Here is a 72,089-nt window from a genome sequence, read left to right as displayed (position 1 = left end):
AATTTGAATCTTGTATTCAAACCAACTTCATTTAACTTGTTGCTAGATGCATTAGCTCATAACACATTCATTTTGCCATGTCATGATCATGCATCATATTGTGCATTGCATTGATTGTGTTCCCTTCTGTGTTGCCGGTATTTGTCCCCTCTCGGTAGACGTGATACCGATGATGTGATCGTTGACACTGATGAAGACTCAATGTTATCTTCAGAAGTGCCAGGCAAGCAAAAACCCCTTGTTCATTCCGATACAATCCTACTCTCTCGCCCCTGCTCTCTTTTACTGCATTAGGACAACACCGATTCATCTGTTACTTGCTGCGGTAGCTGAACCCCTTTGTCCTTTGCATGACCTGTCATTGCCACAGTAAATAGATGAAACCCACTAGCATGAGTAGGAGTTGTTTGAGCCCTGATGTGCCTACTCATTCATGTTTGTTTGTCATGCCTGCTATTGCTTAGAGTTGAGTCAGGTCTGATTCATCGAGGATGAATCAGAGGCGTGTGAACATGCCCTACTGTGTGAGAGCTAAGTGTGTGAACACGATTTGGTAAAGGTAGCGGTGAGAGGCCATGTAGGAGTACATGGTGGGTTGTCTCATTGCAGCCGTCCTCAGGAACTGAGTTCTGTGTTTGTGATCCATGATTCAGCTACTACCACGCATTGGGCCCGAAACCAATGGACCCTCTCGGCTTCTTAATCACCCTTGTCCTCTGTCCAGGAGTTGCAAGTAGTTTCTGGTGTTTGTAGTATGCTGGAGGCCGTGGGCAGCGCTGACCGTAGGGGTGGGCTGTGATGCGGTAGGCACGTGGCACGGTGTACCGGGCGCCCGTTTGGTGTCTCGGGAACCCTGTTCACATCGTTTGGGGCTGTGAGCGAAACTCCGGCCGGATCTCCTCATGGATGGAACCCGAATAGGCGATAAACCTGGACTAGAGACTTGAGTGTTTGGGCAGGACGTGGCCGACACCCACGTTGGGCTTCCGCTTGAAGGTTGCCGAGTACATGTCGTGTAAACGGCGGTAAGTGGTGAGAGCGTGTGTGAAGAAGTACACCCCTGCAGGGTTAACATCATCTATTCGAATAGCCGTGTCCGCGGAAAAGGACTTCTGGGTTGCTTATATCAGTTCATAGACAAGTGAAAGTGGATACTCTAAAATACGCAAGATAAGCGTGAGTGCTATGGATGGCGTTCTCGTAGGGAGACGGGAGCGGATCCATAGTGGTGTATTGATATGGTGAATATGTGGACTCGTGTGCGCCACCTCAAAAAGTTACTCGCAGTCGTAGTTCAGGATAGCCACCGGGTCAAAGCTGGCTTGCTGCAGTTAAACCCCACCATCCCTTTGTTGATAATGATGCATATGTAGATAGTTCTGATGTAAGTCTTGCTGGGTACATTTGTACTCACGTTTGCCTATTTTATGTTTTTGCAAAGAGACTTCAGTCTCACTAGTATTTCCGCGTGGTCTTCGACGTTTAGCTTGTTACCTCAGCTACATTCTTGTGCCTCGGCAAGATTTGGTAGATAGTCAGGCTTCTCAGCCTTTTTCATTTATAGATGTCTGTACTCAGACATGATAGCTTCCGCTTGTGCTTGATTTGTATGCTCTGAATGTTGGGTCATGAGACCCATGTTTGTAATATCTCGCTCCTCGGAGCCTATTGAATAGATTACTTGAGTCATAGAGTCATGTTGTGATGCCATGTTGTATTTGCACATATCGAGCATATTGTGTGTATGCTATTGAAATGCTTGGTATGTGTGGGATCTGACCATCTAGTTGTTTATCTTTAGTAGCCTCTCTTACGGGGAAATGTCTCCTAGTGTTTCCACCGAGCCATGGTAGCTTGCTACTGCTCCGGAACACTTAGGCTGGCCGGCATGTGTCCTTCTTTGTTCCTGTGTCTGTCCCTTCGGGGAAATGTCACGCGGTGAATACCGGAGTCCTGTTAGCCCGCTACAGCCCGGTTCACCGGAGTCCTGCTAGCCCAGTGCTACAGCCTGGATTCACTCGCTGATGACCGACACGTTCGATGCTGGGTCATGGATGCCTGTCCCTGTAAGTCTGTGCCGCTTTGGGTTTACGACTAGCCATGTCAGCCCGGGCTCCTTATCATATGGATGCTAGCGACACTGTCATATACGTGTGCCAAAAGGCGCAAACGGTCCCGGGCAAAGGTAAGGCGACACCCGTGGGAATACCGTGCGTGAGGCCGCAAAGTGATATGAGGTGTTACATGCTAGATCGATGTGGCATTGAGTCGGGGTCCTGACAGCATTGGTATCAGAGCCTGACTGCCTGTAGGATTACCAAGCCAAACTGGTCGAAGTTGAGTTTAGAAATTCTTTAGTTATATAAGGGAATTGATTGTGGGATGGAACGTAAGGCTCTTTTTACTCCTTATACCTCATGCCCTTCTGATCTGAGTCATCTTATCTTTCCTGCGGGGATTAAGAACTAGGCTATCTCTTCTTTCTATTAGGATCACGTGTTACTAATCAGTAGACTTATAAGATTGTTGGATTTAAGTCTCAGTTCAGTTCCTACTACTTCCGTATGTTAATTGTTGATCTCGGAACCTTGATATTGTGCTTCTGAGTGGTTATGGCACCATTTTGGTGAATGTCTCAAATCTTTTCTGAGCATTTACAGCCGTTATGCTGTCCGAGTCATCCCAGGTTTCTAAATAGTCTGATGCATTTGCAAAATCCTTTCCCTCTGGTTTCGATGTTCCTTTATGCCAGCTCAATCACACTAATTGTTGAGTTGAGGTATTCTATTGCCTTGACATTATATTGGAGTTACTATTATGACCCTAGGTGTCTTAGGGGATCATCTAGTAATTAGCCAGGATTTGTGTTCCCAGTGTGAAGATTCTGGCCTTTATTCTCGGAAGCATCCCGTGATGCTACTTAGTAGTAGGTATTCTACTGCTGGGTGCTGAACCCGAGATTCACTCTACCTACTTCATGTTGATAGTAATTGCTAGTGCCTTTAGGATATTAGTAACCTTTGCGATAGTCCTTGAAGTCCGTGGTATCTTCTTCTTCCAAATACTATGAACCGCTTATGGCAGATGTTTATTGGATCAAAAAAAATCACAATTAGAGTACTCTTGAGGAGTTCTCCATTCATAAATCGTGACTCTGCCAGTTCTACCTTTCTGCATGGGTTATCCGGAAGAAATATGTTGAACTTGGTTCGACATACTAATCTATGCATCCACAACTCAGAAAGTTATATGTTCCTTGAGTTGTTCTCTTTAGTTGCATTCTGACCCTCGTCTATCAATTGATAGTCAAGATTATGCATGCATTCGTTCATCGATGTCTATTACTCTTGTGGTCCGTCAAGCCATTCTGTCCTGAATGACTTGGAGAAACAAACTCCAGTACCTCTTCCATATCCAGGATTGGGTCAAAGAAGTTGTGCTCCGCAGATCAAATTGCTAATCCAGCTTTTGGTTCTGTTCTACCTTGGAGTATTACCTTATTCTATATCGAGATTGTTATAGGAATTGCACACCATCCTATGAACTCTTGGTACAGTGATACTTCTTGCCATCACTGTTCATTCCTCGGCCCTCGTGTTGATGCAACCGGAATACCGACAAATGAATTGTGATGTGTGAAATCAATACTGCTAGCAACTCTGTTGCTTGGTAGTTAAAGGATAATAATTTCATTCTTAGTTTGTTGGTTTTCGAATCATCCTTCTAAGACTGATCGTGCTACCTAGTCCTTATTTCGGTGCACCCTTCGATTGATGAGTTAGGATCTTGTCAAGTCCTCACTCATTTGATCATATCGTCTTGCCCTCAAAAGCAAGATTGTTCTCGAGCTTAGTAACATACCGGTGGTTCGTGACTTTCCAAATATCTTCTTGGAGGTGTTACCGGGTTGTCACCTGACCGCTATGTTGAGTTCGTGATCAAGTTGGTTTCTTGTGAACCACCTTCTCTCCAAGAATCGGTGTTAGATATCCCTGAGCTAGTTGGTTAAGCTAGACAACAACTTGGAGAGTTGGAAGATAAAAGCTTGTCTGGCTTAGTTCGTTCCAAAGGGATATTCTTGTGTAGTGTGTGTTGAAGAAAGATGATATCTTCATCGATTGGTCCTTGTGATCAGTTGCTGGACCTATTGTCTTATCAATCCTTTGATTTGAGTGTGGGCTATCGTCAAATCAAATCAGTACCAACGATGCTCGTAATGTTGTCTTACTCGTGGTTGATCCCTCGAGCATACACCCTTACATCTTTGGTCTGACCAATGCTATCACTTGTTCACTTAACTATGGAATTCCTTTTAAAAGGAAACCCGGATGAATTGTTGTTGAGCCCATTGGCAACATCCTTCTCTCCTCCATGGTGTTGTTGAACATTAAGCTAGTGTTGGAAACTTTTGAAAGCATTTCTTCATGCTAGTTCATGGAGCAAATGTTCGGATGTAAGAAGTGACTTCCTCCAGTCCATGTGCATTTGATGCAAGTTGCCGCCGTGGATTCGAGAAAGTCAATGTTGTTTCCTTTGGAATCATCCCAAATCAGTCATGCATACGTGCGAAGTATTCTGTGGTTCGGAGACTTGCAACCTCCATTCTATATGGGTCCCTAGCACACCAAGCCACTGATTGATTTGTTCAAGATTAATAAGTTTTAAGTGCTAGTCCCGAAGGTACCAGACGGATTTGTACAAAACTTCGATATCCTCGCTGATGGTTCCCCCTCCTGAACACGGTAGTGTTTTATTATAAGACTACCACGTGGTCATGCTTGTCTGGGACAACGTGTTCACATGTTTGTAGCAGAACCAGCTCATGTTTTGGAGCTTGCTATCGTAGTTCATCTCCCGAGAATCCCGCAACGTCATCTCGTCGATTTGTGTTGCAAACTTTCATTTTTCTTCCTAAGACTCGATGAGCCTGGAATATCCTAACACCAACCAGAGCTGAATCTCAGGCAGATATGATGGTTGGAACATTTCCCTAAGAACTATAATATTGGTCTCTCGATAATCGGTAAGGTGGATGTCGTGGCCAACACACCCATCCGGTAGACCTATTATTGTAGTATCTTGTTGAGGAAGTTGGCCACCTCCCCATAAGGATTTCGTAGGATTTACCTCCGTAACTGTTTCTTATGGATTCTATTGCTCCCGAAGTCCGACCCTTGATGTTCTAGTTAGCAAACCATATCTAAGAATGGGTTACACTAGCACGTCAAGGAGAACATTAGAAGCGGAGTGCTAAATGTCTCTCGGTCGATCATCCAGATTTTGTTTCCTTGGCCTCGCTAGGGTGAAATCTGAGAAGGTGTTATCTTCCTTTGCATCTGCATCATCCATCATCATTCATCATGGTAGCAAGTTGTGTTGCCAGGATCCTTGACACGGATATTGGTAGAATCTTGATGAATATGGAAATGCTCAAGTTCTTGAGAGCACGCACAAGCGTTACGTGTTATCATCGGCTCTAACTGGGATTACTCTCAGTTCCCTCGACAATGCTATGACCTATTCAAACAGTGAATTAACTCTCTAGTGTTGGGTTCTTTCCCAGTTACTAGAATCATTCCCAGCATTTGCATTTTGTTCCCAGCTTGCACCGCCAATGTGCCATTCTACCACGGGTCTCTTCCATCTCCGGTGATAAGGAAATTCATCCATTACGTTGTCTTCAACAAGGTAATCCACATCATCCAAGTCCGAGTATGCCATTCTACCGACCCCCGCCAATCGATTGCTGTGATTTGCCTTAGGCTGATATAGAGAGTCTCAATGATCTCTATATCAAAGGTAATTCTTTTTGCCACTTAAGATAATAATCTACGAATCACCCTCCTCCAGGATGTTTCGTCGTGGTATCATGGCAATTCAACTCCTCGCTATGTTGACAACCGATCACCACATTCTTAAGTCTGGAATTGTTGTCTACCTAGTGAACCCTCGTCATCTGCTTCACTCCTTTTCTTCGGATCTGTGCTTCGTCTCTCAGCTCAAGAGATGTTGCTATGTCTCATCCCATGAGTTGATCCTAAGTTGTTCGGTCTTCTCGAAGATCGATTGTTCTAGAGTTTTCCTTTCCTCTTCTTGTCATGATTAGCTGAAGTTCTCAGAGCAAGACGACAAGACAAAGATGGTGTTCAAATCAATGTTCATTTGAAGTGCAACCTGGATCGTGAAGATTGTACTAGTTGCGTTTCCCCTTCATCCTACCCTACGCTTGAATCTCGAGACGAGATTCTTGTTTAGTGGGGGTGAGTTGTCACATCCCTAGCTTTACCCTGGCCTTGGACTAGCTTGGTTGCTGCATCATGTTTAAATTCAAATGAAAATTTGAATTGGGGAATTTTCAAAGCCTCAGAATCCTTTTAAAAAAATGATCAAGATAAAATCGCTTCAAATAAGTCCAAGAAAATGTTCCTGTTATCCTCTGGAAATATTGGCAAGAGGCAAAATCCAAACCAATATTTTTGATGTCTCAGAAACATTTAATTTGGGCATTTGAATTAAATCAATAATTATTTGAATTGGATTTATATCTACTATTAAATAAATATAGGTCCAATAATTCTGAAATATTTTGTGGAGCATTGTTTTAATTCTTTTAGCTCCTAAAAATATTGTCAGAAGCAAAATAAATTGAATTGGTTTCAAAACCAAATTCAAAACAAACCTGCAAAATAGAAAACAGAGTTAAAACAAAACAGAGAAAAAAAATAAAAGGAGTGAAGTCTACCTGGCCTCACCCGTGCAGCCCACCAGCCGGCCCAGCTCCCCCCCCCTGGCCGGCCCAGCCCACCCGCGCCTTCCCTGTCGTCTTCCTCCTCGGACAGAAGGACGAGGGCGTGTGCCCGACGCTCGCCGGCACGCGCGCGCGCCACCTCCCCCCCTGCTGGCCACCTCCTGCTTCCCCCGGACTCCCTCGATGCCCCGGACGAAGCCACGCAGCTGCCCCGCACCGCTCTCACTCTCCCTCGCCCTCCTCTTCTCCCCCTGCTCTCTCTCCCTCTCACCCGAGAACCACCGCCGCCGCCGACGGGCATCACCGTAGCCACTGGCCTCCCCACGCCTCACCGACGCCCCAGGGAGCTCCGCCTCGACCCCCTCCTTCCTCCCCACCGACCCACGGCCCTCCGGAAGCCCTGCAACGCCGTCACCATCGCCGTTCCGTCACCGGCCACCGAAGCTCCCCTCCGTCGATTCGCCGGACCCCGTGCCTCCCCTGCCTCGCCAGCAGCACCAGAAGAACCGCGGTGAGCCCTCGACCCGATTCCCCCTCTCCCCGTGCCCCACCTCCCTCTCTAGCTAGCCCCACCACTTTTCCCGAGAATCTCTCGCCGCCGGCCATGGCGTGGCCGTGGCCACAGCCACCCCAGCTCGTATCCGAGCCCACTGACGTGCTCACCGTGATCTCAGGAGTCCGTAGCACGCCCCAGCTCCTCCTGCCGTGCTCCCTAACCCCGACCCCGAGATTGCCCGAACCCCGGCAGCCGCAAAGGAGCTCGCCGCCGGCAGCTCCGGCCACCCCGCGCCTCCCGCATGCCTCCTTTGGATGCGCGCAAGCAAGGGCAACCCTCTGGTGCCCTTGGCTTGGCCCAAAACCGCTCGCAGCGCCACTCCGGCGAGCTCCCGCCGCAGTTTGGTCGTCGCCGGCCGAACTCCGGCGACTGCCGACGTGGCACGCCTAATTAGCACTAATGACGCCTAAACACCCCCCCACAGCCACTGACAGTGGGCCCCGTAGTGGGTCAAAGCCCGGGTCAACGCGGGATTAGCCCCTGTGTCACTGACGTGTGGACCCCACACGTCAGGTTTGACCTGGACCGCCCGTTGACCTGCTGAGGTCAGCATGAGGACATGCTGACGCCATAATTCATTTTCTGGAATTATTTTAATTCTAAATATTCAGGAAATTTCAGAAAATGCCTAAAACTTCAATAAATCATAGAAAATTAACCGTAACTCCAAATGAAATAAATTATATATGAAAAATTATCAGAAAAATTCAAGGAATCCATCTGTACCATTTTCATGCATGTTAGAACAACTTATAGCTGCTGTTTAGCACAAATCAATTAAAGGGCATTTAAATAATCACATATGGAGTTTGAATTTGAATCTTGTATTCAAACCAACTTCATTTAACTTGTTGCTAGATGCATTAGCTCATAACACATTCATTTTGCCATGTCATGATCATGCATCATATTGTGCATTGCATTGATTGTGTTCCCTTCTGTGTTGCCGGTATTTGTCCCCTCTCGGTAGACGTGATACCGATGATGTGATCGTTGACACTGATGAAGACTCAATGTTATCTTCAGAAGTGCCAGGCAAGCAAAACCCCCTTGTTCATTCCGATACAATCCTACTCTCTCGCCCCTGCTCTCTTTTACTGCATTAGGACAACACCGATTCATCTGTTACTTGCTGCGGTAGCTGAACCCCTTTGTCCTTTGCATGACCTGTCATTGCCACAGTAAATAGATGAAACCCACTAGCATGAGTAGGAGTTGTTTGAGCCCTGATGTGCCTACTCATTCATGTTTGTTTGTCATGCCTGCTATTGCTTAGAGTTGAGTCAGGTCTGATTCATCGGGGATGAATCAGAGGCGTGTGAACATGTCCTACTGTGTGAGAGCTAAGTGTGTGAACACGATTTGGTAAAGGTAGCGGTGAGAGGCCATGTAGGAGTACATGGTGGGTTGTCTCATTGCAGCCGTCCTCAGGAACTGAGTTCTGTGTTTGTGATCCATGATTCAGCTACTACCACGCATTGGGCCCGAAACCAATGGACCCTCTCGGCTTCTTAATCACCCTTGTCCTCTGTCCAGGAGTTGCAAGTAGTTTCTGGTGTTTGTAGTATGCTGGAGGCCGTGGGCAGCGCTGACCGTAGGGGTGGGCTGTGATGCGGTAGGCACATGGCACGGTGTACCGGGCGCCCGTTTGGTGTCTCGGGAACCCTGTTCACATCGTTTGGGGCTGTGAGCGAAACTCCGGCCGGATCTCCTCATGGATGGAACCCGAATAGGCGATAAACCTGGACTAGAGACTTGAGTGTTTGGGCAGGACGTGGCCGACACCCACGTTGGGCTTCCGCTTGAAGGTTGCCGAGTACATGTCGTGTAAACGGCGGTAAGTGGTGAGAGCGTGTGTGAAGAAGTACACCCCTGCAGGGTTAACATCATCTATTCGAATAGCCGTGTCCGCGGAAAAGGACTTCTGGGTTGCTTATATCAGTTCATAGACAAGTGAAAGTGGATACTCTAAAATACGCAAGATAAGCGTGAGTGCTATGGATGGCGTTCTCGTAGGGAGACGGGAGCGGATCCATAGTGGTGTATTGATATGGTGAATATGTGGACTCGTGTGCGCCACCTCAAAAAGTTACTCGCAGTCGTAGTTCAGGATAGCCACCGGGTCAAAGCTGGCTTGCTGCAGTTAAACCCCACCATCCCTTTGTTGATAATGATGCATATGTAGATAGTTCTGATGTAAGTCTTGCTGGGTACATTTGTACTCACGTTTGCCTATTTTATGTTTTTGCAGAGAGACTTCAGTCTCACTAGTATTTCCGCGTGGTCTTCGACGTTTAGCTTGTTACCTCAGCTACGTTCTTGTGCCTCGGCAAGATTTGGTAGATAGTCAGGCTTCTCAGCCTTTTTCATTTATAGATGTCTGTACTCAGACATGATAGCTTCCGCTTGTGCTTGATTTGTATGCTCTGAATGTTGGGTCATGAGACCCATGTTTGTAATATCTCGCTCCTCGGAGCCTATTGAATAGATTACTTGAGTCATAGAGTCATGTTGTGATGCCATGTTGTATTTGCACATATCGAGCATATTGTGTGTATGCTATTGAAATGCTTGGTATGTGTGGGATCTGACCATCTAGTTGTTTATCTTTAGTAGCCTCTCTTACGGGGAAATGTCTCCTAGTGTTTCCACCGAGCCATGGTAGCTTGCTACTGCTCCGGAACACTTAGGCTGGCCGGCATGTGTCCTTCTTCGTTCCTGTGCCTGTCCCTTCGGGGAAATGTCACGCGGTGAATACTGGAGTCCTGTTAGCCCGCTACAGCCCGGTTCACCGGAGTCCTGCTAGCCCAGTGCTACAGCCTGGATTCACTCGCTGATGACCGACACGTTCGATGCTGGGTCATGGATGCCTGTCCCTGTAAGTCTGTGCCGCTTTGGGTTTACGACTAGCCATGTCAGCCCGGGCTCCTTATCATATGGATGCTAGCGACACTGTCATATACGTGTGCCAAAAGGCGCAAACGGTCCCGGGCAAAGGTAAGGCGACACCCGTGGGAATACCGTGCGTGAGGCCGCAAAGTGATATGAGGTGTTACATGCTAGATCGATGTGGCATTGAGTCGGGGTCCTAACACCTTACTTATATCATATTGTGCTTGCTTACTCACATACTTGTGTTACTTGCTTACCTTGCTTAGCTCTTAGCATCATACTTGCAATTGTTAGGCTCACTTTCATATTCCGCATTATTGCCTAAAATTGCTAAGTAATAATTAAAATTTGTAATTGTACCTATTCACTCCCCTCTAGGTCCATCTCGATCCTTTCAGAGGGGTCGAGGGGTCGAGGGTTGATGGTTGCCGAGGGGTCGAGGGTCGTGGATCTCCGAGGGGTCAAGGGTCGCCGAGGGATCAAGGGTCGAGGACCATGCATCGCCATACCTGAGGGCGCCCAAGGACGAGCGGGTTAGGGGGTTCCTCGACCTCCCGCAGCAACAGTTCTCGGGGCTGATGGCGGTCGAACACCTTGGCGGATTTGTCTTGCAGCCTCTGCGATGAGGATTAAAAGCCAAGTGTTGAAACTTGCACACCCTCTCACATCCTAATTGCACAACCTCTCACTATGTACTATTTCGTCTTTTGTTTCTCTTTCTACGCCCTGATTTTTTGTCATGAGTCAGTTTGGTTGTTTGAAGTTTCAAAACTTGGCTTTTAATCCTCATCGCAGAGGCTACCAGACAAATTCGCCAAGGTGTTTGACCACCATCGGCCCCAAGAACTGTTGCTGCGAGATGTAGTGTTCGATGCCGAGGATCGAGGATCGAGGAACGAGTAGTGCGAATTTTTTTTACAACTTGGCGGTGGCATCCTGTTGTAAATATTTCGTTAGGTTGATGGCCAAAACAATAATGCTATGTTACTCATATTTTTACAACTTGGTGGTGGTGTCCTATTATTCATGTCGGTATTAATTTCTTTTATGTTGTACTAATTTTGTTTACTCTTTGTCATGGCAGGTGTTGAAAGATGGTGGGCGTGCGTAAGGAGTGCTCTGAGGCTCCTTCTTCGTCGGCACGTGGTGGGAGTGGTACTTCCATTCCACTCGTACCTCTCTGGAGACCGTTGTACGAGGGTATGGCTTCACCGGTGGGCGCTTCTTCATCGATGTCGTTGCCCACCGAGAGAGGAGGTCGGGGAGGGAGGAAGAGAGGAGGTCGGGGAGGACGTGGTCGTGGAGAGGTAGGCATGCCCCTACGCCTTCCTCGCTACCACCCCCAGCTGATTCACCCGAGCACATGACTGCTACGGTGGATACCTCTGAGGAGGAGGCTACGCGGACTACGGTCCATGAGCCTCGGGTCAACGGGCCTTCGGCCGACGAGACTCCGGACCAGGGTACATCCCAGGAGGCGTCCGGATGGGGTACCTAGACGGATCCTCTTGAGGGGCCGAGTGGCCATGCTGATGGTGGCGAGGATCCGACTGATAGCGAGGGCGAGGTGGTTGAGGGGGCCATCGTCCACCAGCGTGGCTGTACATGACTCCCATCCGTGTCGGCGCTTTGCGAGCATAGGTGGTTGATTTTCCCTGATGGGGAGAGGTAAGTGCATTTACTATTTTTTGTATCATTTGACTTCATGTTTCTTCAAATATCTAATGCGTTGGCCTTGTCATACTGCAGGGGTTGGCACCACGCTGATGATGTCCGCAGGCCCAACACCGACCTTGGTGTGCTTTGCCAGTAAAACTTCCCAGGGTTTGTCACGTTGCCCGGTGAGGGTCAGCTTCCATGGCAAGGATTGAGCTGGGAGCACTACTTGGCTACCCCAGCCCCACTAGAGGAGATGATCGACGGGCCACACGAGGGCAGAGATGGTGATCAAAAAGTTTTGGGTAATTTCTCCTTCTACACAATTAAAAATCTTCAAATAGCTAGTTATTGTACTAATCAATGTTGTCTCGTTTGATTGCAGACCTTCTACAGGTGTGAGGAGGAATACGAGAAGGCCGCGGCAAAGGTTATTGATACGTCTCCAACGTATCTATAATTTTTGATTGTTCCATGCTATTATATTACCCCTTTTGGATGTTTATGGGCTTTATTTTACACATTTATATCATTTTTGGGACTAACCTACTAACCAGAGGCCCAGCCCGTATTGCTGTTTTTTTGCCTATTTCAGTATTTCGAAGAAAAGGAATATCAAACGGAGTCCAAACGGAATGAAACCTTCGGGGGCGTGATTTTTGGAACAAACGTGATCCAGAGGACTTGGAGTGCAAGCCAAGAAGCAGCCGAGGCGGCCACGAGGGTGGAGGGCGCGCCCACCCCCTGGGCACGCCCCCCTATCTCGTGGGCCCCTCGGGCGGCAACCAACCTACTTCTTCCTCCTATATATACCCACGTACCCCGAAAACATCCAGGGAGCCAATGAAAAACAATTTCCACCGCCGTAACCTTCTGTATCCGTGAGATCCCATCTTGGAGCCTTCGCCAGTGCTCCGTCGGAGGGGGAATCGACCACTGACGGCTTCTACATCAACACCATAGCCCCTCCGATGAGTTGTGAATAGTTTACTGCAGACCTTCGGGTCCATAGTTATTAGCTAGATGGCTTCTTCTCTCTTTTTGGGTCTTAATACCATGTTCTCCCCCTCTCTTGTGGAGATCTATTTGATGTAACTCTTTTTGCGGTGTGTTTGTCGAGATCCGATGAATTGTGGGTTTATGATCAAGTTTATCTATGAGAAATATTTGAATCTCCTCTGAATTCTTTTATGTGTGATTGAGTTATCTTTGCAAGTCTCTATGAATTATCAGTTTGGTTTGGCCTACTAGATTGATCTTTCTTGCAATGGGAGAAGTGCTTAGCTTTGGGTTCAATCTTGCGGTGTCCTTACCCAGTGATAATAGGGGTTGCAAGGCACGTATTGTATTGTTGCCATCGAGGATAAAAAGATGGGGTTTATATCATATTGCATGAGTTTATCCCTCTACATCATGTCATCTTTCTTAATGCATTACTCTGTTCTTATGAACTTAATACTCTAGATGCATGCTGGATAGCGGTCGATGTGTGGAGTAATAGTAGTAGATGTAGGCATGAGTCGGTCTATTTGTTACGGACGTGATGCCTATATACATGATCATGTCTAGATAATCTCATAATTATTCGCTTTTCTATCAATTGCTTGACAGTAATTTGTTCACCCACCGTAATACTTATGTTATCTTGAGAGAAGCCACTAGTGAAACCTATGGCCCCCGGGTCTATCTTTTATCATATAAGCTTTCAATCTACTTCTATTTGCATCTTTACTTTTCCAATCTATATTATAAAATACCAAAAATATATTTATCTTATCATACTATCTCTATCAGATCTCACTTTCGCAAGTGGCCGTGAAGGGATTGACAACCCCTTTATTGTGTTGGTTGCGAGTTCTTTGTTTGTTTGTGTAGGTGCGTGGGACTTTTGAGGAGCCTCCTACTGGATTGATACCTTGGTTTTCAAAAACTGAGGGAAATACTTACGCTACTATTGCTGCATCACCCTTTCCTCTTCAAGGAAAACCAACGCAAGCTCAAGACGTAGCAAGAAAGATTTCTGGCGCCGTTGCCGGGGAGGTCTTCTTTCAAGTCAAGACACCAAGTACCCATCACAAACTCATCTCCCTCGCATTTACATTATTTGCCATTTGCCTCTCGTTTTCCTCTCCCCCACTTCACCCTTGCCGTTTTATTTGCCCTCTCTTTCCCAATCTTCTCCTCTCTCTTTCGCTTGCCTTTTTCTGTTTGCTTATGTGTTGGATTACTTGTTGCCATGGTGCGAGATAATACCAAATTGTGTGATTTCTCCAATACCAATAATAATGATTTCCTTAGTACTCCGATTGCTCATCTTAATGATGTTGAGTCTTGTGAAATCAATACTGCTTTGCTGAATCTTGTTATGAAAGATCAATTCGCCGGCCTTCCTAGTGAAGATGCTGCTACCCATCTAAACAACTTTGTTGGTTTGTGTGATATGCAAAAGAAGAAAGATACAGATAATGATATTGTTAAATTGAAGTTATTCCCGTTTTCACTTAGAGATCATGCTGAAGTTTGGTTTTCATTTTTGCCTAAAAATAGTATTGATTCTTGGAATAAGTGCAAAGATGCTTTTATCTCTAAATATTTTCCTCCCGCAAAGATCATCACTCTTAGGAACGGTATTATGAATTTTAAACAACTAGATCATGAGCATGTTGCCCAATCTTGGGAAAGAATGAAATTGATGATTCGCAATTGCCCTACTCATGGTTTGAATTTATGGATGATCATACAAAAATTTTATGCCGGTTTGAACTTTGCTTCTAGAAATCTTCTAGATTCGGGAGGCACGTTTATGGAAATCACTTTAGGAGATGCTACAAAACTTCTTGATAATATTATGGCTAATTATTCTCAATGGCACACCGAAAGATCTACTAGTAAAAAAGTGCATGCTATAGAAGAAATTAATGTTTTGAGTGGAAAGATGGATGAACTTATGAAATTATTTGCTACTAAGAGTGCTCCTCTTGATCCCAATGATATGCCTTTGTCTACTTTGATTGAGAATAATAATGAATCTGTGGATGTGAATTTTGTTGGTAGGAATAGTTTTGGAAACAATGCTTATAGAGGAAACTTTAATCCTAGACCGTTCCCTAGTAATTCCTCTAATAATTAAGGAAATTCCTACAATAATTCTTATGGTAATTTTAATAAGATGCCCTCTAATTTTGAGAATAGTGTGAAAGAATTTCTGATTTCTCAAAATAATTTTAATGCTTTGCTTGAAGAAAAATTGCTCAAAGTTGATGATTTGGCTAGGAACATTGATAGACTTCCACTTGATGTTGACTCTCTTAAACTTAGATCTACCTCTCCTAAGCATGATATCAATGAGTCTCTCAAAGCAATGAGAATTTCCATTGATGAGTGCAAGGAAAGAACCGCTAGATTGCGTGCTAAGAAAGATTGCTTTGTAAAGGCGTGTTCTTCTAGTTTCCGTGAAAATAATGATGAAGATCTTAAAGTTATTGATGTGTCCCCTATTAGATCTTTGTTTTGCAATATGAATCTTGATAATAATGGGACTGGATATGAGTCAACTTTAGTTAGAAGGCATCCCAATATTTTGGAGTTTTTAGATCTTGATGCTAAATTTGGTAGAAGTGGGATTGGAGAGGTCATGACTTTAAATATCATTGAACCCACTATCTCAGATTTCAAGGAGTTTAATTATGATAATTGTTCTTTAGAAGGTTGTATTTCCTTGTTGCAATCCGTTTTTAATTCTCCTCATGCTTATAGTCAAAATAAAGCTTTTACCAAACATATCGTTGATGCCTTGATGCAATCTTATGATGAAAAACTTATTTGGAAGTTTCTATACCTAGAAAACTTAATGATGAGCGGGAACCTACTATAAAGATTAAAATTAAAGATCATGAGTGTTTTGCTTTATGTGATTTGGGTGCTAGTGTTTCCACGATTCCGAAAACTTTATGTGATATTCTAGATTTCCATGATCTTGATGATTGCAATCTTTCTTGCCTATTATTCTTGGTAGACCTTTCCTTAGAATGATTGGCGCGATTATTAATATGAAGGAAGGGAATATTAGATTCTAATTTCCATTAAGTAAAAGCATGGAGCACTTTCCAAGAAAGAAAGTTAAATTACCTTATGAATCTATCATGCGGGCTACTTATGAATTGAGTGTCAAAGATGGCACTACGTAGATCTATCTTCGCTTTTATGCCTAGCTAGGGGCGTTAAACGATAGCGCTAGTTGGGAGGCAACCCAATTTTATTTGTGTTTTTGTTTCTATTTAGTAATAAATTTTGCATCGACCTTCTGTTTAGATGTGTTTTTATGTTTTAATTAGTGTTTGTGCCAAGTAGAACCTATAGGATAACCTATGATGATAGTTGATTTGATTCTGCTGAAAAACGGAAACTTTGCGCGCACGAAATTAGTTTTGTTAAATCACAGAAACGTGCTTTTGTGTTGATTCTTTTTTATGTAGATCAATAGACAAATTGTCCAGGACTTCCTATTTTGGTAGGATTTTTAGAGTTCCAAAAGTTTGCTTTAGTTACAGATTGCTACAGACTGTTCTATTTTTGACATATTCTGCCTTTCGTGTGTTGTTTGCTTATTTTGATGCATCTATGGCTAGTATTAAGTAGTATGAACCATAGAGAACTTGGAATACAGTAGGTTTAACACCAATTTAAATAAATAATGAGTTCATTACAGTACCTTATGTGGTGGTTTTGTTTTCTTTCACTAACGGAGCTTATAAGATTTCCTGTTGAGTTTTGTGTTGTGAAGTTTTCAAGTTTTGGGTAAAGATTTGATGGACCATGGAATAAGGAGTGGCAAAAGCCTAAGCTTGGGGATGCCCATGGCACCCCAAGATATTCAAGAATACCAAAAGCCTAAGCTTGGGGATGCCCCCGGAAGGCATCCCCTCTTTCGTCTTTGTTCGTTGGTAACTTTACTTGGAGCTATATTTTTATTCGCCACATGATATGTGTTTTGCTTGGAGCGTCTTGTATGATATTAGTCTTTGATTTTTAGTTTACCACAGTCATCCTTGCTGTACACACCTTTTGGGAGAATCCCACTTTATTAGAATTTGCTAGAATACTCTATGTGCTTCACTTATATCTTTTGAGCTAGATAGTATTTGCTCTAGTGCTTCACTTATATCTTTTAGAGCACGGCGGTGGCTTAATTTTGAAGAAATTTTTGATCTATCATGCTTCACTTATATTATTTTGAGAGTCTTTTAGAACAACATGGTATTTGCTATGGTTATAAATTTGGTCCTAAAATGATGAGCATCCAAGTTGGGTATAATAAAAACTATCATAGAAAGTGCATAAAACACTAGGATCAATTTGATGCTTGATAATTGTTTGGAGATATAGATGTAGTAATTTTAGAGTCATGCTAGTGGGTAATTATGAAATTGAGAAATACTTGTGTTGAAGTTGGCAAGTCCCGTAGCATGCACGTATGGTAAAAGTTGTGTGACAAATTTGTTGCATGAGGTGCTCTTTTGATTGTCTTCCTTATGAGTGACAGTCGGGGACGAGCGATGGTCTTTTCCTACCAATCTATCCCTCTAGCGCCATGCGTAGTAATACTTTGCTTCGAGGGCTAAGTAGACTTTTGCAATAAGTATATGAGTTCTTTATGACTAATGTGAGTCCATGGATATGCGCACACTCACCCTTCCACTTTGCTAGCTTCTATTGTGCCGCGCAACTTTCGCCGGTATCATGCACCCATTATTTACCTTCCTCAAAGCAGCCACCATACCTACCTATTATGGCATTTCCATAGCCATTTGGAGATATATTGCCATGAAACTTTCCACCATTCCGTTTATTATGATACGCTTCATCATTGTCATATTGCTCTTTGCATTATCATGTAGTTGACATCGTATTTGTGGCAAAGCCACCTTCATAATTTTCATACATGTCGCTCTTGATTCATTGCATATCCCGGTACACCGCTGGAGGCATTCATATAGAGTCATATCTTGTTCTAGCTTTGAGTTGTAATTCTTAAGTTGTAAATCCATAAAAGTGTGATGATCTTCATTATTAGAGCATTGTCCTAGTAAGGAAAGGATGATGAAGACTATGATTCCCCCACAAGTCGGGATGAGACTTCGGACTTTACAAAAAGAAGAAGAGAAGGCCAAAGAAAAAAAGGAAAAGAAAAAAAGAAAGAAAAAAAAAGAAAAAAAAAAGAAAAAGAAAGAAAAAGAGAGAAGGGACAATGCTACTACCCTTTTTTTACCACACTTGTGCTTCAAAGTAGCACCATGATCTTCATGATAGAGAGTCTCCTATATTGTCACTTTCATATACTAAGTGGGAATTTTTCATTATAGAACTTGGCTTGTATATTCCAATTATGGGCTTCCTCAAAATGCCCTAGGTCTTCATGAGCAAGCGAGTTGGATGCACACCCACTTAGTTTCTTTTGTTGAGCTTTCATATATTTATAGCTCTAGTGCATCCGTTGCATGGCAATCCCTACTCACTCATATTGATATCTATTGAAGGGCATCTCCATAGCCCGTTGATACGCCTAGTTGATGTGAGATTATCTTCTCCCTTTTTGTCCTCACAACCACCACCAAATACCACTATAGTGCTATGTCCATGGCTTGCGCTCATGTATTGCATAAGAGTTGAAAAAGCTGAAGCGCGTTAAAAAGTATGAACCAATTGCTCGGCTCGTCATCAGGGTTGTTCATGATGGGAGTATGTTGTGTAATGAAAATGAAGCATGGCCTAACTATATGATTTTGTAGGGATAAGCTTTCTTTGGCTATGCTATTTTGATAGGACATGACTATTTGTTAGTATGCTTCAAAGCATTATTACTTTTTATGTTTTATAAGCTTTTATCTTGAATCATTTCGATCTGAACAATCATGCCACAATAAAGAAAATTACATTGAGAATTATGCTAGGTAGCATACCACATCAAAAAGTCTGTTTTTATCATTTACCTACTCGAGGACGAGCAGGAATTAAGCTTGGGGATGCTTGATACGTCTCCAACGTATCTATAATTTTGATTGTTCCATGCTATTATATTACCCCTTTTGGATGTTTATGGGCTTTATATTACATATTTATATCATTTTTGGGACTAACCTACTAACCGGAGGCCCAGCCCGTATTGCTATTTTTTTTGCCTATTTCAGTATTTCGAAGAAAAGGAATATCAAACGGAGTCCAAACGGAATGAAACCTTCGGGAGCATGATTTTTGGAACAAACGTGATCCAGAGGACTTGGAGTGCAAGTCAAGAAGCAACTGAGGCAGCCACGAGGGTGGAGGGCGCGCCCACCCCCCTAAGCACGCCCCCTATCTCGTGGGCCCCTCGAGCAGCCACCGACCTACTTCTTCCTCCTATATATACCCACGTACCCCGAAAACATCCAGGGAGCCAACGAAAAACAATTTCCACCGCCGTAACCTTCTATATCCGTGAGATCCCATCTTGGAGCCTTCGCCGGCGCTCCGCCGGAGGGGGAATCGACCACGGAGGCCTTCTACATCAACACCATAGCCTCTTCGATGAGTTGTGAGTAGTTTACCACAAACCTTCGGGTCCATAGTTATTAGCTAGATGGCTTCTTCTCTCTTTTTGGATCTCAATACCATGTTCTCCCCCTCTCTTGTGGAGATCTATTCGATGTAACTCTTTTTGCGGTGTGTTTGTCGAGATCCGATGAATTGTGGGTTTATGATCAAGTTTATCTATGAGAAATATTTGAATCTCCTTCGAATTCTTTTATGTGTGATTGAGTTATCTTTGCAAGTCTCTTCGAATTATCAGTTTGGTTTGGCCTACTAGATTGATCATTCTTGCAATGGGAGAAGTGCTTAGATTTGGGTTCAATCTTGCCGTGTCCTTACCCAGTGACAATAGGGGTTGCAAGGCACGTATTGTATTGTTGCCATCAAGGATAAAAAGATGGGGTTTATATCATATTGCATGAGTTTATCCCTCTACATCATGTCATCTTTCTTAATGCATTACTCTGTTCTTATGAACTTAATACTCTAGATGCATGCTGGATAGCGGTCGATGTGTGGAGTAATAATAGTAGATGCAGGCAGGAGTCGGTCTACTTGTTACGGACGTGATGCCTATATACATGATCATGTCTAGATAATCTCATAATTATTCGCTTTTCTATCAATTACTTGACAGTAATTTGTTCACCCACCGTAATACTTATGCTATCTTGAGAGAAGCCACTAGTGAAACCTATGGCCCCCGGGTCTATCTTTTATCATATAAGCTTTCAATCTACTTTTATTTGCATCTTTACTTTTCCAATCTATATTATAAAATACCAAAAATATATTTATCTTATCATACTATCTCTATCAGATCTCACTTTCGCAAGTGGCCATGAAGGGATTGACAACCCCTTTATTGCGTTGGTTGCGAGTTCTTTGTTTGTTTGTGTAGGTGCGTGGGACTTTTGAGGAGCCTCCTACTAGATTGATACCTTGGTTTTCAAAAACTAAGGGAAATACTTACGCTACTATTGCTGCATCACCCTTTCCTCTTCAAGGAAAACCAATGCAAGCTCAAGACGTAGCAGTTATCGATGCCGAGTGCAGGCGCCTACTACAAAACTTACGGCACGAGGCTCGGGTACAGGCTGTTCGAGACTACTACGCCTCGCGTGGTATTAAGAAGCCCAAGCCGGCATGCCGCAACAAGTTTCTGAAGAAGGATCAGTACATGACGGTAATTACCTATTGATCTTAAGGCCTTGCACTTAGTTTCCTTGATTTGATTCGTAGGCGCAATGCTCAAGTTTCTCTTTACTAACTTAGGTGCCCCCGAGATGGTGTGCAGATCAGATGGATTGTTGGGATTGTTGGTGGATGAGTGGTGCTCGGGCCAATGGCTAGCCGTCCACAACAATACCAAGGACCGGCGTGCCCAAATGGAAGGTGTGCCACACCATCAAGGCAGCGCCTACTTATTTTAGTTCGGGCAGAACTGGGTATGTGGTTTGCTTCATGATTCATGCAATTCAGTCTTCATTCTAGCTTGATCCCTTTAATTACTAATTTACTATGTTCCTCTCTTTCAGGCGAAACACGATAAGGCGGAGGTGCCAGAGGTGTACAACCTCTATGCCATGGCCCATACTGCCTCGTACAAGAAGGTCAAGGCATTCTCTGCGTCTAACCTCAATGATCCAAAGAACTTCACCAACATCTCCTCCCACAACAAGCTCGTGAGGTACATAGATGTGGGGAAGGCGACGAAAGGGGAGGACTTTAACCCGAGCCGGCAGTTTGATCCAGAGCTGGTGTTGTTATCTGGTGGCGGGAGATCCCATGGCTCGATAGCCATTGGAGATGGACTTATACGTTGTCCTAGCACTCTCCCATAGATCAAGGCACGCCAGTCGAGCTCCGCTCCTGAGATGATGCCTCGTCAACGGCCAGTCAAGCTCACCTTCGAGGTAAGTTATACAGACTCAACTATCTTTCCTCCATTACATTGTGTGTGCGGCCATCGATGATTACAATGCTAACGAGGAGTGGTGTTACAGGCTGCTCTTTAGAGTGAGCGAGATAGAACCCAGACGCTTCTCACGGAGAGGGACCAGCAGGCGGAGGAGAAGCAACGGGAGTTGGAGGAGAAGACGACAAAGATGTTGAAGGCGGAGAGGGCACGGAATGACATGCAGAACCGGGCCATGTATGATCTCCTCGTGGTAAGTTTCTTCTACATATTAGCTAAATCATTCACGTAATGTTCGCTTCATTACTAACTAGTATGACTGACTCGTCAAAACCAAATGTGCAGTCTATGTCCGAGAAGGCTGGTCAGACCCCTCAGTCGATGTCAGAGATTGCTCCAGGGACCACGGTGAGTTTAATTTGAATGGTCATCAGTTACTAGCCTTAACATTTCAGTGTCATCATGCTAACGAGACATTGCAAAATGATCTTTGTTGCACGTAACTCTAGACAAGCATCGCATGATCCTTCTCCAGGTGGTACCGGCACGAGCCACCATGATGCTTCACCTCCGTGATGACGGTAAGTTTTCTATAGTGTTTTTCTTAACAAATGCATAATGACCTAGACTTAGCTTTATTTTCTCCAATATGCTTACCATAATGACCTAGACTTAGCTTACTTAGCTCCAAAATGACCCATTTTACCTAAGTTAGCTCTTAAATGATCTATACTTAGATTTGTTTCCTCCAAAATGACATAAGTTAGCTCTAATATGCTTAGTTACCCAGGTTTGCTCAATAATGACATACACTTAGCTTACTTATGTCAAAAATGGCATAATTAACTTACTTAGGTCAAAAATGGCATAACAACCTTGGTAACCTCATAAATGTCATATACTTAGCTTATTTTCCTTCAAAATGACATAATAAGCTTAATTAGCTTCAAAATGATCAATTTTACCTAAGTTAGCTGCAAAATGACCTCGGTTAGCTCTAAAATGCTAAGTTAGCTCTAATACGCTTAGTTACCTAGGTTAGTTCAATAAAGACGTATACTTAGCTTAGTTATGTCAAAATAACATGATATGCTTAGTTAACTCAAAAATGGCATAATTAGCTAGGTTAGCTCCAAAATGATCCATTTTACCTAGGTTAGCTTCAAAATGATCCATTTTACCTATGTTAGCTCCAAAATGGTCCATTTTACCTAGGTTAGCTCTAAAATGATCCATTTTACCTAGGTTAGCTCCAAAATGATCCATTTTAGCTAGGTTAGCTCCAAAATGATCCATTTTAGCTAAGTTAGCTCATAAATAATCCATTTTACCTAAGTTAGCTCATAAATGATCCATTTTACCTAGGTTAGCTCATAAATGTCATTTTTACCTAAGTTAGCTCCAAAATGATCCATTTTATCTAAGTTAGCTCCAAAATGACCCATTAGCTAAGTTAGCTCATAAATGATCCATTTTACTTAAGTTATCTCATAAATGTCTTTTTTTTACCAAAATTAGCTCATAATGTCATATACTTCTTATTATTATTGTTCTTCTTCTAACTTTCTTATTTCCCATTTTGCAGATTTCATTCACTTCACGGAAGCTTGATTGATGGAGTGCTTGTTTTCCCTTTCTGTTTTCATTTTGGAACAATGTGGAACTTGTAATATGCATGGATGAACTATGTATTGTGAACTTGCTATGTATTGGATATCTCATATGTTTGCTGTGAAATTGCCCTGTGATATATATATATATATATATATATATATCATATATTTGCTGTGAAAATGCTTGGATATAAGAAAAAACAGAAAAAGAGGCAATGCAGGCCCTTTGCCGTCTGCCGCAGACGGAAAAGAGGCCATGTGGTAGCAACCTGTGCAACCTGGGAGTTGACCTATCTGGTCACTTTGCCATTTGTGGCAGACGTCAAAGGCTTGGGCAGTTTGCCGTCCGTGGCAGACAACAAATAGCGGGGGGGGGGGGCATGACGCATCTGCTGACATCACAAGGCAGACGGCAAAGGGGAGGGCATGTTTGACGTTAGCTGGTAGACAACAAAGCCTCTCGTTAGCCACCTAACGTGGCTAACGTCTATTCTTTGCCGTCCACGTTCTTTGCCGTCTGCCACCGGCGGTAAAGGGGTCTTTGCCGTCTGCTGGCCAAAAGCAGACGACAAATGAGTTGTTTACCGTAACTTACTTTGCCGGGCATGTTTGCCGTCCGTGGCTGACGGCAAAGCCCTTTGTCTTCCGCTTTCTGGTCCTTTGCCGTCTGTCATGGCAGACGGCAAATCAGCTGATTCTTGTAGTGTGTGTGTGTGTGTGTAGTAGCCACCTATGTAATTGGATGTTTAATTTGATTATGCAACCATGTCCTTATAAGTGTGTGTGTGTGTGTGTGTGTGTGTGTGTGTGTTGTTCTGTATGCAATCCCATCGCACAACACACACGTCTTATTAGTAGCAATCGTCTGTGTTATTATCGGTCTTCGCACACATTTATGATTACAGACCTGTTTGCCGCGTATCACACACATCTTGTTAAATTGAACCGTTTCTGTTCTCTTGGCTCAACGCAAATAGTTCATCCGAGTAAACTTTTTGCCCTCTATCGCACACACCTTGATCTGGCTGACCGTTTTTTTTGTTCTGCCTAATCACAAACAGTTCATCAGAGTGAACTGTATGCCGTGTATCGCACATCTGCCTGCCCGTTTCTGTCGTTCTACCTCATCACAAACAGTTCATTGTACTGAACCGTATGCCCCACATCCCACACTCAACTAAAATCCAAACCATGTTTGATGTATCCGCCATCGTAAAAGTTTTGCATCTTTTTTGACGGTTTTTTACATCACCGTTTGCGATTATTGCATCGCACACAGTTTCGTCGAAGGGTCTTTGATTGTAGTGTTGCGTTAGCAGCATCCTACAGTACTGAAGGCACGCCCTGTGAGCGACATCGGCATGCGAGGCATGGTATACATGCGCCCCTCTTTGTTTCCATTCCCGTTATGCTTGCATGTCCATTTGGCCATATGCTTGCATGCTATTCATTTGTAGGCATTCCAAGCTTTGGAGGCATTCAAAGTCCAACATGACGACAAGTCTTTCAACCTCTCTCATTGTTGGATGGTCATCAATGGGGAGGAGAAGTTCAAGGCGCAATATGCCGCCCTCATGGCGCCTGGGGGGAAGAAAGCCATGGAGGAGGTTGGGGAGGGTGAAAAGGCACGACCGCGAGGGAAGACCAACTCCAAGAAGGAGGACAAGCGGGATGCGGCGTCGATCGCTTTGCTCGCAACCGTGGAGGGCAGGATGAGTAAGAAGGATTCAAGGGAGGAGAAGCGCCAACAAGACAAGGAAGAGCAAATGAATGCCTTCATCGAGATCCAAAGATGGAGACTTGAGATGGAGGCGGAGAAGCAAGCCAAGATGCTCGAGATCGAGACCTCCAATGCCAATAACAAGGCGAAAGAAGTGGCGCTCACTAGCATGACGACGGGGGTGGAGATCATGAAGGTGGACCTCAACACCGTGTTGCCGAGGAAGAGGCCTTGTTTTGAGAAGATGTATGCCGGCATGACCACGACCGAGATGGCGTGGTTGAATTCCCGCCCCTTTTTGTGTGTTGGCATGTGTACTGGCCGTTGGCAAGTCCGTCAGCATGAACCGTGGTGGTTTTCTTGGAGGCTGACATTGCATGTCGGCGCTGGCATGGTGCCGACATGAACTTTGGGCGATGGCATGGCCGCTGGCATGATCTATTGCCATGAGCCTTTTTAAATTTGTGCGCGGACATGAAATGGGTCGCGGGCGCTGGACACACGGTCGACCCAAAAGAAAAAAGGGCGGACGCCGAGCGGACGGCCGGCCCAAACGGACGAAAAGCAAACAAAATCGCCGTTCGTTTAGATCGGCGCGTTGGAGTTGCTCTAAAGGATTTTCCAAAAGGTTTTTTTCCGAAGAGAAAAGACTCTCTATTCTTTTTAGGGGTAGAGAAAAGATTCATCGACGGACGGCCGACGTGCACGCAAGGCGCTAGCGGCGTGAGCCGGTCACCAACCTTTTTTTATAGCTGGCCAAACGCAGAACGGCACCTTTGGTATCTCCGCGGCGGGTCGCTCTCTTCTCCTTTGCCTTTCCCCGAAATTGCGTGGTAGAGACCTCGCATCGCTCCCCACCCGTCGTCACCCGTGCCGTAGCCTCACGGGACTCTTTTCCCTTTAAATCCCCATCCCCTCCCGTCTCCTCCTCCACTCATCCAATCCTCCCTGCCAAGCGAGCCCCAGAAAGTTTCCGATCGAATCGAAGCAAAGGCTTTCTCGTCCGCCTCCAAGGTACGCGAATTCCAGACCGCGCTCCTCGTTATTATCGTTGATTGATTGCTGTTGATCTGCCCCGTAGTCGGTTGTCGCGAAATCCCTCTCGATTATGCCTGGATTATCGGGTAGATCTGCCGATTAGAGGTGTCTAGTTGATTCCGCTCGTTCCGTGTTAGCAGTACTGGTTCGAGACGATAGATTTGTTGATCGATTGCTGTTGATTTGGCTCCGTTGTCGTGAAATTTCTCACGATTATGCCTGGATTATCCGGTAGATCTGCCGATTTGAGATGCAACTGATGTTGATTATGTTCATCTATGATAGATTTGTTGATCGATTGCTGTTGATTTGGCTCCGTTGTCGTGAAATCTCTCACGATTATGCCTGGATTATCGGGTAGATCTGCCGATTTGAGATGCAACTGATGTTGATTATGTTCATCTAGGCGTGTGTAGTTGATTGATTCCGCTCGGTTCCTGCTGAGTCGTTCAGACTTTGTGGCGCTCATGAGCCTTTTATCTCGCACCTATGCTTGATCTGTTAACAGATATACCTGATTTCCATTCTTAGGGCACATCTAGATGTGCTTTAGCAAAGCTGTTTCTATGTTAGTTGTTGGGCCTAGTAGTTGTTTGGAGGATCCGTTCTTGTGCACCGGTTCTGCTCTTAGAGTCAATTGTGTTTGCTTACAATAGTACTGTTGATTTAACTAGATACTGTAGCTTGTTGTGTCAAACTTGAAAGTATCTGTACTTGTGCATCAGTTCTAGTTCTTGTCTGAAAATCATACTATATTAACTGATTCTTTTAGCTTGTAGACAAACTTGAACATCAATCTGCTATCTAATACTCAGTTCCTATTGAGATGTTGTTTACACAGTCACAGTTTCATCTCTATTGGATCGTGACCTTCTTGTTCACATATGCTTTATGTTCTGCAGTTTCATGATTACGAGTGCCTTACTATGGTTTCGGTACACTTTATGTTTGCAGATGCAGATCTTTGTGAAGACCCTCACCGGCAAGACCATCACCCTTGAGGTCGAGTCCTCTGACACGATTGACAATGTCAAGGCGAAGATCCAGGACAAGGAGGGCATCCCTCCGGACCAGCAGCGCCTCATCTTCGCTGGCAAGCAGCTTGAGGACGGTCGCACCCTCGCTGACTACAACATCCAGAAGGAGTCCACCCTCCACCTGGTGCTCCGCCTCAGGGGTGGTATGCAGATCTTTGTCAAGACCCTCACCGGCAAGACCATCACCTTGGAGGTTGAGTCATCCGACACCATTGACAACGTGAAGGCAAAGATCCAGGACAAGGAGGGCATCCCTCCGGACCAGCAGCGCCTCATCTTCGCTGGCAAGCAGCTTGAGGATGGTCGCACCCTCGCTGACTACAACATCCAGAAGGAGTCCACCCTCCACCTGGTGCTCCGCCTGCGTGGTGGCATGCAGATCTTCGTCAAGACCCTCACTGGCAAGACCATCACCCTTGAGGTCGAGTCCTCTGACACGATCGACAACGTCAAGGCGAAGATCCAGGACAAGGAGGGCATCCCCCCGGACCAGCAGCGCCTCATCTTTGCCGGCAAGCAGCTTGAGGACGGCCGCACCCTTGCTGACTACAACATCCAGAAGGAGTCCACCCTCCACCTGGTGCTCCGCCTGCGTGGTGGGATGCAGATCTTCGTCAAGACCCTCACCGGCAAGACCATCACCCTTGAGGTCGAGTCTTCGGACACCATCGACAACGTCAAGGCGAAGATCCAGGACAAGGAGGGCATCCCCCCGGACCAGCAGCGCCTCATCTTCGCCGGCAAGCAGCTTGAGGACGGTCGCACCCTTGCTGACTACAACATCCAGAAGGAGTCCACCCTCCACCTGGTGCTCCGCCTCAGGGGTGGTATGCAGATCTTCGTCAAGACCCTCACCGGCAAGACCATCACCTTGGAGGTTGAGTCATCCGACACCATTGACAACGTGAAGGCGAAGATCCAGGACAAGGAGGGCATCCCCCCGGACCAGCAGCGCCTCATCTTTGCCGGCAAGCAGCTTGAGGACGGCCGCACCCTCGCTGACTACAACATCCAGAAGGAGTCCACCCTCCACCTGGTGCTCCGTCTCAGGGGTGGTATGCAGATCTTCGTTAAGACCCTCACCGGCAAGACCATCACGCTCGAGGTCGAGTCATCTGACACCATTGACAATGTGAAGGCGAAGATCCAGGACAAGGAGGGCATCCCACCGGACCAGCAGCGCCTCATCTTTGCTGGTAAGCAGCTCGAGGACGGCCGCACCCTCGCTGACTACAACATCCAGAAGGAGTCCACCCTCCACCTGGTGCTCCGTCTCCGTGGTGGCCAGTAAGTGCCTGGCCATGGAGCTGCTTATGTCTGTGGGCTCACAAGTCGGTTGCCTTTCTGTGTCCTCCGATCGGATTGTCAGTGTGTCCTCGTCTGGTCTTGTGCTTTGTTGCTACCGTGCTGTGGTCTAGTGTTATGTACTTATGTTTGGTTGTGTCCGTGAACTTTCTGACCGCAGCAGATTTGGATGAACTGTGAAATGAATGAATAAGTGAGCCCTGAACTTGTGCCTCCTTTTGCTGTTAAGCCTAAGCAATTGCATGATCTGCTTTAGGTGTTTTATTTTATACCTCGGCTTCAATGGCTGCTGAGAAGTTTCCCCGTAAACAAAATGCTAGATGTGCAAACGTTAATGGAAATTGTGCATTTTGTTCTCAGTTTCCCCGTAAACAAGATGCTAGATGTGCAAATGTTAATGGAAATTGTGCATTTTGTTTACAATGTTGAGACAACTTAAGACAATCCAGTTTCCACTTTTCAAGAGGCATCTCCCACGAAGGTTTTTCACATGGCGACTGATACGCGCCGGCCGAAACTTTCGGCCGGTCGCGCCCAGCCGCTCGATTCAGTCCAGCGCCGCCGACGCTGCTAAGGATGAGCGCCGTTGACCTCACCGTAGAACAGCTTGCTGCCCTCGCCATCAGGTATCAGCTGGCCAACCTCGCCACCGGCCGAACTTGCTGCCAGGTCAGCACGGCTGTTGTGCCCCTTGCAGAAAAAAAAACTTCGCACAACACACCCTTGCTCCCTGGTCGTCGTTGCAACATATCCAAGTCAATCTTAAATGCAAAGCCTGCAAGGGGAATGTCATATACATGGAAGAGCATATTAAAAGGGATCAATTTGCTAAATAAAGGCATAATATGGAGAGTGGGGAATGGCAAATCTATTAACATATGGAACGATCCATGGATCCCAAGAGGAATATCAAGAAGGGTCATATCAAGGAAGGGCAACAATCTAATCACGCACGTCGAGGAGCTCATAAATCCAGTAACTAACACTTGGGACCTAGACCTACTGAACCAATCAATGGTAGGCGAAGATGTACAGGTTATACTCAGGATCCCAATTCATGAGCAGCTAGACGACTTCCCAGCATGGCACTATGATAAGAAAGGACTTTTCTCAGTCAAATCTGCATACAAAGTAGCACGGGATTGTGAAGCACGTGAATCTGTGAAAGGGCTACCTGAATGCTTCAATCCAGTGGGAACCACATGTGGTTTTGAATGGAAGAAACTATGGTCACTCCCTCTGCCTAACAAGATTCTGCATTTTCTATGGAGAGTGGCCACCAACAGTTTACCATTGAGAATGAAGCTGAAACAAAGAGGTATAAATATTGATACCAGGTGCCCACTTTGTTTTAGATTAAATGAAGATGGAGGCCACATTTTTTGCAAATTAGTTAAACCAATCTGGAGAGGACTTCAAATGGAGGACACAAGAGAGTTAATTGCTCGATGCCCAAGCGGCCCATCTCTCCTACAGGAAATATTCAATCTAAACGAAGAAAAGAGGCTCACAGCTTGTTGTTTGCTCTGGATCTGGTGGGCGGAAAGGAATAAAGCAAACCGAGGAGAGAAACCAAGAACATCAGATGAGATAATTACCTCTGTCACAGTTCATGTTTTGGAATACAAGAACATGCAGGTAAAGAAACTAATACCAAGTAATAAGATGCAGCTGCAATGGTCTCGACCGATGCATAATTTTTTAAAGATCAACGTAGATGGGGCTTTTAGGGAACAATCCTTTTCAGGTGGTTGGGGCTTTATAGTCAGGAATGATCGAGGAGTAGCAGTGGCAGCTGGACAAGGTCATCTTCAAGAAGTCGGCAATGCTCTTCAAGCTGAAGCTCGAGCTCTTCTCCAAGCGGTGCAAATCACCTCATCAATGGGATGTAATCAGGTGATTCTAGAAATAGATTCGACTATACTGAAGAATGCTATTACATCAAGCGAGTATGATCTAGCGCCGCTAGGTGTTCTATTTAGAGAAATAAAAGCCATGTTATGTGTTAATTTTGAAAACTTTAGAATATCTGTTGTACCGAGATCATGTAATGTTGTAGCTCATGAACTAGCTGCGCGTGGCGCTCTGTTAGGGGATGGCGATCGTGAGGTCTGGATTGGCCATCTACCACAATTTGTACTAAACCTGTGTGCTGGTGATATGCCGAGCACACCAGTTTAATAGAATACATTTGTGTTCCTTTCAAAAAAAAAAGTCCGGCTATCACCGTTGCCAGCAGCTGACCTTCCCCCCTTCCAGTACCATACGCTCCCCTCGCAGCCACGGTTGTAGCACACCGCAGCCGGCTCCAGCAAAAAAAGGCATGGTTGTAGCATCCAGCACAAACTCAGGCCATGGATGTATCATGCCGCAACCCGCTCCAGCAAAAATCAATGCGTGAAGTAGCAAATTACGTCGCTGGATGCAGCTCCACCGCACCTACTCTCGACTGCTCAGCAAAAAAAATGCCGGCAGTAGCAATTTGACGCACCGATTGTAGCATTTCCCCGCTGATTGTAGCTCCGCCGTCCGACGGACGTAGCCGACGCTTGTGCTGGTTCCAACAAAAATTGATGACGGAAGTAGCAAAAAAAATCGCTGGATGTAGCTGATTCCCACCACGTAGTCTTCTCTGATGTAGCAGAAGCAAAGGTTGGTTCCAGCAAAAAGCATTGCTGATTCCAGCAAAAACAATTCATAGTGGCCATGCCGTCGCCGCCGAGCATTGTGATCTTCCTGTTGCAGCAAAAATGCAAGTAGGTTCCAGCAAAAATCAAACCTGGTTCTAGCAAAAACAAATCAAAAAATACCAACCTATTCTCCGCCACTGCCATCGTCGCCAACCACCATCATCGCCGGCTGAAGCAAAATTCCCCCTGGATGGGGTTCAACGCCGCACATTGTTGGTTTCCAGCATACCGGAATTGGATTTGGGGGGGGGGGGGGGGGGGGGGCGCCGCAGCGCCGGGGAGGTCGGAAGAAAGAGGAAGAGGCGAGCTCGGCGGAGAAATCAGCGGCACAAGAAAGATGAAGGAACGAGTGGATGAGGTTCCCAATTAGAGAAAAAGAAAGAAAAAAAACGGTGCGGTTGGGCCAGCATGACGTGGCTTGAGCGCGCGAGCCCAACGCACGTAGCGAACGAGGCGGCCGGCCGATAGTAAACGTTTCCCTTTTCACATGGATGTCATATTTCATGGGTGTAGCATGGTCCCAACCACATTTCCTTTTTCATCACATGACAACCTATTTCTAAACTATCATAGATGATATGAATTGATGGATCCCAACCTACTATAGTAGAGGTCTTTTTCATCACATGACAGCCTATTTCTAAACTATCATAGATGATATGAATTGATGGATCCCAACCTACTATAGTAGAGGTCTTTTTCATTTTTAGCGTTATGTATATAATTTATTGTAGTGGAGCAATATCAAACAACTCGATAGATGGAGCAGCTTCAAGGAGATTTATTGTCCATAACAGAATCGTAGCCTGTTGAATGCAGCGCATAATTGCTTCCTTCTGGAATGAATGACAATCATGCGGTATATGTTTGCTCGTCCTTGCGCATAATTGCTTCCTTCTGGAATGAATGACAATCAGGCGGTATATGTTTGGTCGTCCTTATTTGCCACAGTGGAGATTAGTTTGAGCTTAAGCAATCACTGGATACAAAGCGAGGGCCAATGAGAGTGCAGAGTGGAGACAGCAGCATATGCTATGAACACCCAAAGCACTGAATTTAAGCCATCTGAATTAAAATGGCAAACAGATTGCGATAAACACCATCATGAGTTTTAGCTGACTGAAGCAAAGTACTGCCTCCAATTTCAACTAAAACCACGACAAGAATTATGAAACGGAGGGGGTAGCATTCAAGAAATTACATAGACCGTGAACGACAGGGAGGGGACTGAAAATCTGCTGCGAGTAGGAGGCATGAGATATACTAGTCTTTTAAGCAATTTAAAAAAGATCGGCAAACCTATTTTCCTTTTTTTTTTGCGAGGACAAACTTATTTTCCATGAGAACTGTGAGCACCGCCTATAGTACAATGACACACAATTCTCTTTGCATATTCTCAAGACAAATAACAGGGATAGTGACAAAATATAATAGATATGGAATCACCACAAACAGGCCGTACTTGTAAGTTGCAACTCTGACTTGTTGCATTACTGTATCCAAGAGCCAAGAGGCAAAATTTATAGTATTCCCTCCGTTCACAAATATAAGATGTTTTGGATTTTAACATGGACTACATACGGAAAATGACTGAACAAAAACACAAATGCGTGTATATACATCCAAATTAGGAAATAGAACATCTTATAATAATGAACGGAGGAAGTACATGACATGACAAAATACAAACCTAGAATATTCGGAATACCATAACTGTCCGTAACCAAACACACACTAACTGGGTACTACCTCATACGGGTATCACCCTCACACTTGGGTGCTACCCTTATTAGTTATTACCCCTAACAAGTAACAAACACAATGCCACAGGGATGCAGAGCTGTAGAGATGATCGTAACACGTCAATGCTCACTCGGGTTAGGTAGTTGCTCAAAATTCATGGACAGACATATGAGCTGTGCATGCCTTCTTTATGGTGTTCAATTCCTTGACTACGTCGTTCATCTTTATTCTGTGTCTTGGGGAATCCACACAGCAAGCTAGGCCAAGCTTAAATATAGGATATAAGAATATGTCTGTGATACTTTGCATGTCTCCGCTGTAGGTTGCCCTAACATCCATTATTTCCAGTAGCTTATCAGGATAGGCCATCTTGACATAGTTGGCAAGACTTGTCACACCATCTATGAAATTGTCAGTTGGCCTTCTTGCAGTAAATATTTCCAATAGCAACACACCGTAGCTATATACGTCACCATCTGTGGAGGCTTCAGATCCCGAGCCATACTCTGACAAACATATAAACAAAGATGTTATGGCTAATGGCTATGTAATGACTAAGACATAAATTTGGGAAGAAATTATTGAGATGCATCAGCATTCAGCAATGGTTCCAATTTTAAGAAAGGCTGACCTGGTGCGACGTATCCAATTGTGCCTTTAATCACAAATGAGCTACTTTCAGTTCCACCACCACTTTGCTTGCATTCTTCGGTACGCATAATCTTTGCTAGACCAAAGTCGGTAACATGCGCGACAATGTCATCATCTAGAAGGATGTTGCATGGTTTGATATCACAGTGAACTATCGATGGCTCAATTTGATGGTGAAGATACTCCAAAGCCTCTGCAACATCAAGAGCAATGCATAGCCTTTCCATTAAACTTAGCCTTCTAAAGGCCCTAGTGCTCTTAGTCGTTGTGTTTGGATGCAGCCACTCATCTAGATTTCCGTTGCAAATAAATTCCAGGACAAGTGCCTTGAATTCGTCACCATTATGGTCCACACCACTGCATACAGTGATCACCTTGACAAGATTCCGGTGTCGAATCCTCCTTAGCACATTGCACTCTCTCAAGAAGCTTCTACTAGCTCCTCGTCTGGCAAGATTGAGAACCTTGATTGCTACAGTAGCCAAACTCTCATTAAGAAGAAGATTTCCGACGTACACGTTCCCAAAACTTCCGGAACCTATCAAATTTGCCGGTGAGAATGAATTGGTTGCTGCATCTATCTCAGCATAGGATATTCTCTCATTGTGAAATATGATTCTTTGATCAACGTCATTTGCTTTGGTTCTTGTCTTCATAAAGTAGCATGCTGCAGCCAGAATGCACACGCAGAAGATCAAAGTGCCAACCATGCAAAATATTATGACACGGACTCTGTTGAATTAGCCTGGTGTGATGGGCATGAAGGGAGTTTCAAAAATGGAGGACCTCCACATAGCATGCTATTACCAGCAAGCGACACTATAGTGGCATTGCCAAAGATCCTTGTATTTGGCACTGGACCAGATAGGTTGTTGAAAGAAAGGTTTAGATACGTTAGGAGCTCAAAAGTTTGGAGGAAGTCAGGTATGGCTCCTGCTAAGTTATTATTGGAAAGATCCAGATTTTCGAGTCCTCTCAAAGAAGAAAAACCTTTGGGTATTTGTCCCTCCAAAAGATTTTCTTGCAAATATAGGGAATTTAGTTGGACGCAGCTGCTGACAGCGTCTGGGATTTCACCAGAGAGCTTGTTCATTGATAGGTCGATTGTGCTGAGGCTATTCAAGTTCCCTATCTGTGTTGGAATGGAGCCACTTAGAGCATTGTTGGAGAGGTTGAGAAGTACCGTCAGAGAGGGAATACTAAGTATCTCCTGTGGGATTCCCCCCTTCAAGGAGTTACTGGACAGATCCAGAGATGTCAGTTTTGTTAGATTGCCAAGGCTTGCTGGAATGCTGCCATCCAGAAAGTTATTAGATAGAGAGAGATTGCTCAATTGCGTGATATTGCCTAATGATTGTGGTATCTTCCCATCAAATCTATTATGGGATAGGTCAAGGTACTGGAGGCTAGGAAGCTGGCCAATATCTAGAGGTAAGGTGCCTGTGAAAAGGCTATCTGCGAGAATGAGCATGGTAAGTTTTTGAAACGCCACTAATCCTGCAGGTATGGTCCCAGCTATTTTGTTGCTACCTAGAGCAATCCATTTGAGCTCTTTAGATAGGTTGGCAATGGTAACTGGCATAACGCCTTCAAGGTTGTTTTGTTCAAGGTCTAGTATTCCCAAATTGCTACAGTTGGTTAAGGATGTGAGGAAATCCCAATCCCTAGGCTCTGTGGCTTGAAGCACATTGTGGCCTAATGAAAATGACCTGAAACGACCATGTATGCCAATATCCCGTGGAATCAGACCATGATACTGATTTCCACGAAGAAGCAAATATTTAAGTGAGGATGCATTTGACAAGGAGGCTGGTATTGGTCCTTTGAATTGGTTCACATGTGTGGCCAAAACATTTATCTTTGGAAGCTTAAAGCCAATATCAAGTGGCAGAGATCCTGATAGCTGGTTGAAGCCGATGTCCAAGAGTGTGATGGAAGAAATATTGAACATGGATGGAGGAAAAGGGCCTTCCAGTTTGTTATCATGAATATCAAATTTAACAAGATTAGTCATCTTACCTAAACCTGGAGGAACATGGCCAGTCAAGCCGTTTTGGGCTAATTCCAAGTGTGTCAATGATGTCAGGTTGCCCAGCCAGCTTGGGATTTGGCCATGGAAGTGGTTGCTTGACATACTAAGGTTTGAAAGGGCTGAGAGGTTGGAGAATGGCATAGGAATATCACCGGTCAGATTGTTATGGGTGACGTTGAGAAATGTAAGCTTTGATAGGAGACCCAGAGAAGCAGGCATGGAACCAGAGAGGTAGTTCACCCCCAGATCCAAGGCATGAAGTGATGTACAACGACCTAGGCTGCCTGGGATCTCACCTGCCAGGTTGTTGGCTGAAAGATCGAGGACACGGAGGTGAGTCAGGTTACCGAGCTGCGGGCAGATGGTGCCGGCCAGGCCGATACCCTGCAGGCGTATGGCAGTGACATGGCCAGGGTGCCGGCGGTTGCTGCATGCTACGCCCACCCACTCGCAGTAGACAGGCAATGACGCCGTGCTCGTGCCGTTGCCGGCAGGGTCCCAAGACCAAGAGGACAGTGCCCGTGTAGGGTCACTTGTTATGAAGGATTTGAATGATAGGAGCACAGGGAGATCGACGCCGTAGTTGCTAGTTTGGTTGTTCGTGGGCTGAGAGCTGGGTGTGAAGAAAAGGAGGGTATGAGTGAGAAGATGGATCATCACAAGCTGCCATATCTTCATGGTTGAGCAAGGAGGTGAAGGTGGGGTGGAGTGGTAGGTCGTTAATTGTTGTATTCTGCACTCCTCTCCTTGTGTGCAACTCGTTAAATAGCGATAATGCTTGTCACTCTCCAGGTCGGCCAATGAAAATATTGGACACTGGCAACCACTTATTTATGACTTCTTTTTCACCAGGACCACATATTGCTAATATCACTGGTAACTCATTAAGGGGGAAAGACATAATTTCAAACGTTGAAATGTCCCAATGATGTTACAGCACAAAGACAATAAGTTAGATGTCCAGAGAAAAAAGGGTCGCATTAAACCCATTAAGGGGGAAAGACTGGGCTACCGGTGGGTTATGCCATGTGGTGCTCGCTGGTTGGCCAATGATTTTTGCGAGACATGCTAATGCATTATGCACATTTATATACATTAAATTCACTACCCTAAGTGGGGAAATGCTAAATAAAAAACTTTTACGTGTAAAGACAAATATCTCCATATCACGAGTAAGAGAAAAAGGAGTGTGAAAGTGACTAATGTGATGCCTTGTGCCATGTAGTTGAAGGTGTGGCATAATTTCAAACGTTGAATATTCCAATGATGTTACAGGAAATGACAATAAATCAGATGTAGAGAAAAAAAAAGGTTAACATGGAATTTTATGTTCATGTGGCGCAATCACAAAAGTTACCTAAGATTGAAAATCACGCCAGTCAGAAAAGTCATGCCTATAAATGAAATCAAGGATCGCGGAGGAAATGTGATGGTTACTGAAGGACCGGGGTGAATTGGATGTAGACCTGTCCAGTGTAGGCTTTCCCTCCTTCGAGACTGGCTGATTTCCCATTAAAGCCAGTAAGACTATCTGATTCATCAAGCTTGCAAGCTTAAAACTGAAACAGAAACTCATATAAAAGAACTCAAAACACACATCTAAATAACGTGATTCTGTATTCGAAAAAGACAACCAAGAAGGAACGGAAACTTACAAGGAGCCAAAGCTAAGGAGAAACAAAACAAACGGAATAAGCAAAACCAGTGGAAAAGAAGGGAAGCAAAAAAAAAAAGGAAAAAGGTTAGCACTAGTGCCCAGCAAAAAGGGCAGGAAGCCTAGCAAGCAGGGGCAACCTCCACAATTTGTTTTCTCCAGCTAGCTTTCCATTGCGCTGCCTCTAGCAATCTCTGACAGTCTTGATGCATCCATCAAAATGTAGAGGAAGCTATTGTGGAATTTCATGTTTGTGTGGTGCAATCAGCTCAGTCAGAAAAGCCACCTCTATATGTCAAATCGTAAATAATGATCAGTAAGGAAAAGTGATATGGTTACGAAAGGAGCAGAGGTCAAAAGAGATGTAGATTGTAGGCTTTCCCTCCTTCCACAAGACTGATAAGCCAGTAAGACTAACCAATTCACCAAGCTCACAAGCTCTGGAATTAAAGCGGTATTGTTATGTAGGTGCAAATTTTCAGCATAGGCAAGTAGCAAAATGAAAAGAAAGCGAGTTTATTTGGTTAAGAATCAAAATAGAAATGATAAGCGAAGTGAACAAAGACAGAAATTCAGAAACCGAGAATCCACTTCTGAGGAGAAAGTCCAGTTTGTTTTTAACAGCAACGGACAGTTGCAAGGTTTTTCTCAGAGGCATACAAAATCAGTTAGATTCCACATGTTCTCTAGGAATCAATCACGTCATAGCCCGTCCACTCTGCAGCAACCCCTGTTGGAACGCGCAAATTACCAAACAATCATCGCGTGTGTAGACGAACCAGGTCACCAGGACAAGCGTCGAACACCTTATGTGCATCCATAGAACATAGTAGATGCAAGAAGAGGATGCAGCGGGGATGGAGAGATCGTGGGAAATCGTGGGGCCTAATGGTGTAGAGGCCAGAGAGAACTATGGCAAAGCCATTGGGGGCCTGCCTGCCGCCGTGGCGCCCCCATATCCATGGGTCTGGACGTCTGGTGCAGCACCATGTCGGGGAGGAGAATGCATGGCAGGGAAGCACGTAATTTCTGGAATTTAGCTTCAGCTCCAATCCAGAAGACCGCGAACATAAAAACCCATCCACACTCTACGCACCTTTCTCCCTGGAGGCGACGGCGCGATGGCCGCGTCTAGGCAGCAAACGGTTGCCACAGCGAGGCGTGGCGGCCAGTTCCGAACGCCGGGGAAGAAGCAATGGAGGATACAGTTTTTTTTTTCCTTCTGTCTCCTCGCTGATCGTTGTGGGGGCGAGGATCCAACGGTTGATACAGAGTTAGAGAGAAAAAAATCATCTTAGGAACGAATGAACAGAAAAAAAAAGAGTTGCTAATATTTTAAAACATCGGAAATGTTAACGCCCACACGTGTGGGCGTTTGCACATCGCCCACACGCCTCCATCAGCACTCATTTTGCCACGTATGAATAGATGACATTAGCAGAATTTTTTTTGGTTTTCGGCTTAAAAATGTTGTATCTCCTAAATAAAAAAGCGAACTAAAAATCCGTTTTCACCATTAAATCCGTCTCGACGAGATCTTCAAAACTAGACCCCATGTTGATATGTTTCGACGAATTTTTTTTTGCCAGAAGTTGCCACGATGTATACACTGCAATTGCCATAGGGCTTAAACTAAAGTTGCCATGTGGCAATTTTAGTTTGTAGATCATGGCAATTTTAGTATTTTGATGATGGTAGCCCTGAGAAACATCAAGTCATTCTGCGCTGGCTTACTCAAGAAATTGGCCCCACCTTTGCTCAAGGAAATTGAAGGGGCACGTGGTGTACGGCCAGGGCAGGACCCTTTCACGCCAAGGCGCACGACCAGATCGGTGCTGAACTCGGTGGGGGCTAGAAAGACCAAAGCGACAGTGGCAGAAACGGTCCTGTTGAAAGCGCTGGGAGTGGCTTCAGAGGATTTGGCTGTTTCGGAGGACACTCTGGGCGTACTTCGGTCCGTGTTCGATTCACCGCTCCAAGAGCAGCAGTTAAAAGCCATTGCGGCGATCTTTGGAAAATCCGTACCCACCAATCTTGCGGCACAAATGGAGTCCGCGGTGATGACAGTTGCGTAGGTTGGTCGTTGTACTGTTTTGGAGATATTTCGTTTCCAATGTCGTACAACCCGTTGGATGTGGTGTGTTGGAATGTGAGGGGCTTAAATAGCCAGGTTAGGAAGAAGGCGTTGAGGGAGTTTGTTGGCTCCTTGCGTGTGGCTATCGTTTGTATTGTGGAATCTAAACTAGAGTATGTTGACCAGTACATCATCGTGTAATGCCTAGGGCCATCCTACGATGGTTTTGCTTACCTCCCGGCTACCGAGACTAGAGGAGGGATCGTGATGGGTTGGGACTCCTCACGTGTCCAAATTAGCAATATTGCCCTGGATTCCTTCTCTCTGTCCGGTTACGTGGCACCGAAGGAGGGTAACCCATGGTGGCTAACGGTTGTGTATGGGCCTCAAGAGGACGCCCAAAAGATTCAATTCCTTCAGGAGTTGACCGAGAGGAGATCGCTCTGCCCGGGCCCGTGGCTAGTGATTGGAGACTTTAACTTGATCTTACATGCGGTGGACAAAAATAACTCACTACTAGACCGTAGGATGATGGGGAGGTTTAAGAGATTTGTTGATGACAATGCCCTCAAGGAGCTGTTTCTACATGGGCGTTTGTATACCTGGAGCAATGAGAGGGAAAGACCGACACTAACGAAGATTGATAGGGCTCTTGTTTCCATTGATTGGGAGCTTGACCATCCCGACAGCTTATTGCAAGCACTGTCGACGGCCTCGTCTGATCATTGCCCCCTTTATCTATCCCTGGAGGAGCGCATGGACCTGAAGAGGAGGTTTCGGTTCGAACTTTTCTAGACGAAGATGGATGGATTCCTGGAGGTGGTTCAACATGCATGGACGTGCGATGAGATAATTGTGGATCCGTTCCATAGGCTAGATGTCCTATTGAGGAACACGGCCCGCGCGCTAACTTCGTGGAGCCAAAGGAAAGTCGGCAACATAAAGCTGCAGCTGGGGGTGGCTAAGCTGGTCATTCTCAGACTGGACGGCGCGCAGGATGTGCGGCTGCTCACGCCTGGTGAGAGGTGGTTGCGTGGCGCGCTCAAGCAGATGGTACTCGGACTCGCCTCTCTTGATAGGACGATTGCACGCCAGAGATCGAGGATACATTGGCTCTCAGAGGGGGACGCCAACACTAAGTTGTTCCACCTAGTAGCTAATGGCAGGAAGACAAAGAATTTCATCCCAGCGCTTGTCATTGATGGAAGGGTCATCACGGACCAAAGGGGGAAGGAGGAGGCCTTCCTCCAAACCTTCAGAGCGATGTTGGGGCAAAGCAAAGCTAGAGATCACACGCTGGATTGGGAAGTGCTCAACATCCGGCAAGTTGACCTATCTGAGTTGGATCGCCCTTTCACGGAGGAGGAAGTTTGGGCGGTTATCAAGGAATTACCTAAGGATCGTGCCCCGGGACCGGACGGTTTCATTGGAGTTTTCTTCCATATGGCCTGGGATATCATCAAAGTTGATGTCATGGCGGCGCTCCACAAGCTGTTTCTCAACAATGGCCATGGATTTGGCAGGCTTAATCAAGCGCTCATCACTCTCATACCAAAAAACGCTGAAGCATGTCATGTCAACGACTTCAGACCTATTAGCTTGGTACACTGCTTACCTAAGCTGGCATCGAAATTGATGGCCAGCAGAGTGTGCCCACGAATGGGAGAGCTGGTGAGCATCAATCAGTCCGCATTCATTCGGGGCAGGACCCTCCATGACAACTTTTTACTAGTCAGGCAAATGGCGAGACGACTGCATCAAAGGAGAGCCAAGGGCGTGTTGCTTAAGTTGGACATAGCTCGTGCGTTCGATTCCCTATCCTGGCCCTTTCTCTTTGAGGTACTTCGGGCCAAGGGTTTTCCGGAGAGATGGCTTGCCTGGTTGGCAACCATGCTCAGTACAGCCAGCTCGAGAATCGTTGTGAATGGATGTCTGACGGACAAATTTATGCATGCGTGTGGTCTTAGACAGGGAGACTCGATCTCTCCGCTGCTCTTCGTTATTGCTATGGACACGCTCACGGAGATTATATGCAAGGCACATGAGCTCAGAGTTTTGGAGAATCTGAACGGATGCAAGGCCCTCCAGAGGTTATCTTTATACGCTGATGACGTGGTGCTGTTCATCAGACCGTCCCGGACAGATATTGAGTTTGTCAAGAATGTGCTACTGCTCTTTGGAGAGGCTTCGGGACTGCATGTGAACTTTGCCAAATCATCAGCGATTCTAATCAGAGGTGAGGAGAATGATGTGGAGGTGGTTAGGAGTGCACTACCTTGGAGGATTGATCATTTCCCATGCAAATACTTGGGTTTACAACTGGGGATCAAACAATTGACGCGCTCGGAATGGCAGTGCATGGTGGATGGAGCGCTCAAAATCCTACCAGGGTGGCAAAGAGGCCTAGTTACGCGCCCGGGTAGGTTGATCCTAGTGCAACAAGTGATGAGGGCGCGACCGATGCATCACCTAATAGTGGCAGAGGCGCCGAAATGGGCGATCGAAAAAGTGGATCAAGGCTGCCGCGCGTTCTTCTGGGCTGGATCGGATGCTGTCAGTGGAGGAAAGTGCGCGATATCTTGGCAGAGAGTATGCCGCCCTAAACAACTTGGTGGCCTGGGCATTCTGGATCTCCACAAACATGGTCTTGCCCTACGGCTCCGATGGGAATGGCTACGAAGGCTGGATGACAGCAGACCATGGCAAGGGCTGAATCTCACATCTGACAAGCAAGTTCAGCACACATTCAATAGCCTGGTGAAGTGGGAGCTCGGAGATGGTGCGAGGGTCCTGTTTTGGAAAGACAGATGGGTGCACGGCTACACGATCGCAGAGATTGCCCCTGATCTGGTAGCCAAAATAAAGACGAGGATCATCAATGCGAGGCTGGCCTGCGCGGGTCTGATACAGCATGCATGGCTCAAGGACTTGCCGGAGAACTTATCAACAGAGGAGCTGTTGCAACTGATAAAGCTCTGGGATGCACTTGTGAACGTCCATATTGACCCGGCCAATAGGGACAAGGTGATCTGGGCATGGCATGAATCTGGAAACTACTCTGCTGCGACGGCTTACCGGATGCTATGCGTCGGTGGAATTAGTTTTGAGCCTGCGGCAGCCATATGGAAAAATGGGGCCCCCCTGGGCTACAAAATCTTCATGTGGCTGGCTATCCAAAAACGTATATGGACGTCGGACCGGAGGCTGAGACATGGACTGCAAGACACGGCATCAACGTGCTTTCTTTGTGACCAGGAGGAGGACAATGTGGATCATCTCATGACCCAATGTGTCTTCGCGCGGCAAGTCTGGTGCCGATGCTTTGCCAAAGCGGGTGTGGATCCCAACCTGAACCCTCTACACCATGATTTTCTACAACCATGGTGGATGAATGCGCGCAAGCATGTTAGTTCTACGGACAAGAAGGGTTTCGACGCGTTGGTCATGTTGATCTGCCAGACATTATGGAAGCAAAGGAATGCCAGAGTCTTCCATTCTGGTGCTATTTGTAATGAGCTCGAGACGGTGACCTTAGTCTTTCAAGAGTTACAGCTCTGGAAACTAGCGGGAGTGGTAGGAGTCCAACGTTTTTGTGAGTAGTCCGCTTAGGATCATGGAGTGGTTGGGTGGGATCGTCGAATTGTGATGATCTACCATACAATCTCTTGTAAATATTTCCTCTCTCTTCTATAAAGTTAAGGTACGCCTTTGGCGTACTCTCGAAAAAGATGATGGCAACTCCAGTACTTTGACCATGAAAATTATTTTTTGTATGAACCATGGCAATTTTACGTGCATGTATCATGGCAATTTTAGTTTATGGTTCATGGCAAGTCTAGTTTCTTAATTCCCCGTTTTATAAATGTCAAAATTTACTTTTAAATGTAGAAGAAAATAGCTGAAATATATCATGGCAACTTCAGTGTAAACATCATGGCAATTCATATGCAATAGACATGGCAAATTTTAATTCAATTTTTTTTCATCAAAACATATCAACATGGGATCTAGTTTCGAAGATCTCATCGCGAGGGATTTAATGGTGAAAACGGATTTTCAATCGGATTTTTCGTTTAAGAGATAAAACATTTTAAAAACTGAAAATCCAAAAAGATTCCTGCATGCATGCATGCGATGACGTGGCAATCTGTTTACATTAGAGACGTGTGGTGCGTCTCCCTTCCTGCCACACGTGTGGCAGTTAGGGCGACCCTAAAACATTATAACTGGGCACCCTAGAAGCTCCCTCGCGCTATCAACCTTTGAAGCCGTCCGATTTCAAATTATGGTTGTCCCTGGCCGTTGGATGCATAGTTTTTTTTAACGTTCCCGTCCCCGCAGCTTCTTGAGGACAGCTACTCCCGTAACATTTTTTGACTAACGTGGTTTATTGGGCCAAACAGCCCACCTGTCGACTGAAGCGAGGGAGAATTCTACGAGGAGAAAGATCGGTCCAAAAAGCATCAAACCGACCAGCCGTGGGCGATTGGTGTGCTCGCTAGCCCTAACCAAGGCCAACGGCGATGGCGGCGGCGAGCCAAAAGGTCATCGGAGTTCGAGCCCGTGCTTCTATTCGCTAAAGGGGTCTATCACCAAGGGATCTAGAGGAGCGGCCGTGTGTGCGCATCCATCCAATCCCAATTTGAGGCGCAAAGAGGAGCGGCCTGCCGTGTGCCAGATGCGAGGTGCTGGATTGTATCAACCGGAGGTGAGGAACGGCCGGATCGACCGGAGTAGCGGGAGCAAACCCTAGCACGGCGGCCGACGCTGGGCAGGAGCGGCGGCACCTCTCCGCGACCTTCACCTCCAGCCACGGAGCCAACCATGACTTCCCATCTCACCTTGCGGTCGCGCCTTGCAGTCCGAGAAGAAAAGGGGTGTGGCGGCGGCAAGGACGAGAAGGTTGGCAAGGAGAAGAAGAAGGCGCCCCCTCTCCCCGTGGTCACCGCCGTGCTCAAGATCGATATGCCTCATGGCTTATGTTCCAGTGAACGCTTAAGGAGAAGAAGGGAAGAACCTCACATACAGGTAAATGCTTTCTTGGTGTCTCTTTCAATGTATTGTTGCTCAGCGGATTCTACCGTTCTCTATGGTCACAGTGCGCATTCGGGTCTTCCTGGCGTCATGGAGTCTGAGAGAGAGGAAGGAGTACATGGCGATCGTGATGTCACTGCACAGATCCTGGTCAGCATGCCCGTCCATACATCTTGCTATTTAATTTAGATGCATGATTTGGATCTTTTTGTCTTTTAGAAAATATAATTATGAGATACCGCTGAATAATGAATACAGAGGCTCTTCGTAAGATAGAAGATGATGTTCTTCATATGTCGCCTTCATGCTTTCCTGAAAAGCATAACATATATAACTGACATCACCATACATAGGCTGGTGTATTATTGTGATCTATGCGTCGTACCTATGTGCATCTCTTTTTAGCTAATCCTTGTTTTGTAGGCCTCAATGTGGTTCAATTAAAAAGAATGTGCCCTAGCATATTTTCAATGCGACGGAACAACATCCGAGAGGGTCAAGCACTGGACCATAGGTGTCTATATGAGTCTGCATATTATGTTATCCTTCTATATGCCTCCATGGAGCGAAATTTATCGTCATGGTTCATAAAAAATAGGTTTAATCTGTGCTAATGGAGTTGCCGCTATGAGTAGTCTCTTGAGAGCTAAGTGTACGGACTTTGAGACATGTTTTTTTTGCGAAAATGTTGCCTTCTGAAGGAGGTGCTCACAGATTCATTCCTTATTTCAGAAAAATTATCATCTTACTATGATCATGCTTTTAGTCATTCTGCTTTAGCAGGGATGCACGTTTCCATTTTTGCAAGAAAGGTTATTTTGTTGCTCATGTCTTTTATGTGGTTGGGCTCTTCCAAGCAATAGGAAACACACATTTCGGCAGGGAATCGCACAACTTTCAGCAGTGATGTCCACCAGGCTATTGTTACACCCAGCAAAATAGGATAGGGATGCCAAGTTGCTGATTTTCTGTCAGGTAAAACAATTGTTCATGCAAATGCATGTTCAGCTCTATTTTTTGCTGCAATGTTGAATTCTCTTTTAATTCGGTGTTCTCCTTGCGAAAGTTCTTTCCCGTGGACCGTCTCATCTTTGGATAAACATCTATTATGTTCTCTGAGGAATAATTGATAGCCCTGTCGCGCGACTTCTCATGTGTTATTCCTTTGTCGTTATTATTATCGTAGTCTGTGTGTAGGAACCCAGTTTATTGTTTGGTTTAAATATAAGACCACATAGTTTCCATACATTTTAAATTACAGAACATGCTATGCTTATGGGCTACAATATATAGGTAAAATGTGTATTCTTTTGTGACAAAGATTTCTGTGAATTATTCCATCTTTGTCCGGACTACTCTGTCATGCTAACAAAATGCAGGAAGAGTAATGATTCGTATGATCAGCAGGCATGCTCGCCTGAATTGGGCGCCATGTTTCCTTGCAATAAAGGACTTTCTGATACACTTGAAAAGTAGTTTATAAAATCAAAACAAGAGTTTGCTAATTGATTTATAATGAACTTTGTGTGTTTAGAGTTTGACATTGATAGAAAATGGTGGAATGACCATGATCACTCTACTTTGTTGCTTCATCTTGCAGTACCAATAATGGTATGCCAAATTATTAGCATTATGAATTGGAATAAAGAATTTTAGGCACCATTTATTTCTTCTTACGTTAGTATTTGCAATGAACATTCTCTTCATTCTTAAGGTATTTAGATGAATAGTTGTTCAAATAGTATGGTCCTTCCATTTCTAGAATTATCTTTTCCTTGCATTATATTTTAGAATAAATAGGTCTTGCATTTTATGTTTTTTTTGCTAAATGGATCCTTATGCTTGTCTTATTTAGAACATCTACAACAGTTTGTCATGAGCATATGGCATTGTGTACATATTTGTCACAATATTTCCCTTTATGGTGCATCTTTAATTTAGTCCAGTTTAGTCGTCAAACGTTACATATGTTCACCTTCTTGTTCATCAGATTTGATGAGAGACTGTTGCTGCCGCGACCAGAAGTGCCAGTGATTTATATGCATGCACTGAACCAACTAAAGCTAACATTGATTTTGTAGCTTCTTCCTAGGTAAGATTAATGTGCGCTCATCTTTGCATAGTTTTTATATAGTTATAAGTTTGTAATGTACATGACCAGGCGAAGCCAAATAGTATTTGTTGTGTCTTGGACTGTTATTTATAAAAATATATCTTTTGTATTGATCTGCACAGAAAGGTCACATGTGCATTTAGGTTCCGTACATGTAGTACTTTCACTGATATTTTTTACTATACAAATATAAAGGGCGCAAGCATTGGGAGTATCAAATGCACCAAGGGTTGAAGGAGCTCATCCATCCAGAAAGAGCATTGCAACTTTTCACATGCCGTTGATTAATCCATCTGCTTTAGTTGCATCAGATAATCCATCATTCAATTGTATTGCCGATGTCACTTACACATAGGACTTTGCAAGGATGCCACGCTATAGTTATTTTGATGTGTTTTGTGGAGAAGCTTTGTAAAGATTATTAGTATAGCGATCAGTTTCATGGAATGCCATTTGTTTCCACTTTCCTTGCACGGTCACCTCTTGGCACATTCATGGTCATGTAGATTTATAATCCAATTTATGAGATGCTAGAAAGAACTTGGTAGACATGGAACTAAGAGGATGGTCAATATGACCCGGAAAATATACAAGATGATAGCTATATTATAAAATAATAAATATTAATGACCCTGAGAATAGGAATTAGTTCTTCATTTTATTGAAAAAATAAATGGGCGCGGCAACACATGCCATTCATGATCTAGTGGTAAATGTTTAGATCCGGCGCACCGACTGAAACTTCGGCCGGCTCCTGCCTCGTCACGCACAACACACACGCACATATAGCAACTTCTGCCCCGATGTGGGCCCGTGCATCTTATCCATCCATCCCCGCGTCGTTCCCACGCAATTCGCGCGCGCCCGCGAGCCGCGCCCCCGAGCTCCGTCGCCCCGCGCCCTACCTCCTTGTCGCCCAGCCCCATCGCTTCGCCGGCCGGTCGCCGGAGGGCGCCGCCACCGTCGGGTCTCGACCCCATCCGCTGCTTTTTTTCCAGCTACTCAGAGCGCCGACGACGAGAATCAACGGGATGAGCTACTACCTCGACCGGCAGCCACGGCGGCGGAGCACACAGATGCTACAACCAGCTGGGGAGGGAGCTACAATCCCATACTGGTTTTGCTTGAACTAGTAATGGCGGCGAGCTGCGGGATTCACCCCGACGAGCTGCTGGGGTCACCGCGACAAGTTTGGATTGGAGTGGGCGGGGTGATGCTGCAACCACGGATCACGTTTGCTGGAACCGGCGTAGTGTTTTGCTGGAAGTAGCACCCAAAAATGCTTCCATCGGAGTTGTTTTTGCTGGACCAACAGATTTTGCTACATCCGGCAACGTATTTTGCTACAGACGGCATCGTTTTTTGCTGGAACCAGTCAACTGTCCGCTACGAACACCAGCGCGGCAGAAAGCTGCAACCAGGGTGGACAAATGCTACAACCGGCTTTGCTTTTTGCTATGACCGGCTGCAGTTTTTGCTACAACCAAGTCTGGTGGGCATGGTGACCGCGAGCGGCGACAACAGGCGGCGCTGCTCCAAGCAACTATTGGCATCGCGGCTTTTTTGCTGGATGCTACAACCATGTCACAAAATTGCTACTACATGTGCCCCATCGAGCTACAACTGCCATCGCGGTTTGCTGCATCCCACGATGGATGTATGTTTTGCTGGAACTGACACTCGATTTTACTGGAAGGGCTGCGAGGGAGATGTTACAACGGTGAGGTGCTACGAGTGGCGGCGAGCGCCGGCGAGCTACTGCCGTCGCCACTGGAGCTACAACCGTCGTCGGCAGAGCTGCAACCCGCGGGACGCCGATGCTACATGTGTGGAGCCGGCGATGAGGATGGCCGCAACAATCGTCGACGAGGACAAACGGCAAGGGTAGGCACCGGCGACGAGGACGGCCAGCGAGGGCAGCGACTGGTGACGAGGACGGCCGGCGAGGGCGGCCCCCGAAGAGCACGTGCAACCGGCGAGATGAATGGAAGCGACAAGATCCAGAGGGTCTTTTTTTTCGTATGTGCTCATGAGGAAGAAGAAGCAGATCAAACGGTTATGCGCTCCCAAATCGAATGGCTGCGGGCCGACCGACCCAAATTTGGGCCGGTGTGCCAACACCTATCGCCGCCCTACTAATATTGATCGCAAATTCATAAACTTTTTTTTTGCAGGGAGCAAATTCACAAACATTAACGGTGAGTGTTACTACCCACTCAGAGCATCTCCAATAGCTTGTCTATATGGATGTCTATATTCGTTTTTCACGACGTGAGCCCAAAACAGGCGTCCAACAACTTGTCTATATGGTTGTCCAAATATACACATCCTCTAAATCGACTTCGACAGTGTCCACGCCTGGACAATGTGAAGGCTTTGTCTAAACTCAGCTGTAGTCATTATTTCTTCCTCTCCCCAACAACGGCCCACCTGTCATGGTCCCTGTATATAGACGTTCTGATGCAAAACTGGATGTGTATATGAGGGAATCTTTTTAGACCATTGTCTATATGAATATATAGACATTCAAATATACACATGCTATTGGAGATGCTCTCATAAAATTTGTCCCAAGGCTCTAGGTGAGCCAAGCACGGTGAAGGTAGATATGATTATATATATATCAATTTCAAGGTATGAGATTGTTGATTGCTAACCGGATTTGCCATGGCAAAGGCTTATGATTTCTTTATTTTGAAAATTGTGACCTGATTTTTTTTAAATTGTTTTTACAAGAAGATTTAGGACAGTGTGGAGGAAAGTAGTCAGACCACAAGTCAGCCTTAGTGTTGCCTGTTTTAGGCGGTGCGACCAAAGAGTAAGATCAAAGATGATGGTATTACAACATTTGAGGAGACATCGATGTGTTCCTAAAAACGTTGGAGTTCATGGCATCCCAAATCTTCCAGGCAAACAGGAGGATGACGAACGCCTAAATGGATGAGGGCAACCCATTGATCTAGGGGGATATCCAAATGGCTGCGGTTGGCGAAAAAGAGGGATGAATACCAATAGCAATCCAAATAGCACACACCACAGGGCAATCAGAAACAACTGTGCATGATCTTCCATGACCACAGAGGCCAGAGCAATGAGCACATGGCGGGGAGTCTAGCAGTGTTTTGCTGTGAAGGTTAGCTCAGGTATTAAGCCCATCGAGGTAGGACGGACATCCAAAAACGCGAACATGGTTGGGAACCCAAGATGACGAGATGAAATCCATGTAGGGATCCGAAAGCTGTGAGCCCAAGGTCTCATAGGCACGCTTGGTGGTGAAGGGCGTGCCATTAAGCAGTGTGCGAGAGTCCGAAGCTTGCACAAGTCTGTGAGCCCAAGGTTAGCTGGCCACACAATCCTAGATTGGTCCACATCATCAAAATATTATGCACTAGAGTTGTGGGCTTTGTGTGGTGGGAAAACTTGGTAAGCAATACAAAGAGGCTTTGGGAGGAGCCAGACGAAAGTGGAAGAACCATCACCAACAGTCGCTTGTGAAATCTCTCGAAGAGTGTTTAGGTGTTTGAAGATGGCTTTGCCAAGGAAAGATGAGCTTTGACCTAGACTTATGTGTAGTGGGGACTACTTATAGAAGATGGCCTTGCCAACGGCTTATGATATAATTGAATGGGGCTACTTAAGGGTGATTATGAAGAAGCTTGGCTTTACAGAAGGATGGATCAGCCGAGTAATGGCTTGTGTGGAATCTGTAACCTTCTCGATAAGGGTAAATGGACAGTTCTTAGAGTTCTTTACACCTTCTAGGTGAATACATCAAGGAGATCCCATCCCCCCATCTCTTCTTGCTTTGTGTTGAATGGTTGAGTTGCAGGCTGAAAAATTATGGGGCTGCAAGCCTGTAACATTATCAAAAGGAGTTTAAGTGGGAATCAATGCCCCATGGGTCTCCCATCTACTCTTTGCCAAAGATTGCATCATATTCTCTCAGATCGCTTAAGGAGGTCACATGTTTATTGGTTCCATTTTAGCGTGGATCGCCCATTTTGTGACATTTAGTTATATAGGATTTGATATGAAACAATATAAGAGGGAAACAAAGCAACCAAAACCACAAACTCATGATCATCCACATAGGATCTAGGGATGGTGGCGGTGGGATAATTCTTTCGACAACACATGCTCGTTAGTGGCATTGGGCATAACCCGTCTCGGAGGGGGAGAGTGGCAGCAACGGTAGGCCATGATGCTTGTGGCGGAGGAGTGCGAACTTGATCTGGGTAGTTGCCGACATGTTGGCGTTTGAGGTGGCGGCACTTGCCGGCATGCCGACGGCTCGCAATGTTGTTGGTTAGTGCTACCTCTTAAGCTTGCGTTGGTTTTTCTATTGAAGAGAAAAGGGTGATGCAACAAAGTAGAGTAAGTATTTCCCTCAGTTTTGAGAACCAAGGTATCAATCCAGTAGGAGACAATGCTCAAGCCACTGAATACCTGCACAAACAAACACCAACTTGCACCCAACGTGATAAAGGGGTTGTCAATCCCTTCACAATTATTTGCAAAGTGAGATCTGATATAGATGGATAAATGGTGAAGTAATATTTTTGGTTTATGGAACGAAAAGTAAAAGCTTGCAAAGAAAGCAAATAGGAAACTAAAATTGTAGATCAGAAAATTATATGATGGAAAGTAGAAGATTATATGATGGAAATAGACCTAGGGGCCATAGGTTTCACTAGAGGCTTCTCTCGAGATAGAAAATATTACGGTGGGTGAACAAATTACTGCCGAGCAATTGATAGAAAAGCGCATAATTATGACGATATCTAAGGCAATGATCATGAATATAGGCATCACGTCCGTATCAAGTAGACCGACTCCTGCCTGCATCTACTACTATTACTCCACACATCGACCGACTCCTGCCTACATCTAGAGTATTAAGTTCACAGAACAGAGTAACGCATTAAGTAAGATGACATGATGTAGCGGGATAAACTCAAGCAATATGATGAAAACTCCATCTTGTTATCCTCGATGGCAACAATACAATACATGTCGGTTCCCCTTCTGTCAATAGGATCGAGCACCGCAAGATTGAACCCAAAGCTAAGCACTTCTCCCATTGCAAGAAAAACCAATCTAGTTGGCCAAACCAAATCGATAGTTCGAAGAGACTTGCCAAGATATCAAATCATACATATAAGAATTCAGAGGAGATTCAAATAATATACATAGATAAGCTGATCATAAATCCACAATTCATCGGATCTCAGCAAACACACCGCAAAAGAGTATTACATCGAATAGATCTCCAAGAACATCGAGGAGAACTTTGTATTGAGAATCAAAGAGAGAGAAGAATCCGTCTAGCTACTAGCTATGGACACGTAGGTATGTGGTAAACTACTCATGCTTCATAGGAGAGGCAATGGTGTTGATGTAGAAGCCCTCCGTGATCGAATCCCCCTTCGATAGGAACCGAAAAAGGCCCCTAGATGGGATCTCATGGGTACAGAAGGTTGCGGCGGTGGAAAAGTGGTTTCGTGGATCCCCTCGAAGGTTTTGGGATATTTGAGAATATATAGGCGGAAGAAATAGGTCGGTGGAGTCACGAGGGGCCCACAAGGGTGGGGGTGTGCCCTACCCCATGGGCGCGCCTCCCGACCTTGTGGACGCCTCATGGCTTTCTTGACGTGCACTCCAAGCCCTATGGATGTCTTCTGGTCCAAGAAAAATCATCCCGAAAGTTTCATTTCGTTTGGACTCCATTTGGTATTCCTTTTCTGCGAAACTCTAAAACAAGAAAAAAACAGGAACTGGCATTGGGCTCTAGGTTAATAGGTTAGTCCCAAAAATAATATAAAATAGCATATTAATGCATATAAAATCCAAAACAGATAATATAATAGCATGGAACAATCAAAAATTATAGATACGTTGGAGATGTTCAGTTAGCAAGGCGGCTGGCTAGCCTGGGGTGATGCCAACTATCTCCTTTGGCAATCGAGGGGCCGGTGCAAGGCCATTTGGTGAAGCATTATTCCCCGCGTGGCATGTTTGGGGTGGACGTGAGGCGGGTGATACCGGTGGGATGGTGTGAGCATGGTACATCGTGCCAAACAATAGGTAGTCGAGGCCTTAATTAGTGACCTGCTAGTAATGTTGCCTCATTTCTCGTCTTCGCATGCACACGGGTGATGGACATGAGGCACACAATAGAGGTTCAACGGCGTGAGTGTGGCACATGGCGCCCAACATTAGTAATGAGTGCTAGCCTAAAGTTCATCTCAATGAGTCCTTCACCATTCTTAATATTGAACTTGTCGAGCTAACCTTGGAGGACATCAAGCTTGGACTCCTTCACGAACACAATTCCTTCATGCATTACCGCCAAAGTGTCCCAAATTTCCTCTGCACTCTTAAGCCGAATGAATCTTGTTACAGGGCACAATGCATTGAAGAGAATGTCACATGCTTTGGCGTTGTATTGAAGCATCTCAATTTCATTGGGAGTAGCTTCATGATCTAGAACTCACCTTGCAAGAAAATATGAATTATTGCCAAACGGTGGGATTATGATCAAGACTACTCATTCTCATTTTATGTCTCCAACTAGCAAAGTTAGAATCATCAAAGTAAGGAGCTCTATGATGATAACTTTCCTCACTAGAACATCAAAGTGTGGACCTCCACGGTGTTAACTCTCTCACTAGATGCCATACTCTCCTAGGAAGTAAGACTAAGCTAAAGTCAACTTACCAGGGATTCACTAATATAGGACCTTGCTAAGGAGATCAAAGATTAGATGCCACTTGTAGGATAATTTAGTATAGTCTACAAGGAGGGGTCAAGGTGAATAGACTACATGCAATAAATTGGACTCTTTTTCTAAATTTTATTTTTCTTAACAATTTTAAGTTTTTCGATGATATTCTATCAACCAACCTACACATGCAAGTCCAACAGAGTTATGCAGCGAAGAGTTAAAACTTTGCAAGACTAGAAGTAAGAATATAGTAAGAGAAAAGCAAACGCGGGTTGGCTTGGCGGAGATCTTTTCCCATGGTTCGGATAGTTGACACTATCCTACTCCATGTTGATGGGGGCTTTGAATCACGAAGGTTCTAAGATCATGAAGATCAAGGTCTGTAGTTCAACAATGGAACTAGTCCATGCTGGACAATCGCCCACTAAGGATCTACGAATGAGCAACTCATACATATTAGATGTATCCATAATTTTTGATATATTCTGCTACTTTTATACCATTATTAGATAGTTTTGGCACCATTTTATATAATTTTATTGCACTAACGTATTAATCCAGTGCCCATTAACAATTGTTGATTTCTTCTTATTTTTGGACTTTGCAGAAGTAGTACTTTTGGGGAGCAAAAATGCAAAATAAAAATATGGCGCAATGATTGAAAACCGGGGCACTAGAAGAAAAAGACAAATATGTGACATTTTGTCCTCAAGGAAAATATATCTTGTCATGGATGATAATAATACTAATGAAAACACGTATTGTCATTAATGTGTTAGCCACATACTTCTATGACAAATAATTATGACCGAAAATGAATTTTCGTCCTAGGCGTGCCGGCGGCGCACCTGGATGACGTTTTTTGGGCCTTCCATGACGTAAAAAATCATGGTAGAAGTGAGGGTGATAATTTTTTGATAAAAAATCCGCGACATTCTTCATTGAGCATCGTAAATATAGAATTTGTAGGTCTCATGTTGACAATCCATTCATGCTAAATCTGTTGGGAAACATAGCATGCAATTTCAAAAAAAAAATCCTACGCTCACGCAAGATCTATCTTGGAGATGCATAACAACGAGAGGGGGAGAGTCTATCTACGTACCCTCATAGACTGAAAGCAGAAGCACTGGGTTAATGCGGTTGATGTAGCCGAACGTCTTCACGATCCAACCGATCTAGCACCGAACATCTGACACCTCCGAGTTCAGCACACGTTCAACTCGATGACGTCCCTCGAACTCTTAATCTAGCAAAGGGTCGAGGGAGAGTTTCGTCAGCATGACGACGTGATGATGGTGTTGGTGATGTGATCCGCCCAGAGCTTCGCCTAAGCACTACGACGCTATGGCCGGAGGTGTAAACTGTGGAGGGGGACACCACACACGACTAAGATAATAATTGATGTGCCTTTGGGGTGCCCCCCGCCCCCATATATAAAGGAGGGAAGGAGGAGGCCAGCAGCCAGGAGGGGCGTGCCATGGGGGGAGTCCTACTAGGACTCCATGTTGGGGAACATAGCATGCAATTTCAAAAAATTCCCTACGATCACGCAAGATCTATCTAGGAGATGCATAGCAACGAGAGGGGGAGAGTGTGTCCACGTACTCTCGTAGACCTAAAGCAAAAGCCTTAGGTTAACGCGGTTGATGTAGTCGAACGTCTTCACGATCCAACCGATCTAATACCGAACGTACGACACCTCCGAGTTTAGCACACGTTCAACTCGATGACGTCCCTCAAACTCTTGATCTAGCAGAGGGTCGAGGGAGAGTTTTGTCAACACGATGGCGTGATGACGGTGTTGGTGATGTGATCCGCGCAGGGCTTCGCCTAAGCACTACGATGTTACTATCAGAGGAGTAAACAGTGGAGGGGGGGCACCGCACACGTCTAAGTCAATGTTGTGCCTTTGGCATGCCCCCTGCCCCCGTATATAAAGGAGGGGGAGGAGGCCGGTGGCCGGGGGGCGCGCCATGGAGGGGGAGTCCTACTAGGACTCCAAACCTAGTAGGATTTGCCCCCCCCCACCTTTTCCTTTTTTCCGGAATAGCAAAGGGGGAAAGAGAGAGGGAGTAGGAGAAGGAAAGGGGGGGTGCCGCCCCCATCCCTTGTCCAATTCGGATTGGCAAGGGGGGCGTGTGCCACCTGCTATGGCCGGCCCTCTCTCTTCCACTAAGGCCCATGTTGGCCCATTACTTTCTGGGGGGGGGGGTGATACGTCTCCAACGTATCTATAATTTTTGATTGCTCCATGCTACTTTATCTACTGTTTTGGACTATATTGGGCTTTATTTTCCACTTTTATATTATTTTTGGGACTAACCTATTAACCGGAGGCCCAACCCAGAATTGCTGTTTTTTGCCTATCTCAGTGTTTCGAAGAAACGGAATATCAAACGGAGTCCAAATGGAATGAAACCTTCGGGAACGTGATTTTCTCATCGAACGTGATCCAAGAGACTTGGACCCTACTCCAAGAAGTGTCAGAGGCGGTCACGAGGGTGGAGGGCGCGCCCCCCCTAGGCGCGCCCCTACCTCGTGGGCCCCCTACTGCTCCACCGACGTACTCCTTCCTCCTATATATACCTACGTATCCCCAAACGATCAAACAGGAGACAAAAACCTAATTCCACCGCCGCAACCTTCTGTATCGACGAGATCCCATCTTGGGGCGTGTTCGGGAGCTCCGCCGGAGGGGGCATCCACCATGGAGGGCTTCTACATCAACACCATAGCCCTTCCGATGAAGTGTGAGTAGTTTACTTCAGACCTTCGGGTCCATAGCTAGTAGCTAGATGGCTTCTTCTCTCTTTTTGGATCTTAATACAATGTTCTCCCCCTCTCTTGTGGAGATCTATTGGATGTAATCTTCTTTTTGCGGTGTGTTTGTTGAGACCGATGAATTGTGGGTTTATGATCTAGTATTATCTATGGAAAATATTTGAATCTTCTCTGAATTCTTTTATGTATGATTGAGTTATCTTTGCAAGTCTCTTCGAATTATCCTTTTTGGTTTGGCCAACTAGATTGGTAGTTCTTGCAATGGGAGAAGTGCTTAGCTTTGGGTTCAGTCTTGCGGTGTCCTTACCCAGTGGCAGAAAGGGTTGCAAGGCACGTATTGTATTGTTGCCCTCGAGGATAACAAGATGGGTTTTTTTATCATATTGCATGAATTTATCCCTCTACATCATGTCATCTTGCTTAAGGCGTTACTCTATTTTTAACTTAATACTCTAGATGCATGCTGGATAGCGGTCGATGAGTGGAGTAATAGTAGTAGATGCAGAATCATTTCGATCTACTTGTCTCGGATGTGATGCCTATATACATGATCATTACCTAGATATGCTCATGACTATGCTCAATTCTGTCAATTGCTCAACAGTAATTTGTTCACCCACCGTAGAATATCTATGCTCTTGAGAGAAGCCACTAGTGAAACCTATGGCCCCCGGGTCTATTCTCATCATATCAATCTCTATCGCTTTATTTACTTTGTTTTTACTTTGCCTTTTACTTTTTACTTTGCATCTATCTATCAAAAATACCAAAAATATTATTTATCATCTCTATCAGATCTCACTCTCGTAAGTGACCGTGAAGGGATTGACAACCCCTAATCGCATTGGTTGTGAGTAGCTATCGTTTTGTGTAGGTACGAGGGACTTGTGCGTGGTCTCCTACTGGATTGATACCTTGGTTCTCAAAAACTGAGGGAAATACTTACGCTACTTTGCTGCATCATCCTCTCCTCTTCGGGGAAATCCAATGCAATGCTCAAGAGGTAGCAAGAAGAATTTCTGGCGCCGTTTCCGGAGAGGCTCATGCAAGCAAGTCAACCATACCAAGTACCCATCGTAATCCCTATCTCTCGCATTACATTATTTGCCATTTGCCTCTCGTTTTCCTCTCCCCCACTTCACCCTTGCCGTTTTATTCACCCTCTCTTTTCCAATCTACTCCTCTCTTTCCCGTTTGCCTTTTCCCGTTGTCTTTCTGTTTGCTCGTGTGCTAGTTTGCTTGCCTGTCGTAATGTCTAATTCCTTATCCGCTCCTATGTCTCCCGAGTTTGAAGTTCTTCACTTCAAGCAAAGGCAAGGAGAAAACTTAAAAGATGCTTGGTATAGGATGATGGAATCTAATCGTAAGTGCACCCTAGAGGTGAACTTTAGAATTCTTCTTTGTAATTTTTATGTTGGGTTAAATATGACGCATAGACAACTCTTGGATTGCATCGCCAAGGGAAATTTCATTGAGATTGATCCCAGTATTGCGCATGAAATTATAGAGGGAATAGTGGGAACACTACCCCAAAAGGGAGGATCTTATCCTACCCAGGAAGAAACCCAAGTGTTTGAGAAGATTTGCGGAGTAACAATTTTTTTACAAAAGTCTCTTGAGCCTCTTAAAAGTGTTAGCGGAAATCTTCACCACATGAATATGTTGATTACTCTTTGTAATAAGCGGTTGGATTCTTTAGATCTAAAAATTTCCGAGTATGAAGGGAAGCGGAAAGAACCCCCCCGATTCGAGCATGACTCCACCAAAATATTGAAAATCAAAGATGGCAATACCTAGATCTATCCTTGCTTTTATGCATAGCTAGGGGCGTTAAACTATAGCGCTTGTTGGGAGGCAACCCAATTTTATTTTGTGTTTTTTGTTTTTGCTTATGTTTAGGAATAAATAATCCATATAGACTCTGTTTGGATGTGGTTTTGTCTTTTAATTAGTGTTTGTGCCAAGTAGAACCTATAGGATAACCTACGATGATAGTTGATTTGATTCTGCTGAAAAACAGAAACTTTGCACGCACGAATATAATTTTGTTAAATCACAGGAACGTGATTTTGTGTTGATTATTTTTGCTTCTGTTAAATAAACAAATTTTCCAGGACTTCCTATTTTCTTAGAATTTTTAGAGTTCCAGAAGTTTGCGTTAGTTACAGATTGCTACAGACTGTTCTATTTTTGACAGGTTCTGTTTTACGTGTGTTGTTTGCTTATTTTGGTGAATCTATGGCTAGTAAAATAGTTTATAATCCATAAAGAAGTTGGAATACAGTAGGTTTAACACCAATATAAATAAAGAATGAGTTCATTACAGTACCTTGAAATAGTCTTTTGTTTTCTTTCTCTAACGGAGCTCACGAGATTTCTGCTGAGTTTTGTGTTGTGAAGTTTTCAAGTTTTGGGTGAATTCTTTTGATGGATTATGGAACAAGGAGTGGCAAGAGCCTAAGCTTGGGGATGCCCATGGAACCCCCCAAGATAATCCAAGGACACCAAAAATTCAAAGCTTGGGGATGCCCCAGAAGGCATTCCCTCTTTCGTCCACTTCCATCCGTAATTTACTTGGAGCTATATTTTTATTCACCACATGATATGTGTTTTGCTTGGAGCGTCTTGTATTATTTGTGTCTTTGCTTGTTGGTCTACCACAATCATCCTTGCTGTACACACATTTTGAGAGAGCCATACATGAATTGGAATTTGTTAGAATACTCTATGTGCTTCACTTATATCTTTTGAGCTTGATAGTTTTTGCTCATAGTACTTCACTTATATCTTTTGAGCGTGATAATTTTTGCTCTAGTGCTTCACTTATGCTTCACTTAGATTATTTTGAGATTCGTTAATAGCATGGTAATTTTCTTAATATTAATATACTTGGTATTCAAGATATGTGAAACTTTCTTTTGAGTGAATCGAATACTAAGATAAGTTTGATGCTTGATAATTGTTTTGAGATATGGAGGTGATAATATCAAAGACGTGCTAGTTGGGTGATTATAAATTTGAGAAATACTTGTGTTGAAGTTTGCAAGTCCCGTAGCATGCACGTATGGTTAAAGTTGTGTAACAAATTTGAAACATGAAGTGTACCTGGCTTGTGCATCCTTATGAGTGGCGGTCGGGGATGAGCGATGGTCTTTTCCTACCAATCTATCCCCCTAGGAGCATGCGTGTAGTACTTAATTTTTGATGACTTCTAAATTTTTACAATAAGTATATGAGTTCTTTTGACTAATGTTGAGTCCATTGATTATACGCACTCTCACCTTTCCGCCTTTGCTAGCCTCTTCGCTACCGTGCATTGCCCTTTCTCACCTTGAGAGTTGGTGCAAACTTCGCCGGTGCATCCAAACCCCGTGATATGATACGCTCTATCACACATAAACCTCCTTATATCTTCCTCAAAACAGCCACCATACCTACCTATTATGGCATTTCCATAGCCATTCCGAGATATATTGCCATGCAACTTCCACCATCATGATCATGACATACATTACTTTTGTCATATTGCCATTGCATGATCATGTAGTTGACATCGTATTTGTGGCAAGGCCACCATGCATTATTTTTCATACGTGTCACTCTTGATTCATTGCACCATCCCGGTACACCACTGGAGGCATTCATATAGAGTCATATCTTGTTCTAAGTTTCGAGTTGTAATCCTTATGTTGTAATCAATAGAAGTGTGATGATCATCATTATTAGAGCATTGCCCAAAAAAGGGAAAAAAAGAAGAAAGGCCAAAAAAGGCCCCAAAAAAAGAAAAAAAAGAAAAGAAAAAAGGGCAATGCTACTATCTCTTTTTCCACACTTGTGCTTCAAAGTAGCACCTTGTCCTTCATGTAGTGAGTCTCATATATTGTGCTTCAAAGTAGCACCTTGTTCTTCATGTAGTGAGTCTCATAAGTTGTCTTTTTATACTAGTGGGAATCTTTCATTATAGAACTTGGCTTGTATATTCCTACGATGGGCTTCCTCAAATGCCCTAGGTCTTCATGAGCAAGCGAGTTGGATGCACACCCACTAGTTTTCTTTTGTTGAGCACTCATAGCTTTAGTGCATCCGTTGCATGGCAATCCCTACTCCTCATGTTGACATCAATTGATGGGCATCTCCATAGCCCATTGATTAGCCTCATCAATGTGAGACTTTCTCCTTTTTTGTCTTCTCTACACAATCCCCATCATCTTATTCTATTCCACCCATAGTGCTATATCCATGGCTCACACTCATGTATTGCGTGAAAGTTGAAAAAGTTTGAGATTATTTAAGTATGAAACAATTGCTTGGCTTGTCATCGGGGGTATAGAAGTTGGGAACATCTTTGTGTGACGAAAATGAAGCATAGCCTAACTATATGATTTTGTAGGGATGAACTTTCTATTGCCATGTTATTTTGAGAAGACATGATTGCTTTGATTAGTATGCTTGAAGTATTATTATTTTTATGTCAATATGAACTTTTGTCTTGAATCTTTCGGATCTGAATATTCATATCACAATTAAGAAGATTTACATTGAAATTATGCCAAAGTATCACTCCGCATCAAAAATTCTTTTTTTATCATTTACCTACTCGAGGACGAGCAGGAATTAAGCTTGAGGATGCCTGATACGTCTCCAACGTATCTATAATTTTTGATTACTCCATGCTACTTTATCTATTGTTTTGGACTATATTGGGCTTTATTTTCCACTTTTATATTATTTTTGGGACTAACCTATTAACCGGAGGCCCAGCCCAGAATTGCTGTTTTTTGCCTATTTCAGTGTTTCGAAGAAACGGAATATCAAACGGAGTCCAAACGGAATGAAACCTTCGGGAACGTGAATTTCTCACCGAACATGATCCAGGAGACTTGGACCCTACTCCAAGAAGTGCCAGAGGCGGTCACAAGGGTGGAGGGCGCCCCCCTGGGCGCGGCCCCCTACCTCGTGGGCCCCCTGCTGCTCCACCGACGTACTCCTTCCTCCTATATATACCTACGTATCCCCAAACGATCAAACAGGAGCCAAAAACCTAATTCCACCACTGCAACCTTCTGTATCCACGAGATCCCATCTTGGGGCCTATTCTGGACCTCCGCCGGAGGGGGCATCCACCACGGAGGGCTTCTACATCAACACCATAGCCCTTCTGATGAAGTGTGAGTAGTTTACTTTAGACCTTCGGGTCCATAGCTAGTAGCTAGATGGCTTCTTCTCTCTTTTTGGATCTCAATACAATGTTCTCGCCCTCTCTTGTGGAGATCTCTGCGATGTAATCTTGTTTTTGCGGTGTGTTTGTTGAGACCGATGAATTGTGGGTTTATGATCCAGTATTATCTATGGAAAATATTTGAATCTTCTCTGAATTCTTTTATGCATGATTGAGTTATCTTTTCAAGTCTCTTCGAATTATCCTTTTTGGTTTGGCCAACTAGATTGGTAGTTCTTGCAATGGGAGAACTGCTTAGCTTTGGGTTCAATCTTGCAGTGTCCTTACCCAGTGACAGAAAGGGTTGCAAGGCACATATTGTATTGTTGCCATCGATGATAACAAGATGGTTTTTTTATCATATTGCATGAATTTATCCCTCTACATCATGTCATCTTGCTTAAGGCATTACTCTGTTTTTAACTTAATACTCTAGATGCATGCTGGATAGCGGTCGATGAGTGGAGTAATAGTAGTAGATGCAGAATAATTTCGATCTACTTGTCTCGGACGTGATGCCTATATACATGATCATTACCTAGATATGCTCATAACTATGCTCAATTCTGTCAATTGCTCAACAGTAATTTGTTCACCCACCGTAGAATATCTATGCTCTTGAGAGAAGCCACTAGTGAAACCTATGGCCCCCGGGTCTATTCTCATCATATCAATCTCTATCGCTTTATTTACGTGCTTTGTTTTTACTTTGCCTTTTACTTTTTACTTTGCATCTATCTATCAAAAATACCAAAAATATTATTTATCATCTCTATCAGATCTCACTCTCGTAAGTGACCGTGAAGGGATTGACAACCCCTAATCGCGTTGGTTGCGAGTAGCTATCGTTTTGTGTACGTACGAGGGACTTGTGCGTGGTCTCCTACTGGATTGATACCTTGGTTCTCAAAAACTGAGGGAAATACTTACGCTACTTTGCTGCATCATCCTCTCCTCTTCGGGGAAATCCAACGCAGTGCTCAAGAGGTAGCAGGGGGGTGCGGTAACCTCCCGGTACTCCGAAACTTATCCGAAACTTCCCCAAACCATTCCGGTGTCCGAATGTAACCTTCCAATATATCAATCTTTACCTCTCGACCATTTGGAGACTCCTCGTCATGTCCGTGATCTCATCCGGGACTCTGAACAAACTTCGGTCACCAAAACACATAACTCATAATACAAATCGTTATCGAACGTTAAGCGTGCGTACCCTATGGGTTCGGGAACTATGTAGACATGATCGAGATACATCTTCGATCAATAACCAATAGCGGAACCTGGATGCTCATATTGGTTCCTACATATTCTACGAAGATCTTTATCGGTCAAACCGCACAACAACATATGTTGTTCCCTTTGTCATCAATATGTTACTTACCCGAGATTCGATCGTCGGTATCTTCATACCTAGTTCAATATCGTTACCGACAAGTCTCTTTACTCGTTTCGTAATGCATCATCCCGTAACTAACTCATTAGCCACATTGCTTGCAAGGCTTATAGTGATGAGCATTACCGAGAGGGCCCAGAGATACCTCTTCGATACACGGAGTGACAAATCCTAATCTTGATCTATGCCAACCCAAAAAACACCTTCGGAGACACCTGTAGAGCATATTTATAATCACCCAGTTACGTTCTGACGTTTGATAGCACACAAGGTGTTCCTCTGGTATTCGGGAGTTGCATAATCTCATAGTCAGAGGAACATGTACGTCGGTGGGAAACGACACCTATGGGATCACAAGAATCCCTACCGCGGTTGCGGGGCGCGGGGTTGTGAGAAGAGCAGGATTAGCAATCAGCACAAGGATCGTTTACCCAGGTTCGGGCCGTGTTGGGGTTATTGCTACTGGGCGTGAACTGGCCTACCTGGGCCGGGTTAACTTCATTAATAGTGTAAAGATGATTAAGCCCAGGTGGCAGATGAAGGCCCAAGGCCTGTAGTCGGTTTAGAACCTGTAGCCGTAAACCGGTTTAGTATGTAAACTTGTATTGTAAGTTAGGAATAGAGAGAGACCAACCCGGATACGAGTATGAACCGGTGTTGGGACTCTATGGACCGACGGGCGTCACCCGTGTATATAAGGGGACGACCCGGTGGCGGTTCAAGGACAGACAACAACAATTCGAGGCCTAGGCGAAGCTTGTTTGCTCCCTAGTCATCGAGACCACATCAATCCCATCACAACTAGACGTAGGCTTTTACCTTCATCGAAGGGGCCGAACTAGTATAAACCCTTGCGTCTTTGTGTCCGCTTTAACCCCTTCAAGTTAACCCGTAGCGATGGCTCCACGACTAAGTCCTTTCACAAGGACATCTGCCGTGACAAAACCACGACAGTTGGCGCCCACCGTGGGGCTATCGCACAATGGTTTGATGATCTTGGAGGGCAAATTCGAAGGACTCGAAGGCTATGTTGTGGGCCAGATGACCCGGAGTCGTCGTGGCAAGCTCTACATCGACGATGCAGGATGGGGTCCCGAAGCCGGCTCGATCGAGTACGGGTACCGGGTCCCCTTTGGTGGCATACACGTTTTTATCGGCAAGATCGGTGAGCCTGGGCCTGAGCCAGACATCTGCACCGACCTCGTCGAGACGGCTCAGCGTGCGAGATCTACCCAGGTTAAACCGGCCGTGAAGCGTGCCTTCGTGGGAGTCATCCATGGAGGAGAGCATGAGGACGAGTCAGAATACGGTAGCGAGACCGTCGTCTATTCTGGCGACAAGTCCTCGACCGGGGAGACCGAATCATTATACCAGTTGCAAGACGACCAAATTAGGGGATGTTCCAATGGCGACAGTATTCCGTACCCCCCTGATCAGATCAACCGGGTTGGAATATTCATGGCCGGCACGCAGGCGGCGAATCACTCCTCGACCGCAGCAGCAATGTTCTCCGGATCAGCAGCGGCAGCGGCAGCAGGGGCAGGAGGCCTTGTGCGCCCACCGGTTCAAGTTCTATCTGACCTGTTTGATGCACTAGCTGTACTTATGGCAGAGGCCAATCCGGCGGATCAGGAGGCCCATGATGCAGAGGTTGCAAAGGTGAGAGAGCAGATCGTACAGCCCAAAGCCGACCTGGCAGCAGAGAAGGACAGGATGGCCGCAGAGCGGGCCGCTTTGGACGCCCAGGCCTATAAGCTCATGCTCGACCAGAACGCATCACATGAGGTCTTGAAGCGGAAGCACAGATCACGCCTGCCGTTAGGGTTCGACCCTAGAAATCTCTTTCACACTCCGGAAGCTGGAGCCAGCAATCCGCCGGGGCACCGGGAGGTAAACCGGGTTGAGGCACCAGGGCCAGGAGCGATGGTCCAACCCCGCCTGATGGAACCTCCTCGGCAGAACGTTGTGATTCCTCCACCGGTCCAGACACCTCCGGGTCATTACTCTAATCCTATGGACAATCTTGTCGCAGCTGCAGCGTGATTAGAAGCTATCCCGATCGAAGGAGACTCTCCGCAAGCAATAGAGACGCGCCAGGTTAAGGAACTTCTCCGGACCGCTTTGATTCAGCAGGAGGCATATTCATACAGCCGCGATCGGATTCATTCCACACCTCGTCCAAGCCGGAGCTATAGTAGGCGCATGGATGAACCGGCCGTATCAAGCAATGCGCGGAGCCGTGAAGCGGCCTGCGGCAATAACCCGGCAGGTGGTGTTCGCGACGCCCAGGATGTAGTGGACTGGGCCCGGGCACGAAGGGAGGCCGAGTTAGCAGCACAAAACGAGGCGGGTCAGCTTACACCGGTTCGTCCTACCACCTCCGCCGGGCCAGGGGTCGCCTCTAGCTTGGGAGTGCCCTGTTTAGTCCCCTCTTTACGCAATGTGCGCCTGCCCAAAGATTTCAAGGGTCCGCACAAGGTGCCGAACTACACCGCTGATTTATCTCCAGAAGCGTGGGTAGAGAGTTATGAGATGGCCATGGAGATGCTGGATGTGGATGAGACCGCGTGTGCAAAGTACTTCACCATGATGCTTGAAGGCAGGGCCCGTACTTGGTTGAAGAGCCTGCCTCCTAATTCTATCAGTTCATGGGCCCAGTTGCGGACCCGGTTTATCCAGAATTTCAAAGATACGTGTAAGCAACCTAAGTCCATAGTAGACTTGGCGGCTTGTGTTCAGGAGGACGGAGAGTCAACAACCCATTGGGTACGCCGCGTTTCGGAAGTCTTGCACTCATCTGACAGGATCAATGCTGACTCTGCGATCTTAACCCTGGAGGGCAACTGCCGGTTTAAGCCTCTAAAGTTGAAGTTGGGGCGTATGAAGCGGTTCTGTAACGACATGGGAACCCTCATGGCCGCTTTAGTGAAGTATGCTGATTCTAATAGTACCAAGGATCCCGAGACTGACGATGATGAAGCAGGGAAGGGAAAGAAGAACAACAACTCAAAGGGGCATCAACATAAACCGACGGGCCATGGGAACGGAGGCAAGCGTAAAGCGTATGGCAGATGGACTTTGTGGCTAACACTAATGCGCAGGACAAGGGTCAGCGGCGCAGAGGTAAAGCGGCGAATCGTAGTGGAGCTCCGAATCCTAACCCGGATCGCTTAAACTATTTGTTGAATCAGCCTTGTCCAAAACACGGGACGAAGGAAGCGCCGGCTAACCACCTTTGGAAGGATTGTTACATTATGCAGGAGTTTAAATACTCTAATGCCTTCCGGTATGACCATGGGTCAGGTGGTGGCTCAGGATCCGGTTTCCATGGGCCGAGCCACGATGGAGCTTCCGGTTCAGGTTTCAATCAGGGCGGTCATAACAACCAGAATAATCGGAGCAGTCAAGGAGGTTACAACCAGCAGCAGCAGCAGCAGTCGGGTTATCAGAGCCATCCAAAACAGTTGAACAATGGGCAGTATCATGTTTTCACAACTAGCTTGGATAAGCACGACCGGAAACTTCACAAGCAAGCGGTGAACTCTGTTGAACCGGCCGTACCACGTTACTTACGCTAGTCGGAACAGCCTATCGTGTGGAGCAGGGAGGATCACCCACCCCGGGTTGACAATCCGGGCCAGTTGGCATTAGTGGTAGACCCTCAGGTGGGAGGTTATAAATTCACCAAGGTGCTCATGGATGGAGGGAGCAGTATTAACATCCTGTACTACGAGACATTCCACCGCATGGGGCTGACAGACAAAGATCTCAGACCGTCCAATACGGTGTTCCATGGTGTGGTGCCTGGCAAATCAGCATATCCTGTTGGTAAGATAGCCCTGGAGGTGGCTTTTGGGGATGAGCATGATTCCCGATCCGAAACACTAACCTTTGAGGTGGTGAAAATCCGGAGCCCGTATCACACCTTATTTGGGCGGCCGGCTTATGCCAAATTCATGGCACGACCTTGCTATATCTATTTGCAGCTCAAGATGCCGGGTCACAAAGGGACAATAACGGTTCATGGGAGCCGCAAGATTGCTTTGGAATGTGAGGAAGGTGATGCGGCCTATGCGGAGTCGGTTTGTGCCACGGAGGAGTTGAAGTATTATAGGGACAATGTTGATCCGGCGGACATGACCCCTTTGAAGAAGACGACTACAGAGCATGATTCAGATCTGAAGTTCAAATCAGCGGCTGAGACCAAGCTTGTTGACTTCGTGCCCGGTGATTCGTCCAAGCAGTTCACTGTTAGTGCCAACTTGGACCCTAAATAGGAAAGCGCGCTCATCGAGTTTATCCGTGAGAATCGGGACATTTTTGCATGGAAGCCTTCTGACATGCCAGGTGTACCGAGGGAACTCGCTGAGCACACTCTTAATGTTGATCCCAAGTATAAACCGGTAAAGCAGTTTCTCTGCCGGTTTAACGAGGAAAGGTGCAAAGCTATTGGAGAGGAGGTGGCCAGGCTCTTAGCAGCTGGTTTTATCATTGAAGTGTTCCATCCAGAGTGGCTTGCTAATCCGGTGCTGGTTCTTAAGAAAAATGGCACTTGGCGTATGTGTGTGGATTACACAGATCTTAACAAGGCTTGTCCAGCGGATCCTTTCACCCTCCCCCGCATTGACCAGATTATTGATGCCACGGCGGGTTGTGAGCGTTTGAGTTTTTTGGATGCGTATTCTGGGTATCATCAGATCAAAATGGCGGTTAAGGACCAGGAGAAGACGGCGTTTATTACTCCCTTCGGAGCCTTCTGCTATGTATCTATGCCTTTTGGGCTCAAGAGCGCTCAAGCCACTTATCAACGGTGTGTACAGAACTGCCTGCATAAACAGATCGGCCGTAACGTGCACGCCTATGTGGATGATATTGTAGTCAAGTCAAGGCAGAAGGAGACGCTGGTTGATGATTTGAAGGAAACCTTTGACAACTTGCGGGTTTACAAGATGATGCTTAACCCGGCCAAATGTGTCTTTGGTGTTCCGGCAGGCAAGTTACTGGGCTTTCTTGTGTCCAACAGAGGAACTGAGGCTAATCCGGAGAAGATTACGTCTATCACCTCCCTGGCTAAACCAAAGTGTATCAACGATGTTCAGCGTTTGGCGGGTCAAATTGCCGCGCTCAGCCGGTTTATCAGCCGCCTTGGAGGGAAGGCCATCCCCTTATACCAGATGCTGAAAAAGACGGATCAATTCATCTGGAGTCCGGCTGCTGATGAAGCATTGGAGGATTTGAAGCGGCAATTAGCCAATCCGCCCATTCTCGCAGCTCTGGTCGACAAGGAGCCGTTACTGCTATACGTAGCGGCCAATGCTCGTGCAGTTAGCGTGGCTATTGTGGTAGAGCGCAAGGAGGCAGGCAAGGAGTATTCAGCGGCCGGTTTACTATATCAGCGAGGTGCTTATTGAATCCAAGCAACGGTATCCGCATTGGCAGAAGCTGGTATATGGAGTTTTTACGGCAAGCTGGAAGTTGAAGCAGTATTTCCAAGGGCACCCCATCACAGTGGTCAGTTCAGCTCCCTTGGGCGATATCATACAGAACCGGGAGGCGACTGGCCGGATTGCCAAGTGGGCTATAGAACTTGGGCCGCACGGATTGAAGTACGTGCCTCGGACGGCGGTGAAGTCTCAAGCACTTGTTGATTTCATCAATGATTGGACTGAGTTGCAAGCACCAGAGGAGAGGCCAGATCACACATATTGGACTATCCATTTTGATGGATCCAGGCAATTGGAGGGCTCGGGGGCTGGAGTCGTATTAACTTCCCCACGAGGTGATAAGTTTTGTTATGTTCTCCACTTAATGTTCCCTTGTACTAATAATGCAGCTGAGTATGAAGCTTTGCTCCATGGTCTCCGGATGGCTAAAGAGATGAATCTAAGCCGAGTTAAGTGCTTCGGTGACTCGGACCTCGTGGCTCAACAGGTGTCTGGCACTTGGGATTCTAAAGACCCACTTATGGCTGCATATCGTCGTGAGGTGGATATTGTTGTGGGTCACTTGAAGGGTTATCAGGTGGATCACGTGGATCATCGAAAAAATGAAGCGGCGGACGCTTTAAGCCGGTTGGGTTCTCAGCGTAAACCGGTCCCGCCCAATGTCTTTCTTGATGTGTTGCACAACCCGTCAGTCAAGCTCCTGGGTGAAGCGGATTTGGCTATTCCTGATCCGGAGGCTCAATTGGTGGCAGCCCTGCATATTATACCGGATTGGACAGTTCCTTATCTTGCGTACATGAACCAGGGAGAGTTGCCAGAGGATGAGACTCTAGCCAGGCAGATAGTCCGGCGATCCAAGTCTATGACCATTATCAATGGCGAATTGCATCATTGTAGTGTATCAGGGGCGTTTCAACGCTGCGTCTCTCCTGAGGAAGGCTGTGAAATTTTGCGCGAAATCCATGAAGGGGATTGTGGTCACCACACCGGTTCAAAGTCTCTGGTGGCTAAGGCGTTTCGTCACGGGTTCTACTGGTTGACAGCTCATGCTGATGCGGAGGACTTGGTTAAACGGTGTGATGGCTGTCAGAAATTTTCACGACGTGCGCATGTGCCGGCTCAAGAGTTGAGGATGATTCCAATTGCTTGGTCGTTTGCAACATGGGGGCTGGATATGGTCGGACCTTTTAAAAGGTCCAAGGATAAGAAAACCCACCTTTTGGTGGCAGTTGACAAATTTACCAAGTGGGTTGAAGCGGAGCCTGTTAGCAAGTGTGATGCAGCTACGACGGTGAAGTTCATTAAAAAGGTGATTTTCCGGTTTGGCTTTCCACACAGTATCATTACTGACAATGGTACCAATTTGTCCAAGGGCGCTATGAAGGAATTCTGTGAGCGTGAGCATATCTGGCTTGACGTGCTAATCAAGAGATCTTGCGAGGCATCAAACCCCGGCTTATGGTTCCATTGCAAAGAACACCGGGTTGTTGGGTTGAGGAGCTACCGTCTGTGCTATGGAGTATCAATACTACGCCCAACCGATCTACAGGATACACGCCATTTTTCATGGTTTACAGAGCAGAGGCAGTTCTCCCTAGTGATATCCGACATGATTCGCCTCGTGTAGCGGCTTATGTTGAAGCGGACAATGAGACAGCACGGCAAAACACTTTGGACCTATTGGATGAGGAGCATGACATAGCAGCTGCCCGCTCGGCGATTTATCAACAGGATCTTCGCCGCTATCACAGTCGCCGGGTCAGAACCAGAGCTTTTCAAGAAGGAGATTTGGTGCTCTGACTCATCCAAGACCAGACGGATATGCACAAGTTATCCCCACCTTGGGAAGGACCTTTTGTGGTCAGCAAGAATCTGCACAACGGGTCGTACTATCTGATTGATATTCGAGAGCATAAAGACTCACGTACATCAGAGGAGGAGACCAACAGGCCGTGGAACATAGCTCATCTTCGGCCTTACTACACTTGAGCCATTGGCTCTATCTATGTACATATTATGACAGTGTATATATTATCATTGATATAATAAAACCGGAGCCTCAGCTAAAGCGGGGTCTCTGTCCTTTCATATCATGTGTGGTTACATGGAGTTGTTCAGTCTTAAAGCAGCCTCCGGTTTACCCCTTGAAATTTGCTTTTCAAAAAAGCTTTGTCATATTACTTGGGGGCTTGGTCGTGTCCGAACCAATGCAACACCTCTTGATAGGCGAAAGCCACCAGATCACTTGGGGACATGGTCAAGTCTGAACCAGTCACGCCTCTTGATCGGCCTAAGGCCACAGAATCACTTGGGGGCTTGGTCGAACCCGAACCATTGCCATGCCTTTTGATCGGCATAAATGCTACGGTTTCATTTGGGGACCTGGCTGACTTGAACCATCGCCACACCTATTGGGGGCTTGGTCCTGTCCGACCATGGTAACACCATCTGATCAGCTCAGTAAAGCATGATTTTGCAAACGGTTTTATCATTGCCTTTGCTTCCATATTTCTTTTATGACTATTCTTTGATTTTTGTTGTGTTTTCTTAAAACCGACAACACTTTCTAACCGGTTCAGCTGACGAAATTTAGTTCATTTTTAATCCAGAGAAATAGGCCCGGTTTAACTTTCCTGTTAACATCAAGGAGTAGCAGGGGGGCTTACAATGACCCAGCACGGTTTACATGGTAAGCCAGTATTTTAACACACGGGAGTTGTTTTTCCCCTTTGATAGTAATGGTTTATAAAATCTCCGTTTCAAGCCTGGCTAAGCCAAACTTCATGCCCAGCGATGGCATGTATTTGGTATCGCCTATTTAGTTATATGTATTACATACATTGATGATATATATATATAAAAGTTATAAACCGGTTGGCGGTATAACCACCATCGCAATTCAAGATTTTATGATTGCAGGAAATATGAATTGAGGATTTCAAGCAAAAGCATCAGTACTTATGCACGAAGGCATATTTAAAGTAAAAGTATTGGATATTCTATTACAAGGCAACGCGGTGCCCAAATAAGATCATTGTTCTTCTGGCGGATCATAATAAAGTAGCCACTTAAACTGGCTTCCGGTTCATGCCTGCTCATCTCCCCGGTCTGATGGTTGTGGGTCGTCCCGCACCGCTTCAGTTTCCTCATCTCTATCCATTGGCTGGAAATCAACAGTGGTCCAGTCGATTCCCATTAAAGCTTGAAAGACAGCTTCTTCATGGATCAGAGAAGACGGTTCAATATCAGGAGCATAAGTATGCTGACGGATTGGAGGAATCAGATTCTCCGCTTCAGGAATTGGTGCAGCCACTCGCTTGTTCTGATCATTGTACTGAGCCTGATAATGCGACAAGTCTGCTTCTTCAGCCAATTGACAAGCCAGAGGGTGCACTATATGGTTTATCGCCCTCAGATCATCTTCATTGAACTCTGATCCATCTTCCTTCAAACTGGGATAGCCTTGAGCTGCCTCAACAGGATCGAAATCTGGCACCCATGCTTTTGCCCAGATCAAGGCATTAATGGCTCCGGTTCGAGCAGCAGATTTTTTCAGCTCTTCAATCCGAGCAGGAAGCATTGACAACCTCTTCAGAGTATCTTGAATTAAAGTGGGAGCCGGATTGTTATGAGATGCACTGGTGATGATCCGCTGCGCTCCGGTATACAGCTGTTCAGTTAAGGTGTAGGCGGCCTTCAACTTCTTCCGAACGTCTGACCCTAAGTGACCAATGCGTGTACCCGCAACATTACAGGAGAGATCACAAACAGGATCTATTATAAGAAGGCCAAAGTTGTCAAAGAAACCAAAAGGAGCTTAGCAAAGATAGCAGCGATCATGGCATGCACTTGCCGCTTTACGGTGGTCAGCTCATCTACCACCGGTTTAAGGGCAGCTTCAGCGTTTTCAGCTCTTTTTATTAAAGCGGCCTTCTCAGTGGCCCAATCAGGCCGCTCTTTCTTGAAGCCCTCCTTCAGCTGTTCCATGATGCTCAAAGAGCTAGTTAATTCTTCCCTTGCTTTGTCGGTTTTGGCTTGTTGGGTTTTCAAGGTTTCTTGCAGATCAGTAATCCGGTCCTCTTTGATCTTCACTTCAGCCTGCATAAAGACAATGCTTGGTTTTAAACAAACGGTACAAGAATTTGAAGTACCAACCACATGACAAGTTATGCGCTTGATACTTGGGGGCTAATGCATCTTCAATCTTCATCTATTACTAAATCGCAAAGTCCCAAGCTCAATACATGTATTCAACTTGGCACTTGGGGGCTAATGGCTATTTGCTCAATTATGTTTTGAGGTTAGAATCTTTATTGGAGTCCCGGTTTAACTATGCTAAGTTGAACCGGCCCTTGGGGGCTACATTGATGGATTTCAAAGTATTGAGGACTATATTAAAGTCCCGGCTTGAAGAAGATTACAAACCGGCCCTTGGGGGCTAGGAGAATTAATAGAGTGGCAGTAATTAAAGAAAGAAGAAGCACAA

General features: G+C 45.4%; 2 protein-coding genes and 1 pseudogene across 3 annotated transcripts; 1 reads left to right on the top strand and 2 right to left on the bottom strand.

Annotated features, from left to right (window-relative positions):
• Positions 1–25,436: 25,436 nt before the first annotated feature.
• On the top strand, positions 25,437–28,264 carry LOC123110611 (polyubiquitin). 2 transcript variants are annotated; one of them, XM_044531169.1, is made up of 3 exons: positions 25,437–25,683; positions 26,662–27,426; positions 27,655–28,264. In XM_044531169.1, the coding sequence occupies exons 2-3, from the start codon at positions 26,662–26,664 to the stop codon at positions 28,033–28,035; spliced, it is 1,146 nt and encodes a 381-aa protein (XP_044387104.1). In that variant the 5' UTR covers positions 25,437–25,683; the 3' UTR covers positions 28,036–28,264. The 2 variants fall into 2 exon arrangements, with proteins under 2 accessions (XP_044387104.1, XP_044387102.1); XM_044531167.1 differs by having other exon boundaries at positions 25,438–25,683; positions 26,662–28,264.
• A 190-nt stretch (positions 28,265–28,454) lies between these two features.
• On the bottom strand, positions 28,455–30,987 carry LOC123110612 (uncharacterized). Its single transcript, XM_044531170.1, has 3 exons — positions 30,864–30,987; positions 30,541–30,785; positions 28,455–28,824 (listed from the first exon to the last, which is right to left on the bottom strand). Exons 1-3 carry the CDS (start codon positions 30,881–30,883, stop codon positions 28,679–28,681), a joined length of 411 nt encoding a protein of 136 aa, XP_044387105.1. The 5' UTR covers positions 30,884–30,987; the 3' UTR covers positions 28,455–28,678.
• Positions 30,988–32,366: 1,379 nt separating this feature from the next.
• On the bottom strand, positions 32,367–37,908 carry LOC123110610 (probable LRR receptor-like serine/threonine-protein kinase At3g47570; annotated as a pseudogene).
• Between the last annotated feature and the right edge of the window lie 34,181 nt (positions 37,909–72,089).

This window comes from Triticum aestivum, chromosome 5B (genome assembly GCF_018294505.1).
Source record: "Triticum aestivum cultivar Chinese Spring chromosome 5B, IWGSC CS RefSeq v2.1, whole genome shotgun sequence".
In the NCBI taxonomy this organism is placed as follows: domain Eukaryota; kingdom Viridiplantae; phylum Streptophyta; class Magnoliopsida; order Poales; family Poaceae; genus Triticum; species Triticum aestivum.
Note: the sequence above shows the minus strand (reverse complement) of the source record. Positions and strands in the feature narration are given on the sequence as shown.

Excerpts from the sequence above, each read along its gene's own strand:
- LOC123110611 (XM_044531167.1), top strand. The coding sequence starts at position 26,662 with ATGCAGATCTTTGTGAAGACCCTCACCGGCAAGACCATCACCCTTGAG.
- LOC123110612 (XM_044531170.1), bottom strand. The coding sequence starts at position 30,883 with ATGGCAGTGGCGGAGAATAG. Across the intron at positions 30,786-30,863 it reads ATGGCAGTGGCGGAGAATAG|GAAGATCACAATGCTCGGCG; the intron begins GTTGGTATTTTT and ends TTGCTGCAACAG. Across the intron at positions 28,825-30,540 it reads GCGGGGAAATGCTACAATCG|GCTTTGCATTTAAGATTGAC; the intron begins GTGCGTCAAATT and ends TTCCCCTTGCAG.